The sequence below is a fragment of the Culex quinquefasciatus genome, chromosome 2, assembly GCF_015732765.1.
Source record: "Culex quinquefasciatus strain JHB chromosome 2, VPISU_Cqui_1.0_pri_paternal, whole genome shotgun sequence".
Taxonomy (NCBI): Eukaryota; Metazoa; Arthropoda; class Insecta; order Diptera; family Culicidae; genus Culex; species Culex quinquefasciatus.
The window spans coordinates 159,535,594-159,607,682 of record NC_051862.1 but is presented as its reverse complement, the minus strand read 5'-3'; the positions used below and the strand labels follow the sequence as shown (position 1 = coordinate 159,607,682).

Genomic DNA, 72,089 nt, shown 5'->3' with positions numbered 1-72,089 from the left:
ACCACCACCCGTGTCCCGTGTAATCTAGCCTGGGGGAGGGAAGATAAGTTGCTCGAAAGCCGGTACACTACATGGATGGTACACACTTTACAAGAGCAACAACTACGCTGCAAGCCACCTTCCTCAAACCATCGAGAGCCGTTTTAAGGTTTGTCATTACGTTGATGGGACACATTGATGGTGATAAACGGTATTGTGAGTTTTATTTATTATGTACATACAAACAGATAGATATACTTGTTTTAATTAGATAATGGAAATAGCTTCCCGTATTGTATATTGAGTGTTTTTCAAGTAGTACTTTAATTTAGTATAGGAAATTAATTTTGGAATTTAAAACATGCCAAATCTGGCAAACAAAATTGCCCGCTGAGTATCTGCTAGAATCAACTTAAAGCACGTGTTTGTAAATCCCTCAAGCAGTACAACTGCCTGCAGTGGCTGTTATGTTGTAAATTTGTAATGATAGTGATAAAACATTGTTTGCCCGGTCCTATCCGGTAGTCAAAGTGAGATGGAAATTTCCACCTTCCCAAAATGGCACTCTTTTAAAATACCAAGCATGCAATCCAACACTGAGCAAAAATCCCACAGCTTATCGAAGTGTTCTACACATGATCTGACCCTGCTGTACAGAGCACTCAAATATCAATCGCAAAACACTTGCATTTTGGGCACCAAAAGATACTGTCATTTCAATAGCAAAACACTTGAATTTGACGTGTTGCGTCACATGAAATACTATATAATTTTTATTGGCTTTAAATGGCTTTTCTTTCTATAATCAATGCATGTTTGCATGTAATATAAATGGATTTCGATTTTTTTGTAAATAAAGGAGATGTTGCACAATTAAATTTCTTGGCTGCTTTTATTTTCTAACAACTTGCTAAAAATCTCGTCTCCCTGGTCAGGTTCGGTTTGTTCGCCACCACTGCTTCCTGGGAGCACCGGTACCGGCGGAGATGGAGGCCCCTGGAGAATCTTCTTCTTGATGCGGAACCGCGGTGGCTCCATCGACTCAAACTTTGCCTTGACCATCCGAATGACGCATAGCTTGGCCCCTGAGTTAAATGCATCCGAATCTTCTCACTGCGCCGCTTCCTGGTACGGCACCTGCAGCTCTTTCGCATCCTTTCTGTGAATCATACAAAATAAATCCAAACATCAAAACAAAACCCCACAAAAAAAAATAATCTCCCACTCACCAAATGAGTCCGGGAAGGAACTTCATCACAAAAGTTGGCTTCTGTTCAGGAGACCAAGCCCTTCCGCTGGCCATACGGAGCCCGAGCTCGAGCCCGAGGACGCAGCCTTCTGGCGATGCTCATCTTCGCGGTCACAAACCGGGCAGGCAATTTACTGGACTGGAACATGGCGGCAGCGAACTCACGCGGTCTGCGAAATACGAACACACCGGACCGCCGAAACTTTCAAATGAGGAAATAAAGCAAAGTCTCACGAAGCTGTCGCGAAACTGCATTTCAAATCAAAACAAGATCATTTTCAAGTGTTTTCCTCATCACTTTGAATAGTTCAACACAGTGGGGCAAATTCATGAGCAAAACACTTGAAAAATTTGGGCCACCCGAATGAAAATAAGGAGTCAAAAAATACCAAGAAGTCAATCGCCAAAACACTTGAATGTAATCATGGATTGGATTGAAATTGAAACAAAAACAAATTAGATCTAAGATGCGGCTTAATTGAATCATTCAAGTGTTTGGGCACTTGGAAAAAAAGGGTGGCGTATTTTCAGTGAAAAGTGGAATTTTCCCTCACGAAAGGGGGAATAAATCAACTGGGAAGCAATATGGCTTTCAACCAGTGCTGTTAAACGTTAATTAACGTTAACGCGTCCGTTAATCGTTAAAATTAACGTGAACGCGAACGGAGCCTACGTTGATCTTAACTTTAACGCGAACGGAGCACGTTAATTAACGTCGTTAATTAACGCGTTGATTAACGCGTTAATCTATGTGAGGCTCTGACTTTGAGGGCCTGTATCTCCCAAACGGTAACATCTAGCGGGTTACTTCCAGTTGCATTTTACGGGCATTAACTGTGACTATGAGTTCCCGATGAGGTAATTTTTTCAAAGTGGCCACCGGTTCCGGCAACCCGGAACATCCGTCAAGCATGTTTTTTTTAAAGATTTTGGCGTTCAATCGTCATTTGAGCCAATGTTATAAGAAGTTGTTTGTAGTACAAAGGTATACTGACTATATTGGGTAAGTTCAGGCACAGACAACAGACGTTTGGGCTCGATTCTTCCCTTGTGTAAATCATCGCTACAGATTTTTTAGTTGTGGCAATCCGTTTGTGGCGCTGCAGTCGCTTTGCCCTGACACATTGCCCGCTGTCAAAATATCACTTTCCGCCTACTGTCATTTTACATTTTGTTGGTTTTCAACGTTTGTAATCGTTTGTTCTGGTTCTGGTGTTTGAGGATCGCTTGCACTAGAATCCGGTGGGGGGAATCTGACATGCCGGGGAGAACATTCAAGATTCAGGCCTTTGGTATGGCGACGAGGGTTCGCCGGAAGTGGCGGCACTTGAAGGTGGGGTGGGTTTCGAGGGCGTTGAAGATGTCTCGAAGGTGAGCGTTGAAATGATCGTGGTAGTTGGTTTGTCGGTTCCGGAGATAATCTTCGGAATGCGGTCGTTTGGGGCCAAAACGTTTACGGGGTTGGCCGTGATCATAGCTCTTGCTGACGGCGCCGATGACATCCAGACTTTACCGTGTCATACCTTGCTGTTTTTCCTTCTTCGACAGTTCCGGATTGTTTCGTTTCTGGTTACGGATCTTTTATCCTCCAAGAAACGCTTGCCCATCCTCCCGATTTCCACCGGGTCTTCCTCCTTTTCGCTCACCTCTGTTGGTTTTGTTTATAAACACAACCAGCAAGAATTTGACAGCCTCAAGCGCGGCCTTGGTTGCTGTGTTTAAAAAAGCATCAGACTAGACTATTTTTTTAATATCGATAATTAAATGAAAAAAAAACTTCCATGTGCTCGTGAATCGTGTTAATTAATAATTAAAGTAGATTTACTATAGCATAAAAACATAATCTTTACCTTTTTAATTTTTATTTCGAAAAATTGAAATAATATATTTTTTAAACATTTCTGGGTGATGCATTTTCAAACACACCTTCTCAGAAAACCATCATGGCTGCTTTAGAGAGTGGCAATAGGCTAACAGATGGCGCTAGTAGATTAGCAGGATGCGGCAGCCATGTTTTTACACACGATTTTCAAATTATTTTGTTCTAGCCGCTACGTCTGTTGTCTGTGGTTGAAGTCCCATTGCACTGTATCCAAGTAGGCCAATTAACCAGCTGAATTGTACAGGTTTGACACTCTCGCCGGTTACCATGGAAACCCGATCAGAGAGCCAGTAGTTGCTGTTTATCACGTCAATTGTCAAATTTGCCTAATTTTTAGTTCAAGGCCTCCCAGATTGTGTTATGGAACCACTTCTGAATGTTCTGTCGATGATTTTAAAACAAGCCAACCAAACCAGTGTATAGCTAATATATATTTTTATTAACATAAAATTCTTCATAAGACGTCGGCACTTTCTCTATGATGCAGGAGAAGCGAGAGGGGGAAGGGGTAAGCACTGTAGCCTCCAGTGACCGATTCCGGAAGGATCAACCCTGAAGACGTCAGTTTGGCCTTCGTTGGTTATAATTTTCAGTTTCATGAAGTTTGATATGTCACATGAAAGGACTTTTTCTATACTCAGTACACTTCCTCCGAGGGCACCGGTAACCGGTTCCGGAGTGGTCCGATTGGGTCAAAGGGCACAGCATGATAATGGATGATTAATGATTTTAATCATACGAAGTTTGATAAGCAACAGGTCGACTTTTGAATATCACAATCGTCGGAACCATTTGCGTGGTACCATGGAATCGGTTCCGGAGTGGCCACGGATACCCTGAACTGACCCAATATAGTCAGTATACCTATGTACTACAAACAACGTCTTATAACATTGGCTCAAATGACGATTGAACGACAAAAACTTTAAAAAACATGCTTGACGGATGTTCCGGGTTGCCGGAACCGGTGGCCACTTTGAACAAATTACCTCATCGGGAACTCATAGTCACAGTTAATGCCCGTAAAATGCAACTGGAAGTAACCCGCTAGATGTTACCGTTTGGGAGATACAGGCCCTCAAAGTCAGAGCCTCACAAAGATTAACGCGTTAATCAACGCGTTAATTAACGACGTTAATTAACGTGCTCCGTTCGCGTTAAAGTTAAGATCAACGTAGGCTCCGTTCGCGTTCACGTTTATGTTAACTTTTAACGATTCCGTTAAGTTAAACGTCGTTAATCTAAACGTTTAACAGCACTGCTTTCAACTAATTGAGCTGGTAAAGGTGCAAATAATACCTAACGATTTTGCTAATTTATTGGGAAAGCAGACGGTCTGGGGTAGTGTTTCTACTGGTTGTATGTATAATAGATATATTTTCAAAATCATTTATATTTGGTGGTCGTTCAAAGCTTCATTGTGCTAAAGAAATGAGCTTCATTGATTGTAATTGTAATTGTAATTTTATTGAAACGATATCCTGTTAGTTTACACTGTTTATCAGGGCAAGGAGGATGGATTGATGTGTGAAATAAAGTTCGCAATCTGAACTCGATTTTAGGACGCTTCTTTAAATCAAACAGTGTTGACAATCTGTAATCAGAATTTGTTCTCTGAAGGAGGTATTAGACTATGGCAAACAAACTCGCACTTTTTGTGTTTGACGGACGGTCAAATTCGCAAACTTGTTTGCGGCAGAAAAAAATAAGCCGAGAAAAACGCGAGGCAAGTTTGTCCCACACACAGGCTACGTGTTAAATGTTGGGTAAAAAAATGATTTCCTCCAGATTTTTAGAACAAAGAGCTAATTTAGTTTGGTTTTTCCGCAAGAGCACACGATTTTTAAACCAAACTGCATCAATAACTCGAAAGTGATTAAAATTCAAATGGGACATTTACGCGAACAAGGGCAGTTTAGGACCCAATTGAACAAAATTTCGACGCTGTCGTGATATCTTGTCGTACGTCGCTTTTTGACGTTTCGAGAAACGCGACCTTGAATAAACAAAAACGAGAGCACGCAATGTAAACAATAACAAACACGTTTTGTTTGATTGATTATTCTGTGCATTGCCCCGAAGTTTGGTTGAATTTGGTTGCCGGAGTCCCGAGTTATAATTGAAAATGCTGCACGAAATGGCGTTCTTAACTCGATTTGGCCCAAAATGCACGTACGACAAGTTAGCACGACGGCGACGATTTGGAACACGTGGAACAGTACTTTGATGGAGTCACCACGTGCACGCGTGTTTGATTTGAAACGACTTTTTGAAATTAGTTTCCACTAGTCGCCACAAGGTGCGTGATCGTCCTCTTTGATACTAGCTGGCGGGCATTAATAAAATGAGACATTGCCGCCGATTGCCGTTCAAGAGCCAAACGACATGCGACACCTAGTGTTGAGTAGCAGAACAGAGCGAAGAATGTCGATTGAAATTTCCGCCCTTTGAGGTTATGTATGCGAATTCTGTTTTGTTAAATTGAGAGATTCGACAGAAACGTGCACGCATCCTGGTGGCGAGTAGAAGCACTACGCAACGATGTTCGGAATGACAGCGTGCTTGGAAATATTATTTTTTTTGCAGTTTTTGATTTTTATTTCCTTCAAATATTTTTTAACGTCGATGAAAGTTATTGTAAAGTGTGGCAATCGCATAAACGAATCGAATGATGTATAAATCATAGGGGCTGAGTTAATTTTTCATGTTTTTTCCTCAAATTTACCAAAAAGATCTTTTGAAAAATTGATTTAAATATGATTTATTTGATTGATAATGCTCTTATGTGTGTATTATTGATAGAACAAACTGTTAGTGTCATATTACAGCATAATTACAATAATTTTCTCAAAAATTGCCAGTTATTCGAATTTTTCCAAAAAATTCCAAAAAATCACCAAAATGCATTTTTAAGGTCAATATTTTGGTCAAAAGGGAAGAAAAGTAAAGTTTAAACACTTTTACATAACATTTCATCATTACTTTTAACTTTTGCAACATTTAACTCAAGTTATTCAAAATATCGATCATCTTTTTAGAAAAATCGTTTAAATAAAATACCAGTCACAATTAATCACTACAAATCACCACGCATTATGATCGTTAGCGAAATTGCCACACTTTGCAATACCCCACTTTTCTGAAAATGCTCGATTTTTCATCATAAACGCGATTTTTTCCTAAAAACTGCTCAAACTGTATGGGGGCTGTCATTCCGAACACCGCTGGAACAACAGCGAACCTAGCGGAAAAAACGTCGTCGAATTCTTCAATTCCAGCGTTGAAAACAACTTTTGAGCAAAAATTCGAGCTGATACTTTGTTAACTTTTGATGCTCTATCATTTTAAACAATATTATTTTCTCAAAATTATTTTTTTTTCAATTTTTTTTTATTGCGTTAATTTATAGAGGGCAAAGAGTTAACAATCGTACTACTTGAATTTTTTCTCAAAAGTTGTTCTATGAGCTGTAAATTCAATTTTAAGTTTGCATTCCTATGTAACCGAACAGCGAAAATTTGAATCGTCATTCTTCGATGCTTTGCGCCATCTGTCGGAATTTTTGAGCTTTTGATCGCGAATAATGAGGGGGGAAAACACAGGATTTGCCAAACCGGAACTCATGACTGTTTTGAAAAATGTAGTTTTTCAGGTGTCAATTGGGTACTAGAGCAAGCCCTATGTCAATTTTTATGTACAACGGTAAAAAACACGGTTAAAACCATTTCAGATCACTTTTTTTTTCATTTTAATGCAAACAAAAAAATTGACAAGACAACATTTTTTCCATGGACCAACTATGGTCTCCTAGGAACGAGCTGTCAAGTAGGGCCTTTTCTGTCAAGAAGGGCACTGAAGTTAATTTTTTAAAATTCAATTTGTAACCGTTGGTTACAATTCTTGAACGAACCTTCACTTTTTAATTTAATTCCCCAACATACAACATCACACCCTACAAAGCAGCGAAGGGATTTTCGTACCGCTGCGAACAAGACCGTTCTTGACGGCGTCGCGTCGAGACGGCACACAATGGGTGGGATGGAAAATGGTGGTTTTCCCTCCAGGGAAAATAGGAGGGAGAAGTCTACCTGGCTCGCCGATCCGAAGGATCGGCCTCTTTTGCTTAACAGGCGTCCGTGTGTCCGGTTGAGTGTCCGTAAGTGTCAGTGCCGTCTATTTGCGCTGATCACGTCCCGCATTCCGGAAGTGGAAGTGCACCGGCGGAAGTCAACATTCCGTAGGACCTCAACGGCGCACGGGTAAAGGTCAATCTAGGCTTGTAAGCGCGGCGGTGCCGTTGCCTACATTTCAACGTCAAGGACCATCTTCACCTCTGGCGCGGAACGCGCCATAATCGCCAAGGAGGTTCCTCTCGGCGAGCCCAAATCGGTGGACCGGGGCTTGCCGATTCGTCTACGAGGGAAGACGCCTGCCCGCGCGGAAGTCCAGCAACGCTCGCTCGACATCCGACCGCGGTTCCCAGCCCAGCAGCAGCAACAGCCTACAACCGTTACCGGGCTGCAACGACCCCCTGGGAGTTCCGGCGGCACAGTCGAGGGCGCTCCTGTGACCGGCCATCGTAGAGGTAACGCCGAAGGCGTTCAGCCCGAAGACCAGCTGCGGCAGTACGGTACGTTGTCCCGGAGTTTGTTTTACACGCCCACACCCACACACAAATACACAGTTCAATAAAATTATACCTTTTAAGTTGAAAAGTGTGGTTCTGTGATTTTTATTACCCTATCCGTATTTACCTGAATCCGCCTAGTAGTTCGTGCCGACCCTGAGTGATGAGTAGTCAGTAGCTAGGTCTACGACTACTTTTGAGTTGATGGTCTTTTGTCCTGGAAAGGACTGAGCTAGCCGTCCTTGATAACTGACCAAAGTCATTAGTTTCAATTGGCTTCCTAGCGGAAAGTTCAGCGAAAAGCGATTCAGGTTTACCGGCGGGTTAAAAATCTAAGGATTTTTCCTTCGGGAGGTGGCAGGGATCCGTACTTTCAGTACGGCTTTCTCCATCTGCACACTACCCCTCCCCTGTGGAAAATTTGTGTTAGTGCCCCCCAAAAGGGCTTAAAACGATTGAGAGTTATTGCACCTACGCAATACTTTCCATAACCGTTGAAAGCAACGAAAAATTCGTGGTTTTGGGCAATTTGTGTTCGTCGCGAGCCGATTGAAATACTTTAAACATAAAACATAAAGATCGTGAACCCTCACATACACCTGAACACAATAACAAGACAGCACAATGCACAATTACCCATCCCCGGATTGACGATGAAAGATAATTAAAAATTTACGACTCATACGCTGCGCGCTGGTCGAACAAAATCACACACAATGACGACAAAAAAACAATACACGATTATGACGAATTTGACGAACAAAGTGGAATGGCAAGAAGTGGAGTACGACGCGGATTGCTCGGACGTCGAAGGACTATCCGCGATGCCTTGTCCCGTCGCTCCTGGCCACCAGAACTATCCGATCAATTCGGTAATTAACGACTTGACTTTTAGTTTGGAGTTCTTCGAGCAGCTTCGGGGGAATGGTGAATTGGTACCGGCAGATATCGTGAAGATTAGCCGGGCCATGCAAACGTTCTGCCGGGAGCTGAGCTCGGTGCTGGAGGTAGTGTCCTCTCGGCGCACCCAGACTAAGTCAGTCGAAGACCCGGTCACAGAACGGCAAAACACCGAGAAGTTGGTGGTTCCGAGTGCTGTGACCGTGGAAAGTAAACGGCCGAACGGAAGTTCGGATTCCGGGTACAAGACCCGAGGGAGGAAGACCCGTACAAAGACGGTGACCTTTTGTGTCGGCCCGCCCTCTAGGAGGACCGGCAACACTAGAACAGAACGGAAGAGAATTCTGGTAAGGTCGTCTGACTCGGCCTACGGAAGTTCGCCGGGGAATCGACCGAAGTCCGCCGAAGCTTCCGTTGTGAAGCATAAGGCGCGACATAAAAAGCATAAATCTGAACCCACGGAACTTATGGAATTTGAACCGGCGAAACGAAACAAGGAAATGGAATCGGAAATCAAGAAAGTACGAAGAATATTCCAAGGAATGTTGGACGGAACTCTTGAGGAAATGAACCCACAGCTCCTCATGATGAAGAAGAAGGTTTCGGACTTGCGTAAGATTAATCCGGACTTCTCTCTGATGGAGTTAGTGGACGAATCAATAGAACAACTTTATTAGGAATAATTTACAGGTCCATAAATCTTCCTTTTCCGGAACCGGTGTAGCTGACTGAGGGCCGATTGACCGCAGAAGTTGGCGAGGGATAATTTCCATCCTCGGAACTCTCTACCGGTTCGTCCCGAAGGCCCAGTGAACTGTTCCGGGAATGTGTTGATGATGGTCACCTGTAAATAAAAAGAAAATGAAATTTATGAATTTAAACCGTACTATGAATGTATTGTGTTGTGAAAATTTATTTATTTTTATGTTGTGAATTTGTCAAACATTTGCTCAAAGACTGATGGATTAAGTTCCCAGTCGTAAAAGGAGCATAATTGGTAGGTGTCGCTGTTGCTCACAAAGCACACCTAGGTTGGCAGTCCATAGCTGCGCTGGCGGCCCGGTGGACGACGAAGGGGTTATCCGAAGTGCCCTCCGTCCGAGCACCGTCCGCAGAGCGGCAGTGAGGGGACTGACCAACGGCCGCAGTGCCAGACCCAGAGTGGTCAAAATTGAATAGTGGTTACGATACCTAAATCACCACTAATTTACGATCATGAATGATCGCTTTTAAATCGATTTTTTAAAGTGTACACTAGCTTACCTGTTGTCTCTTGCGTCGTCAAGATGGCATCATGGTAAATCCCGGGATTTTTGGGAGTTTCTGCAGTCCACTCTTCCACGGGAAGAGTGCGCACTGGCAGCAAAACGTCCCACCATTCACAGGCTTAAATGCGCTGAAAAATGAATGGAAAAATATACGAAGATGTTCTTCGTTGTATTGTTTACAAATACCATGGTACTTACCTCAATATATTGTCCGTAAACGACTAAAAACGCCGAGAACACCACTCGCGCGATTGAAAAATTGTCGCCCGAACTGATGAATCACGCAGATGTAAACATGCGTTGACAGATCGGCGATGTGACAGTAGTGACGTTTTGGCATCTGTCATCTGCAGAGACAGTTTGCTGCAGGGGTCAACCTTTAATTGATTCACTCCTCACCGATCGAATGTGATCTAATTTGTACAGACTTTTGCACGTGTTTATTATGCTGGCCAGCAACAAAATAGAGTTGTCTACCCAAACTTTCGGGATGATTTTAAACTTTTATTTTGATTTATTTTAAATGTTTTTCGTTAATTTATTATTTTAATTTGTTGTAAATAGTGCATGTTTTGATTGTTTATTATGTATTTTGGGGATGTTTTGTGGAGGTTCATGATCTCGCGCGTCTTAAAGATAGTGTACCTGAGAATTGTAGGTTTATTTGTCCACACCCACGAATCTAGTAGAAGTCGACGGCGGTTATGGAAAGCATTCATGTAAAAAAATGCGAAACCTCGTCGTGCTTTCACATTTTTTTCACCGGGGTGGTGGATAGTGTAACCGTTGGTTACAATTCTTGAACGAACCTTCACTTTTTAATTTAATTCCCCAACATACAACATCACACCCTACAAAGCAGCGAAGGGATTTTCGTACCGCTGCGAACAAGACCGTTCTTGACGGCGTCGCGTCGAGACGGCACACAATGGGTGGGATGGAAAATGGTGGTTTTCCCCTCCAGGGAAAATAGGAGGGAGAAGTCTACCTGGCTCGCCGATCCGAAGGATCGGCCTCTTTTTGCTTAACAGGCGTCCGTGTGTCCGGTTGAGTGTCCGTAAGTGTCAGTGCCGTCTATTTGCGCTGATCACGTCCCGCATTCCGGAAGTGGAAGTGCACCGGCGGAAGTCAACATTCCGTAGGACCTCAACGGCGCACGGGTAAAGGTCAATCTAGGCTTGTAAGCGCGGCGGTGCCGTTGCCTACATTTCAACGTCAAGGACCATCTTCACCTCTGGCGCGGAACGCGCCATAATCGCCAAGGAGGTTCCCCTCTCGGCGAGCCCAAATCGGTGGACTCCGGGGCTTGCCGATTCGTCTACGAGGGAAGACGCCTGCCCGCGCGGAAGTCCAGCAACGCTCGCTCGACATCCGACCGCGGTTCCCAGCCCAGCAGCAGCAACAGCCTACAACCGTTACCGGGCTGCAACGACCCCCCCCCCCCCTGGGAGTTCCGGCGGCACAGTCGAGGGCGCTCCTGTGACCGGCCATCGTAGAGGTAACGCCGAAGGCGTTCAGCCCGAAGACCAGCTGCGGCAGTACGGTACGTTGTCCCGGAGTTTGTTTTACACGCCCACACCCACACACAAATACACAGTTCAATAAAATTATACCTTTTAAGTTGAAAAGTGTGGTTCTGTGATTTTTATTACCCTATCCGTATTTACCTGAATCCGCCTAGTAGTTCGTGCCGACCCTGAGTGATGAGTAGTCAGTAGCTAGGTCTACGACTACTTTTGAGTTGATGGTCTTTTGTCCTGGAAAGGACTGAGCTAGCCGTCCTTGATAACTGACCAAAGTCATTAGTTTCAAATTTTAAATCTTTTGCGGCCGTTCAAAGGGCCATTGTACTCAGCAAAATAAGCTTTATCGTTATTAGCAATAATATCACAAATTTAAACTTTATTTTGTGCCTCAATTTTTGCCTAGCTTTTTTACGAATATCCCTTATATTTTAAAGTAGATGTTAGGTATATGATGTAATTCTTACTTTGAGCAATAATTGTCAAGGGCGGTTCTGGATATAGAACTCAAAAATAATAAATTGAAATGAAAAATAATTAAAAAAAAGTAAAATGCTTCGAAAAACAACATGAAGAAAAAACATTTTTTGACTGATGCAGTCTGATGATTTGACAAAGCTTGGGAATAGAGGGGTTTTTTTATGTGACAAACAAGAAAAAAAGTATCAAGATTTTTAAGCGAAGATAGCATTACGAATGGTGAACGTCCGAAATGTCAAAATCGCACAGTGGTACCAACATTACAAAAAAAAGTGTGCCATGGCATGACAGCCAAACTTTTTTTTCTTATGTTGGAACCACTGCGCGATTTTGACATTTCGGGCGTTCACCATTCGTAACGCCATCTTCGCTTGAAAATCTGAATAATATTTTTCCGATAATCGGGAATCTCGATTCGAGAAAATCATTTCAAATTTCCAAAATAAAAACACAACCATTATTTTATAAGTTATCGTAGTTTTTATTGATTTCCACTTTTGTTTTCCGTAATTATCATACTTAGCAATTTTTCTCGTGAATTCTTGTTTTCTTCTGTGTTAGACATAATTTGTTTGCTTTCATTTTGTTTTTATCATACATTAACGAAATCGAAGAAGAGTCAATCTGCGTGCTGTTGCTGTTGTGCTCAACGGCTCCAATTCTAACCAAAATTGAATTTGTTTTTAGTCTGCTTTATGAATGCTTCGCTCCTCCTCTGCTCAACAGTTGAGCACCGAGAATACACCGAATTTTAGAGATCTAATTTTTGTTTGTGGGTGGAATAAAAGTGTGTGCTTTGTAATTGTTTTCCAAAAAAGGTAGTTTTCGTTATTGTGTTGCTTTTCATTCCATTCTCTACACGAACTATTTTGTTTTGTTTTACTTCTTCTCATAGCACTGCAGCGATTGCGTTCGTGCCTGTTTGGGCTGTGGTTGCCAATTATTCCAAATTACAAATATAATACATACCCTAACAAACAAATACTAGTTACAGCAATATTTTTTTTATTAGTTTTTTTTTCTTTATTTGTTTATGTCTCGTTTGATGCATCCTGAACGCACAACTACTTCACCGGTGTTTGTTGAATAAATAAACACAAAGAAGGCATTCACTCCTTGCTTACTTTCGTTTTGGACGCTAAAACTAATCACACGCCGAATTGTTTTTCATTCCTGTTCCGGTCAATCTTCTCCTTTTGCGGGATTCTTACTTTGCGCAATTACAATTTCAATCAATCACATGTCCTGTGTGTTTATTATTACTTTTCTTCTGCTCTGTTGGATGTGCCATTGTGTGTGTGTGTTTGTGACCTAAATTTACACAAGTATTTGGGGGGTGCAGCAGCTGGCTTGCTAAATAGTTAGTTAGTTTGCTGCAACGCGCGCGCTTCCTAAAAATCAGTGTGAATTATACTTGTAAGTGTTACTAACTTTTTGCGGATCGTTCGTCTCTTTCTTTCTCTCACTTTTGCACGTAATTAAATAATAAGCTTAAGTGTAGACAAGATTATCTCAAAAATAGAGAATAATTGGGGGAAAAAGAAGGGAGGGTCGTCACTTTCCTTAGTCCACCTTGACCACGCTGTAGATCTTGCGGATGAACCAGAAGCAAGCGAAAAAGCCTATCGACCCCGTCAGCAAGAAGAACAAAAACACCATAATGAGCGTGTAGCCAAAGTAGAGGAAGGTCGAGGCGGCGTCCTCGATCTGCAGCTTCGTGGCAAAGTAGTGACAGCAGTAGATGAACAGATAGACCGCCGTAAAGCCCGACGTGAGGAAGGATCGCCACCACCAGTGGTAGTCCTCGGCGCACAGGTGAAAGTAGCACAGCAGAATCGTCGTCTCCGAGCAGGTGATGACCAGGATCAAAAACACCAGAAACAGAAAGCCAAACATGTAGTACATCTGGCTGGACCAGAGCGAGTTCAGGATGAAGAACAGCTGGATGAAGATGCAGCCGAAGGGCAGGACGCCGCCCATGATGATGCCGGGCACGGGCTGGGTGTAGATCGACTGGTCCGGGATCTGGCGCGGGATTTGGTTGGTGCGGACCGGGTGCTCCAGGGACTGGGGAAAAAACACGAGAAGGAGAATTAAATTATTGTTCTTTTAACGTGGAAAAGCTTATTCGATTTATTTTATTAATTTGAGTTTATTAATCATAACCTAAAAAGATTGAAATGTTTTCGTATTTTTATTTTTCTAAATTTCTAAAAATTCAATGTTTTTAATTTTTTTTTATAATTCTAATCTTAATTCGATTAAACGAAACATTTTTTTGAAATGAATTCGGACTGTATTGTATTTCCTTAAAAAAAAATTCAGACCTTCCAAAGCATATTTAAAAATTTAAGAATATTGTTCCTCACTCAAATAAGATTTCAGGAGCGAAAAAAGAATCGTTTTACTTAGACAATCCACAGCAAAGCGAAATATTCTGTTAAAAAAAATCATCGAAAAAAATGTTGGAATTTTTAAATTTTTGAATAGACGTATCCAGTTTGAAATGGCCGCTAGGTGGCCAATGGTGTTAGAAATGACAGCTTCCATGTATTTGAATATGGGAGCACAGGAAAACTTAATTTTTAAGCAATAAAATGATTATTTATGATAAAAGTATTGATTGATTAGGTGCACAAAATGTGTCTAGAATATTATTAAAATAAAAACTGTTCGAAAAATTTGCAATTGAGATAAGTACACCATTCGATTCAGCAGGAATTTTGGGCACCAAAAATATATAGTTTTCATATGTTAAGTGTTTTATTTTAGAAGAAAATTAACAAAAAGTATGAAAATCGAGACATTTAGTATGGGAGCTGTCAAATCTCTCACCATCAAAAAGCAGCGTTGAGCTTTCGCTGGATTTGTCTATTGAGGATATTTGTGTCGCGAGGCTTTTAAAATTTCGAATCGTCGATTTTCGAATGTTGATTTAACAACTTTAGTCTTCCTTGACCTGATCAAAAGTGTTAACTAACAAGTTATCGTACCCAATAAATCAACAAATTACAAAATTAAGAGTAAAAGAATTAAAAAAATTACCATCTAAGGTTTTAAGAACTTCTAAAGTTTAAAATTTGAACTATTTAGCAAATACAAATTTCAGGAATTTGAAAATCGCTCAATTTTAAAATATTTAGAATTTGGTTATATTGAAAAAAATATAATTAAGCTGTTTTGAGATTTGTGGACTGTATTTCGAATTTTTCACGTTGGAGACGGAGCGAAGAAAACGCGCGTCGTTCCTCTTCCGACTACACTCTTAAACTTAGCTCTTTATTTCTGACGTTTCAAGATGACAACAAATAGGTGCAAACAAAACCAAATCAAAATATTTACACGAGAGGTGGCAACGTTGTTTTCAGTGCCGAACATAGGCAAATTATAGGATTATAGAATAAAGTATTTTCAGAATTTTTAAATCTTAAAATTATGAATTTCAAAATTTGAGAATGCTTGAATCTTAAAATTTTAGAACACACGTTTTTTTGAATTTTTGATTTGGATTTTGCAGAATTTTTTAATTTGGAAAATTAAGAAAGAAGAATGAAGAATGTTTAAGAATTTGAATGGTTACTAACAAATTAGTGATCAGAATTTTAGTATCAATAAATTTTGCTACGTTGTAAATTTATATTTTTTTAAATTTTGGAATTTTCATTCATATTTGAATATGCAATAAAACATTTAATTTAAAAAAAAAGAATTATGAGCATAAAGAATCTTAGTATTTAAAAAAAATGAATTTGGTAAGGATTGAAGAAGTATATTTTCAGATATTCAAATTTTGGAAACTCAGAATTTACAATATTTTTTTTTGCCTCTTGCATTTTGAAGTTTAAGATTTATCAGAAATTTTAAATTTTAGAAAATAATTTAGATTATAAAATTTATTAATGATTTTCTAGGAATTTTAAATTTTGTAATGTTATCATGTAGATTTTTAGAAATAATTATATTTTAACATTTTTTAATTATTAATATTAGAATCAAGAAAATTGTAGAGTTTTGAAATTTCTTCAATTGAGCCGTTGCCAATTTTTCAAAGTTTATGTCGCCTTCCCTTTATAATTGGCTCGAAAAATCAGGAAGCAAATATAATATTTTCATCAAAAACTTCAGCTGAAAACATTTGAAAATGCATTTTCATACGTTGACAAATAATTTTTAGCATGTTAGGGCTCGTGTGAAAATATTTTTTTTTAATAAAATCTTTTTTAGATTGGGTTTTTTAAAAGAAATAAAACATTGATTTAGACTTTATTTTAGAATTTAAAAATATAACATTTATTTAGAATTAATTATTTTAGAATTTAAAAATATAACATATTCTAGAATTTAAAAATCTCACATATTCTAGATTTTTAGATTCATTTTTTACATTTTAGATTCTTTTTTAATTTTTAAAATAATAAGTTAAAAAAATAAACATTGATTTTTTCAATACAATCGATTTACGAATCCATAAATTAAGAAAACTAAATGATTTGAGAGTTTCAGAATTTTAAATTTGAATATGCAAATATTCTTGTATTCTAATTGTGTACAAAATATTTGTTTTTGATTTGATCATTTAGAATTAAAGTTAGAATTACGGGGTTGCTTCAACGTCACGAAGTTTTTGACAGTTTTGAATATTTAGGGGTTAAATGCATGTTTACCCTCTACCGCCCATTTTTTTTTAAATTTTTTAATTTTTTTCGTCTTTAGGAGGTTATTTTGAGCAACTTTTGTTCTACGAAAAACTTCTCTTGTTTTATGTTTTTCTTGCTTTCAAAAATCAAATTATTCGCTCTACAGCATTGCCTTGGCGTTCTCGATTACGAGATTCCTACTCGAAACTAGGTGTCCGAAGGCTTGATTGTTGAGGCAATTGCAAACCTCTTTTTACACCTTAGCTTCCATCCATCCCGGGATTCGAACTGACGACCTTTGGATTGTTAGTCCAACTGCCTACCAGCGACTCCACCGAGACATGACTCAGGGAGACGACGACTCCTACACCTGGATTGAGCTATCGACCTAACCTTTAAGTTAGACCGGGACCAACATTTACTTCCCTGTCCGACGGAAGGCGTGATCAGAAAAATCTCGTCTCAAAATTTGCCACCGGGACCTTCTGGGATCGAACCCAGGCCGACTGGGTGAGAGGCAATCACGCTTGCCCCTACACCACGGTGCTTGATTTTTAGTATTTTAATTTGCCTATATAATCTTTTCATGTTTTTAGTCACTTTTTCAGTTTTTACTTGTTTTTCACATTTTCTGCTATAGAAAAAATACGTAAAATATACGTATAGACATAGTCTGGGATACTACAAAATTTACTGCCTACTTCTTTTTACTTAAAATATAGGAAATGTTAGTAAAAAACACAGCCAAAGTTGACTCCTAAAAAATGTCATTTTTTAAAACATTGGCAGTCACATAAAACGAGTTAAACTTCCAACCCTTAAATTTTCTAAAATTTCAAGAGTTCTTCTTTCCAATGCTTTTTAAAGATCAAAAATTTGTTGAAAAATAGAGTTTTGGCGATTTTGCAGATCGAAACCCGTCTAGAGGCGAGGTTGGGTTGTAGAGGGTTAAGCAGCAGGGTTGTTAAATATAAAAGTTTCAGGTCTCACGAACTACAATTATAATGCCCGAAATCTCATCACCCAACTTTCACTGCCCATCTTTCCGTCGCGACATTCTCATACACAGACAAACTTATGGGAAATTGGACGAGCTTTCCGGTAAAAATATTTACGAGACTGAAAAAACAAGTCTGTCATATAGAAATTGCCAAAAACCACAAAAAAACCCGTTTTTTCAACATTTTTATTTTTTAAACCACTGTATCTTTCCAAGGATTGGACATAGGACAATAGTCAATATGGAGATTTTATGTAAAATTGTCTGGAGAATCGATTGCCATTACCGGTTTTTAAAAATTTTGACGTTAAGACCACTTTTCAAAAAAACTGTTTTAGTAAATGATTTTTGTATTTTTTTAGGAGAGACATACCATCCTGCATTTTTCGTCAGTCTTTTGGTAACATTTTAGGCTATTTCCTCAAAAATTTTGAACGAAAAAAAATCGTGACATCACCTTTAAATTTAAGTTTTAGACTTAAAAATAAAAAAAAATATCATAGATGTGGCGTGTATTTTTGTTTCAGTGTATTTTTATCAGAAAGTCCGTCCAATTTCCTACAAGTTTGTCTTTGACCACTTTTTGATACAACGCAACGGCTTCGAGATACAGTAATTTTTAAATTACAAAATACAAAAATATTTAAATACCTTACGCCCTTCTCAAATGTTATTTTCGAGTACTATTGGCTCCATATACACAAAAATTGCTTATATAGGCCTAGGATAACATGTCTACAAAGTTTCATTGAAATCGGAGAGGGTCGGGTACAAAAGTACCAGAAAAATTCCTGATTTGAGCTGGAATTGCTCTATTATCTTTTGGAATGTAGGTAAATAATGTGTATTGATATTTTTAAATAGACTTACCCGCTTCCTAAATCCAAAGTACGCCCCAACGAAGGTCAGCGGCACCGATACACCAAACCAAAGCGCCAGCAGCGCAATCAGCGTCGAGAACGGTACCGCTCCCGAGCTGCCCTTGCTCCACAGGATCAGGTTCATCACGAAGAACAGTCCAAACACAATTCTGTCGAATAAAAAACATCAAGTTATACTGAGAAATGCCATTGAACGGACTCCAAACTCTTACCCGGGACTCAGAATCGACGTCAGCAGCACGTTGCTCTTCCACTTGATGCCACCGAAGCTCTTGTAGATGCGGGCCGAGATGTACCCGGCGGGTGTTCCGAGCAGCACAAACAGTACCATGGCGCAGGTCATGAGGGCACCTCGGTTTGCGGGCGACAGGAATCCGAGACAGGCAAAGGCCAGCGTGACCAGCGTCATGCAGAACACCTGAATGCCCGAGCCGAGCAGAACCGACAGGAGCATTCCCTTGCGCGGAGGTCGGAACACGTCACCGTGCACCAACTTCCAGCCAAACTCTTCCTGGGCGTCCTCGCCAGAGTCCATCTGGTTGTAGCGGGCAATGTCCTTGTGGAGCGTGCGAAGCATAATCATGGCCACCATGCCGGACAGGAAGAGCACAATCACCAACGAGTTGAGGATGCTGAACCACTGGATGTTGGTGTGTGGCATCGATTCCAGGATGTAATCCCACCGCGAGGACCACTTGATCGTGTTGTTCGGGTTGAACTTGACCGAGTACGTGTACGTGATGTTCATCTTTTGTCCGTTGGGAAGGGCGCTCGACGGAATTTCGATCGGGTCCTTGCTGGTGCAGTCCGGTTGGTCCGGGTTCTTGTGGTTGATCGACGATGGCACGACCTTCACCGAGATGATCCGTCCTCCGTTCTGCTTGAACGCCACACCCCACTCTTCGGTGGCTCCGCTATGGTAGGTAATCGTCAAGTCAACGTGGTTAAACGGATAGTAATAACCGGCCTTGTTGTAGCTCGGATTGACCATGCAACCCTCGTCTCCGTCCGGATGTCTCCGCACCAGACATCCCATCGGGAACCCGGTGCTGCAGTACTGCCGATCGTTGTCCAGCGGGTAGCACCACGTCACCGGCATATTGTCCACGATCCAGTGATGCTGATAGTTCAAGCTCATGCCCTTCTTCAGGATCATCAGCCGCCGGTCGCTGTCCGGATCGCCCCCGGTGTAGTACTTTGTGCACGCCTTCTCGCACGTCTTGGGCTTCAGGAACTCGATCTTGTACGGACCGGGCCGAATGCGCTCGCCAAACACGACCTGGCCGAGGTTCTCGACCGGGGAGTTCGCTTCGTCGATCGGGCAAAAGTCAAAGTGGTGGAACTCGTACGGGATGACCGATTCCTCCGTGTTGAGCCGGTTCACGTACAGGACCACCTCGGACTGGGGGAATGGAATAGAAAATGGGGGTCTTAGATTAGTTCAACTGTATTTGACACATCCATAAAGATTTCAAACGCTTATATCTTCCTTCCGACAAATCGAATTGGCATGATTTTCGCTGCCGTATTTAGCAAAAATTTCTACATTGTCAAAATATTTTTGCTATCGGAACAAATTAAACTTTTAAAAAGACTAAGCCTTCCGACCAACGTCCCCAACGCCATCACAACCCTAAGAACACCAATCGGTCCTACCGACGCGACGGTAGAAATGGAAGAAAAAACTAAGACGGATTTCCACACATTAAAACATAACGTAGTCCCACGCAATTCTGGTTATGTCTGTGACATAACTACTTGATTTTTTTTATTGACTAAAGCTTTCTGGGGCTTTCTTATGACCAAAGAAGCAATTTTGCATCATTGGTTTGCCCTTATAGGTCTCCATAAAATGTTGGCAACTATGGTACCGAAAAATTCAAAGATTTGTATTTAAATTGGGAAGGAATTTCCTGATAGATTTGATTTCTTCGGCAAAGTTGTATGTATTGGTTAGGGCTATACAGAAAAAAAAACAAGACTCTTAGAATTTAATCCAGTTTTACATTAATTTTGAATCACTCAAGGTTGAATTCCCAAAATCCGTATCTCTAGATTTTTTTTAATAGGGTACCAATAAAAATATTAATTTTCAAATCTCAAGGAAAACGTAGTATTCGAAAATCAAATTCGCTATGGAAAAGTATACTTTAAAGAAACAAAAAAATAAGCTTTTCAAGTGTCACTCAAACAGCATAAACAGCACCCAATTTCAAATGCCGATACCGTAAAATGGGGTGACCTTGATAGGATTTCAATTTATTTTTGAAGTATTGTTCAACCGATAAGATTTTTTTCATGATTTATGATTTTCATGCTTAATTAATTGGTCTTTTCATGTGACCAAAGAAGCCATTTTGTGTCATTGGTTTACCCATACAAGGCTTCATACAATTTTTGCAGCTGTCCTGTATCTTTTGAAGGAATCTTCTGAACGGTTTGGTGTCTTCGGCAAAGTAATAGATATTAAAAAGGATTTATCAGAAAAAAATTGGTACGCGAAAAAATTGCCGTTTTTTTGTCTCAAAAATTCAATTTGCTAAAATCTGTATTTTAAAATTTTTGATTTGTTTTAGGGGACAAAAACCCACAATTTTTGAGCCAAAGAAAATTATGGCAACAATTTATCCTTGATTTATCCGTCGAATTTTGATTTTTTGAAAAAAAATTATAAAAAAAAACTCATCTAAAAAGATAAAATTTCACTCGATTTTATTTTTGATTTCAGTTTGTAAATGTAAAATGAAATTTTAAAAAAATATTCACAGATTTTTTGATAAAGTGCACCGTTTTCAAGATATATTAAATTTTAATATTAACTGAAAATTTAAATTTTTCAATAAAATTGCATAAGAGGTATTCAAGATTGGACCTCTGGTTGCTGAAATACAGTGAATAAAAGAAAAATAAGCAAGGCAATTGAAGCTTTTTAAGGGGTTACATACATGTGAATAAGCAAAAATCAAGGCTGTTAAACGATAAAATTATCGTCGATAATATTATCGTCTGACGATAACGATAATATACAGTATGTAAAAAAGTATTTACACCCCTTGGGCACTATGCACATTTTGTGATGAAACATGTAAAAAATTTAAAGTTTGACAGGAACCTAGTACTACGTTTTGTTCAGAAACTCATGCCAAACATTTTGCTACAAAAGCTCATGAAAAGATGATTTCTATAAAAAGTTATATAACAAATACTATTACGAAAATAAAAAAGGTGCAAAAAAAGTTTGTACACCTTTCGAAAAATTAACATAAATAATGTTATTTGTTGACAAATCACCATAAATCCAGTCTCCCAACTCCAAATAGGCATCCTTGACTGATTAAAAAAAGAATTTGGATTGAAGATAAAGTTTACTAACTACTTAGTATAAAAGTTTATATAACTCTGGAAATTCTATATAAAACTTATCTAAACTTAATTTTGCAAACTTTTAATTCAACTAAATGTCAATATATTACCATATAATTGCTAAACAAACCTTCTGGAGTGGGTATAACACCGTTTTGGGGGTATTTGTATCGATAGAATAGATTTTGCGTTGGAATTTCGTACCAACCCGGAATTACGTCGTCGGAAAATCCACCGGCATCTGAACCGGTCCACGATTCACAAGTCAACCTATGTGGCATCAGAAAGGGCATAAAATTTCCGATCTTTTGATACCAAAACATCTAGGTTTTCTTTAAAACCTACGTTTTTAAATACCTAAGCAAAAACGTTGTTATGGTTTCGTTTGAGCAACCTGCCAAAAATGTATGGAATTTCGTAATTTTTGTTCTCGTGGATCAAACTTACTTTTTGCCCAGGTATTTAAAAACGTAGGTTTTAAAGAAAACCTAGATGTTTGGGTATCAAAAGATCGGAAATTTTATGCCCTTTCCGATTCCACATAGGTTGACTTGTGAATCGTGGACCGTTTCGGATGCCGGCAGATTTTCCTACGACGTAATTCCGGGTTGGTACGAAATTTCAACGAAAAATCTATTCTATCGATACAAATACCCCCGAAACGGTGTTATCCCACTCCAAAATGTTTATTTAGCAATTATATGGTAATATATTGACATTTAGTTGAATTAAAAGTTTGCAAAATTAGGTTTAGATAAGTTTTATATAGAATTTCCAGAGTTATATAAACTTTTATACTAAGTAGTTAGTAAACTTTATATTCAATCCAAATTATTTTTTAATCAGTCAAGGATGCCTATTTGGAGTTGGGAGACTGGATTTTGGTGATTTGTCAACAAATAACATTATTTATGTTAATTTTTCGAAAGGTGTACAAACTTTTTTTGCACCTTTTTTATTTTCGTAATAGTATTTGTTATATAACTTTTTATAGAAATCATCTTTTCATGAGCTTTTTGTAGCAAAATGTTTGGCATGAGTTTCTGAACAAAACGTAGTACTAATTTTTTACATGTTTCATCACAAAATGTGCATAGTGCCCAAGGGGTGTAAATACTTTTTTTACATACTGTATCGTTATCGTTATTTCGATAATTCTATCGCCCCCCCTCTAGAGCATCCAATTTCCCGGGGTTACAAAATTCCCGGGAAACGGGAAATTTTCTACAAATTTCCCGGGAAATCCCGGGAATTCCCGGGAAATTTTAAATTTATCGAAAATTGTTCTGATCCTGGTTTTGATTAATATTTTGCAACAAAATTGTTTAGAATAGCAACTATAATGGTCAAAATAAATGTTAGGTACAATTAATGCCATGGCTGCTTGCAAAAAAACATACAACTTCAAGAAAATTTACCAATTTTCTAAATAAGCTGTCTTTCAATTCGTTCAAAATATCAAAAATAATGATTATTATTTTGTTTTGATAAGAAGTAGCTAGGTATTATGTTTTTAATAACAGTGTTTGGAAAGTGAGTAAATGAATCCATGCTTCAAAACGATAAAATTGCTTTTGAATACGTCTCTGTGACCAGTTTGAGAGAATATCATAAAGAATAATATTGATATTTTAGTTGAAATGAAAACAAAAAAAGGGGAGCAAATATGTTTTTCATGGTAAATATTTTATCCAGAACAAATCTTACTGGTTTGAGCTGATGAATAAATAGAAAAGCATTGAGTTTATCTTAAAAATGTGCTATTCACTTGAAATACCATTTTTATGTAATCACAACTCAACTTTTCAATGATTTTTTAATGATTCGGCCTAATAAATTACTTCGGTTAAAAGAATTTTCATAGCAAAAAAAGTAGTTTAGTAGTTTCATATTTAAACCTCTTACGTCCTTGGTAGCTCTAGTGCTCTATTTATTTTCAACTTTTAACTGTAATTTCTCGATCACTTTTAAGCAAATTAACATTTAATGATACCAATTCAATTTTCTTCCAATTTGGTCATGGTAAACATAACGTAAAAACATCTCAATTTTGATCTTGGCGGGAAGAGGTACCTTATTTTCAAATAATATAACAACAATTTTCGTTTAAAAAGCTAAAAAGTTTAAAAAAAACTATTCTAAGTTTATTTTCATTCCATAATATGGTAATTTTTGTTGCCCAACAAATAAACAAGATCTATTCCCAGTTGTAAATGCTTCCGAAATGAATACCATCTGAAATAAATCTTGACATAGAATTTTCAGACGAACTGATAAGTTCAATAAGAACAGTAAATTGAATCTAATGAAATAAAATTGAGTTCTTTCTTAATTCTTTCATTATTTTTTGTAAGTTTAAAAAAATGTACCAAAAAGTTAACAAAATGTATACTTCCGCTTGAATTTCGGGAATTCCCGGGAAATTTAGAAATTTCCCGGGAAACGGGAAATATTTTATTTCGGGAAATCCCGGGAATTCCCGGGAATTTTTTTCCCGGGACGGGAAATTGGACGCTCTACCCCCCTCTCACTAACATTTACACACACAATATCCTCTGTAATTACTCTTAGCTTTAAGAAAAATGTAATTACACTCCGACTCGGTCCAAACCAGGTCCCAGTACCGAAAACAACCCAATAAAAATAATTTTATGAAAAAAGGACGATAACTCATTTTTTAAATCATTCTAAAATCGATTAATTCAACCATATCATGTCATGCTTTCACTAAGTATATATTTTTTGAAAATGTAGTAAGTTTCAAAGTATAAACATGTTCTAAAATTGTTCACAAAATACCAGGGGGTGGCTCATAAAAGATGCATCCGATGTGTTCGGATGCATTATAATGCATTTAAACTTGCCATTTTATTGCCTGCCTTTGCTAACCAAACGTCTTTCTCCTTTCCTTGCAGACTAAAATAGTGCCGTTGTACTGACTATCACAATAGCAGCAAGGATGAATGCCGAAGAAAGGGGCAGATAAAGGAGCGGTTCTGGAAACGTGTCCAGAAGGTGATCGGTCTCGTGCCGCATCGAGTCATGGCCTTGCTGGATATGTTCGACCTGTCAGCATCGCAAGTCATCGCTGAGGCAAGTGTGGAATGGCCGAAACTCATCGAAGATGAAGTCAGAAAGAGTGGTGTCGAAATTTTCGATGATGCCGTAAGCCGAGGGCTCACAAGGTCAAAGTACGATGTGTTTGGCCGGCAACAGAACGATCTGGCAACATTCACTGTGCATGCCGCTGAAAAGCTTTCGATCGACAATGTAGGCAAATTGATCCGAAAGTACGGGATACGCCAATTCATCGAGGGCTCACCGGTACTAGCGAGACGGTGCCAAGAAATTGGTACAGACCAAGTAAATCCTATTGCTGACGATTCGAAGAAAATGCTTCTAGAGAAGTTGGCCAACTACTACCGTCAGCACGAGGAATGTGGAGTCGACCCCGACTACTTCGTAGACTTGCCAGTGCTTACCATTTCAAACACCGGGGACCAAGCGACAGTACGTGTTACGTGCGCAGTATGCAAGAAAACACGTCCCATGTGCAAGCGTTCTGGTGGCAATTGGGTTACGAATAATTATTACCAGCATGTTCGTACACATTTACGGGGAGTGGTCCGTAGAAGAGAAGAAGAACTGGCAAGTTCAGAAGAGGACACGGATAGCGATGGAGATGGCGCTCACGGGGATCGCGCTGTTGGTGGTGGCAGTGGAAGCGTTGAGGAAGCTGATGTTGGCGGTGGCAGTAGTGTAGCTTCGAGAAACGATAGCGTTGACGAAGCAGTTGTTGGCGATGGCAGTGGTGGAGCTTCGAGAAGCGGTAGCAATGAGGAAGCTGCAAATGATGGTGACAGTAGTGAAGCTGCTATTGTCGATGGTGAAACTGTTGTTAGCAGTGGCGATGGTGGACCTGCGGAAAGCGGTAACGATGGTACAGTAGGGTGTAATATCGTTGTATGGAAAAAATGAAAGATGGCCCAATTTGATGGGCACAGCACTTTTTCAGTTCCTTTTGGGGTCCTAATCACCCTCCCAAAATTTGGGAACGATTGGTTTTGTCTTCGCTTTGCGCAAAGCGATTGAAATTTGTATGGAAATTACTATGGGAAAACGTACTTTTTGTATTTCGATTTTTAAATTTTCACGTTTCACGGTATAATAAAACCCAGCACATAAAAGTTGCGCTGAAATGTGCTCTACAACTTTCCCGAAGAAAGTATGGTGCTAAAATGCTTCTGAAAAATGATATAGAGTTTTTCAGAAAAAAGATAAAACGATGTCTTGAAAATCACTTTGTTGCCAACACTGCCATAGCACACGCTGTGGGTGGTGTTCAGTCGGGGCTTTTCTTTCTCCTTGTTTGTCTGTGGTTTAGAAAGAAAATGTTTTCTGATAGTTTCTTTATAAAATTGGAAGTAATATTCTAAACACATTTTTTACGTAACCACCGTTATTCTACAATGTGACGTAAGCGCCAAATTGTGAGATTTTATAGCTTTCAGTGGCAATAAAAATATAATTGATGTTTGTTCAATGTGGACAAATTATTTTTATGATGGTTCATTTTTTTCATAAATTATGTTACTTATTTGAGAATCTGCGTTTTGCTTAACATGACGTAACCGACATTTTTATTTTGTGGTTTTCAGGAAATTTCAGCCTAATTTTATAAGATCTTACTTATCACGGTATTTTAGTTCAAGCAATACGGTTTTGGCAAAAGCCTTGCCGATTTTATTTTTCAATGAGATCTAAACGCCAAATGTTTGAACATCGACTGTAAAATAATCATATAAAATGGTTTAATCTATATTATCTATATATATAAAAAATTTCGATGGTTTTGTTCGAACGCGAATCAATTCAACACGGAATGTCTGATCGAGCTGCTCTTTGTTGCATTGGGTTCGTACAAGTCCAAGGAAGGTTTTTAATCTAATCTAATCTAATCGAACACAAGCGCAGCCAGTCCGAAGAAAGCATCCGGGAAGAACTTATGGTTAGATTACGCCTTGAGTTCTTTCTTGTCATTATTAATGATTGCAGTACTTTCGAGAACCTCCGAAATGTATTACACTCACTAAAGCGGCCCGGCCTACTGCGTTGCATTAACCGCAAGAGACAGATTCTATGAACGGAACCCACATTTCATGGAATCATCAGGGGAAGAAGAAGAAGTGGGGACATACCGTACCAACCACTTCGAGTTATTTATAGAATATGGTGTGTGGTGTGTGTGTAGGGGAATCGTTGGGAGAGGGATTGTTGTATTATTTAGTAAATGACCTTGTGACATTATTTCACCACTACGGATTAATTCACTCAAGGGGTGTTAACCCCTCGGTGGCCGAGTGGCTAGAGCATCTGATTACCAATCCAAAGGTGTGAGTTCGAATCCCACCTGATTCCATGCGTTTTTTGTTCATATTCAAAGTTCATTATAGTCAAATAATTTCAACGAGACCGGTCGGGAATCGAACCCGGAACCTTCCGCTTATGAGGCGGGAGCCGTAGCCATTAAGCCACGGGCCGGTCCTCATATAAGTCCAAGGAAGGTTTTTACGCCAAAAAGTGACAACTTTGGCCACTCTGGAACCGATTCCGGAAAATCTGCAGATTGTATGGGAAAAGCTGCGTAAAATCATATTTTGATCACAGGAGGATGAATTAGAGCAGTTCTCTAGGATTTCGGTCATTCGATTTTTTTTGTATTTTTTAATCCGGCTGAAACTTTTTTGGTGCCTTCGGTATGCCCAAAGAAGTCATTTTGCATCATTAGTTTGTTCATATAATTTTCCATACAAATTTGGCAGCTGTCCATACAAAAATGATGTATGAAAATTTAAAAATCTGTATCTTTTGAAGGAAATTTTTGATCGATTTGGTGTCTTGGGCAAAGTTGTAGGTATGGATACGTACTACACTGGAAAAAAATGATACACGGTAAAAAAAAATTTGGTGATTTTTTTATTTAACTTTTTATTACTAAAACTTGATTTGCAAAAAAACACTATTTTTATTTTTTTTTATTTTTTGATATGTTTTAGAGGACATAAAATGCCAACTTTTCAGAAATTTCCAGGTTGTGCAAAAAATCATTGAGCGAGTTATGAATTTTTGAATCAATACTGATTTTTTCAAAAAATCGAAAAATTGGTCGAAAAAATTTTTCAACTTCATTTTTCGATGTAAAATTGAATTTGCAATCAAAAAGTACTTTAGTGAAATTTTGATAAAGTGCACCGTTTTCATGTTAAATCCATTTTTAGGTGACTTTTTTGAAAATAGTCGCAGTTTTTAATTTTTTAAAAATAGTGCACATGTTTGCCCACTTTTGAAAAAAATATTTTTGAAATGCTGAGAAAATTCTCTATATTTTGCTTCTTCGGACTTTGTTGATACGACCTTTATTTGCTGAGATATTGCAATGCAAAGGTTTAAAAACAGGAAAATTGATGTTTTCTAAGTCTCACCCAAACAGCCCACCATTTTTCAATGTCGATATCTCAGCAACTATAGGTCCGATTTTCAATGTTAATATATGAAACATTTGTAAAATTTTCCGATCTTTTCGAAAACAATATTTTCAAAATTTTCAAATCAAGACTAACATTTTAAAAGGGCTAAACATTCAATATTACGCCCTTTTAAAATGTTAGTCTTGATTTGAAAATTTTGAAAATATTGTTTTCGAAAAGATCGGAAAATTTTACAAATGTTTCATATATTAACATTGAAAATCGGACCATTAGCTGCTGAGATATCGACATTGAAAAATGGTGGGCTGTTTGGGTGAGACTTAGAAAACATCAATTTTCCTGTTTTTAAACCTTTGTATTGCAATATCTAAGCAACTAAAAGTCGTATCAACAAAGTCTGAAGAAGCAAAATATAGAGAATTTTCTCAGCTTTTCAAAAATATTTTTTTCAAAAGTGGGCAAACATGTGCACTATTTTTAAAAAATGAAAAACTGCGACTATTTTCAAAAAAGTCACCTAAAATGGATTTAACATGAAAACGGTGCACTTTATCAAAATTTCACTAAAGTACTTTTTGATTGCCAATTCAATTTTACATCGAAAAATGAAGTTGAAAAATTTTTTCGACCAATTTTTCGATTTTTTGAAAAAATCAGTATTGATTCAAAAATTCATAGGGTACGTTAACCATTAGTGGACCCCTTTCCTATAGTGGACCCTCTAAAGCGTTTTTGATGAAAAATTCAATAAAATCACAATTTCAAGCGTGTTGTTGTCTACAAATCTTTTATTTGGCATGTTCAGCATAATTTAAAACAATGTTGGCTGACATTGACGTGTCCTTTTCACCAAAATAAGTGTTTTGAGTTCGACATCTGAAATCAGCCATGGCCACTAGCATTTTCACAACAAAACAGCATTTATATTTTATTATTGAATTAACTATCCAATCATTTTTGACTGATCATTTAACTTCAGCAAGTCGAAATAATGTAAGTTTAAGGAACTTTACTAAAATAAAGCGAAGAACTGCTCATTTCGAGCAAAATTAGGGGGGTCCAATAAAGGACAACGAAAATCCAAACTTTTCCAAAAGTGGACCCCTGTAAATTTAACCTTCAAAAATGAAGAAAACGTTGTATTTAAGCAAAAGTTTGTCTTAAACATACAATAAATGCTTGTTGTAATCAACCTAAACGCATATTTTTTTCAATTATGAGTATAAATATAGCTGTTTTCATGTTAAAAGTACCAAAAATTCTGAAGCCGTAAGAATTTAAAATTTATCGAAACTATAGTTAATTGTACTTAACTGAAGCATCATAATTGTAGTTTGAAATGATATTTTATAATAATAAATCAATAACAAAACATTTTTTTTAAATAAACGTGCGTGGTTTTATCAGCAACTGTAAAGCAACTGTATTGTTTAGTTTCGGTCCACCATTTATGTAATAAATATGGAAAAATTTGAATCAAAAAACATTTTTAAATTTATTTTGATTTTTACAGTAGTTTTTGAAAAGTTTTCTCTGATCTTTTACGGAAATAAATGTGTTTAAATGTCTGTTAGATTTTTCCGTTGTTTAAAGCCAAATTTGTTAACAAAACATATTTTTTTATGATGAAAAGTGAGCAAAATCCATCTTTTATTCGTTATATCTATCATTAGACCTACACCATGCATCAAAACATCCAAAATCGTTTAAATTTGGCATAAAAATAACAGTTTGCGTATAGTGGACCCGGGTCCACAATCGGATTATGGACCCGGGTCCACTATAGGAAAAGGGGGTCCATAACAGGCAAAAAAAACTTTTTTTTCAAATGGCTTTTTTTTCTGCTCAAAAACGAATAACTGATGAAACAAATAGTCAAAATTGTTCAAAAGACTTCAGATTTCATTGTTTTGTACAGAGGGTTATGAAAAAGCGCTTAAAATATTAAAAATTTGTAAAAAATGTGTTTCGGCTCTACTAGGGGGTCCACTAATGGTTAAAATACCCTAACTCGCTCAATGATTTTTTGCACAACCTGGAAATTTCTGAAAAGTTGGCATTTTATGTCCTCTAAAACATATCAAAAAATAAAAAAAAAATAAAAATAGTGTTTTTTTGCAAATCAAGTTTTAGTGATAAAAAGTTAAATAAAAAAATCACCAAATTTTTTTACCGTGTATCATTTTTTTCCAGTGTAGTCCGTATCCATACCTACAACTTTGCCGAAGACACCAAATCGATCAAAAATTTCCTTCAAAAGATACAGATTTTTGAATTTTCATGCATCATTTTTGTATGGACAGCTGCCAAATTTGTATGGAAAATTATATGGACAAACTAATGATGCAAAATGGCTTCTTTGGGCATACCGAAGGCACCAAAAAAGTTTCAGCCGGATTAAAAAATACAAAAAATAAAATTGAAGAAAAAAGACCGATTTCGTAGAGAATTGCTCTAGCGAACAAGCAAGAAACGTTAGGAAACCAAAAAAAGGGCAGGACGAAGTTTGCCGGGTAAGGCTTGTTCATGATAAAAAAAGAAATAAATTAACGTACCATTTTAATTGTTTTAAATTTTATGTTGCATATGGGTAATTCTCCGCCAACTCACACAGCAGTTGCCCCGACCCCTCTTCGATTTGCGTGAAACTTTGTCCTAAGGGGTAACTTTTGTCCCTAATCACGAATCTGAGGTCCGTTTTTTGATATCTCGTGACGGAGGGGCGGTACGACCCCTTCCATTTTTGAACATGCGAAACAAGAGGTGTTTTTCAATAATTTGCAGACTGAAACGGTGATGAGATTGAAATTTGGTGTCAAAGGGACTTTTATGTAAATTTAGACGCCCGATTTGATGGCGTACCTGAGTAAAATCGCGATAACTCGTGATGTTTATAAGCAAACCCATTATGTCTATAAATTAAAATTTTTGTAATTGTCTGCTCTACAACTTTGTAGAACATTGTTACACTCTAAAAAATAACCCTGCAAAGTTAGAAAAAACACGAAATTTTAAAATGAAAAATTTTGCTCTAAATGAAAAATTGACCCTTCAGGCCAATAAAGATTCGAAAAGTACATTAAATTTCCCATAAAATGACATGTTCCAAAATTTTTTACAGTCAAGTAACGGAAAATGGGAGAATTTTTAAAACTTTTTTTGTGTTTTTTTTTCGATGAAAAATTCGTTTTTTTTCGGAATTCTGAGTACGCCATTAAATTGGGCATCTAATTTTACATAAAAGTCCCTTTGACACCAAATTTCAATCTCATCACCGTTTCAGTCTGCAAATTATTGAAAAACACCTCTTGTTTCGCATGTTCAAAAATGAAAGGGGTCGTACCGCCCCTCCGTCACGAGATATCAAAAAACGGACCTCGGATTCGTGATCAGGGACAAAAATTACCCCTTAGGACAAAGTTTCACGCAAATCGAAGAGGGGTCGGGGCAACTTTTCCCGATTTCGTGTGAGTTGGTAGAGAATTACCCATATGAAACTTTGCCTTGAATTCAAATCCCGGCATACACCTGCTCAATAAACTTCCCAAAACATTTTGGAAGCAAACCTTCATTTGAAGTTTTACACAAGATGAAGATGAAATGCGCATTAAAGAACTTCCTGGAATAACATTTTCGGAAGTTTCGGTCGCACGTGGTTAATAAACGGAATTTGAAAATCTGAACGTAATATTTTTTTTTTCTCAACCGTTTCTTTTTTATCAGGGCCTCGTGGCGCGGTGGTAAGTGGCTTCGGCTGCCGATCCCTAAGTTGCTGTAGTGCGCGGGTTCGATTCCTGCCTTATCCTCCTGGCCTTCTATCGGATGAGGAAGTAAAACGTCGGTCCATTTGCGTAAAAGAGGTTTTGGGTGACTCACCACACATAACCTTCGGACGCCTATAAATGAGCAGAAACTTGCAACAGAGCTCACAAAAGACCCGGGGGTCGTTAAAGTGGATTGCTTTGCTTTTTTGTTCTTTTTTTATGCTGGCACAGATATCACTTCTCAAACCACCTTACAGAAAAAAACTCAACGTTTCTCAACTTAAAAAAAGGGAATCGAACAGCTGATCTAACCCTTCAAAGCTTTTAAGCCCAATCTTACGCACACAAGATCACACAAAAACTCACGTATACAAACACAGTATTATAAAAATTGAATCTTGGTTTTCGCACTGTAATATTACTGTTCTGATCATGACATAAAATAAATGTTTTAAATGTAATTCAAGTAAAACAATGTCAATGACCCCAATGTTAGTTTGTAAACAAAGTTACGTCATGTTAAGCAAAACGCAGATTCTCAAATAAGTAACATAATTTATAAAAAAAATGAACCATCATAAAAATAATTTGTCCACATTGAACAAACATCAATTATATTTTTATTGCCACTGAAAGCTATAAAATCTCACAATTTGGCGCTTACGTCACATTGTAGAATAACGGTGGTTACGTAAAAAATGTGTTTAGAATATTACTTCCAATTTTATAAAGAAACTATCAGAAAACATTTTCTTTCTAAACCACAGACAAACAAGGAGAAAGAAAAGCCCCGACTGAACACCACCCACAGCGTGTGCTATGGCAGTGTTGGCAAATAAAGTGATTTTCAAGACATCGTTTTATCTTTTTTTCTGAAAAACTCTATATCATTTTTCAGAAGCATTTTAGCACCATACTTTCTTCGGGAAAGTTGTAGAGCACATTTCAGCGCAACTTTTTATGTGCTGGGTTTTATTATACCGTGAAACGTGAAAATTTAAAAAATCGAAATACAAAAAAGTACGTTTTCCCATAGTAATTTCCATACAAATTTCAATCGCTTTGCGCAAAGCGAAGACAAAACCAATCGTTCCCAAATTTTGGGAGGGTGATTAGGACCCCAAAAGGAACTGAAAAAGTGCTGTGCTGGAAAATTAATTATGTTATTACACCCTAATGGTACAGCTCCTGTTAGCGCTGGCGGTGATGGAGCTGCTGGTAGCGGTGTATGTCAACCGAGCAGAAAGTCGGTGGCAGACTTGATCAATCAGTATCAATACGCCGGCGAAGGTAGCAGCCGTCACCATCATCACTTGCGGGGTGGGCGTTTTCTGAGGAGTGACAACAAAACGTCGGGAAACTAGAACCACGGGACAGTGCAGCCGAATGTCCTGTGGCAACTTCCAAGGCTTATAACCTGATTAAGCTCTATGAGACCATCGCATTTAAGAGTGCATGCAAGTTACACTACACCGATGAAGAAAAGGACATGTCGTTGTATCGATACATAATGGCTGGGAAGAAGTATCATGAGTTCATGGTTGGGAATGTTCCCGGCATAAGCCGAGCTACCCTTCTAAGGCACATGGACAAACATACAACGGACATTAAAGATGGTAAGAATGTTTGGTTTAATCTTAAACCTTCATTAACTTCCTATTTTTTCAGGGGTGATCGACGCGGCGGGTCTGAAGCGTTACCTGACCGAGAACGGCTATCCGCTGACGGTGATGCTTGCGGAGGATGGGACGAGGGTTACCCCGCGTGCCCAGTACGACGAGCGAACAAACACTTTGACTGGACTAGTAGCTCCGCTTGACCACACGGGACTTCCCAAACGAAACTACTTTGACGCCAGCAATGCGCAGGATATGGCTGACAAGTTGAAAAATTGCCGACTGGCAAGCACTGCATACGTTCAACTAGCAGTACCTCTAGATCCAAATGCGGCCCCGTACGTGCTGTTCTACATGGGTACGGACAACAGCTTTACGTATGCAGATGTACTCAAGCGTTGGCTTCACACCATCGACTTGCTGAAGAAGCATGGCATCACCGTTTTTGGTATAGCTTCAGATGGGGACCCAACTCTCCTGAAGGCAATGCTCAGCATCATGCAATTGGCAGATGTACCGTGTGATGAGCTAGGTGTTAGATTTCTTTGGAAACTTGTTCAGCGCACCTATCTGTACCAAGATATAACGCACACAGTGAACAAACTAGCGCGCAAGTTGTTCAATCGCAAACGAGCGTTAATGATTGGTACATCGGTGGCTAGCGTTACCCACCTCGATGCCCTGTTGGATAAGGTTTCGAAGGACAAACACGGTCTCACGTACGGTGATCTTCACCCGACCGACCTCATGAGCTTTCGACCTACGGAAAAAGTAATGGAGGAAGCCGTTATCAACCTGTTGGAGGAACATGTGCCTGGTAGCGAGGGCACGGTAGTGCTGCTCCGCTACATGAGCGCTATATACCGAGCATATACTGATGTATCGTTGGCGCCGATTGAAGCCATCTCAATGCTCTGGTACAGTTAATCTATGGCACAATTGTTGGGTTTAAATTAAACACCGTTTATTTCCACAGGAGGCGTTGTTTTTCATGCGGGCGTGGAGGAACTGGACATTGAAGAATAGAACAAGCAGCTTCCAATGTGTGACAGCAAACACGTACGCTTGTCTTGAGATAAATGCTCACAGCCTTGTGCTGGCAGCAAGAGACTGCCGCGATCGTGGCCGACCCGAGGAATTCTTAGTGAGGTGTTTCGGCAGTCAGGACGTCGAGGCGACATTCCGGAATCTTCGATCGATGACGACAATGAACCATACCCAGACGAACCTCACTTTCAAGGAAATCGGCGAAAAGCTGCGGCGAGCTCACATGCTGCATCAAATTCAGCACCGTAACCGTATTAAGTTTCGATTCCCTGGTCACACGGGTCCGACCAACGTGTCCGTGCTACCGACACTGCCGACGGATGCTGAAATAAAAGCCGCACTAACCAGTGCTGAGGGGAGGGCATCTGAGGTCTTGGGCAAGCTTGGCCTCTTGCAGGCTGAACAATCTTTCGAGTTTAGTGTACATGCCCTCGGGGACCGGAACTGGGAAGACTTGATCGTTTCCGATAGTGAGTCTGACACGGAGGACCATGAAGACCATGAACCCGGTCAGGAGGTGTATGAAGCTAAGCATCTGTTTTCAAACTTTTCGGGCCAGATCGCGCTGCCTAACAGCACGTCCGATAAGCACATCTACCTGATACGAGATGACCACGGGAAGGTGTTTCACGTTAAGAAGAGTAGTGTAGTGTGGATGCTTACTGCGTCTAAGGTTCAGGAAAAAGCTCGTATGATACGTTACAAACAGCCCATGCCTAACTAGGGCAAGCTAGGTTGATTAGGTTCATAAGTAATACATATTATATCATGTCCGTACTCTTGGAGTGTTCTTTACTATCCATGATGACACTCTGACTATGCAACCACTAAGGTGGTTGAATAGCCAGGGGGAGTGTTATAACCGGGTGTTTGTAGTTGCCTATTTACTGGTCTCTACAAACATCCGGTTTATACTCTTTATACAATGTTGCCCCTAAATGTATGCAACCCATGAAATGCACAAAAGTTTCAAAATTCGTCTAAGTCCCGGAAATGGGAAAGTTTTCATTCCTGTGATGGCACCACTGAGCTGAAGTGAGATGAGTACCCACAGTTGTCTGGGTTGGGTTAGTTTGAGGCGAAGTTCGCCTACTTGGAGGTGAAACTTGCCTATAAGGAGGTATAGTTTGCCTATACGGAGGCAAGGTCTGCCTATATGGTAAAGTGGAGGCCAAATAGGATTACTTGGAGGCGAGTTTCGCCTACATGGGAAAAAAGTTCACCTAAATTGGCAAAATTTGCCTAAGTCTGGCATATGAAAAAGGTTGACATGGTAGGCAACCTCGGGTGCGCATCCGTACACTTCGAAGGAATGTACCGTCCTAGGACTGGGAACATCGTGTGCGCAAACCCGCGTACACCCCATATACGCGGACTGGTGTACGTTGACTGGTGTACGTTGACTGGTGTACGTTGACTGGTGTACACGGACTGGTGTACGCCGATGAGCTTAGGTACCGGTATCCACGCTGAGACAAGGTTTACTTAAGTGGAGGCCAAATTGGATTACTTGGAGGCGAGTTTCGCCTACATGGGAAAAAGTTCACCTAAATTGGCAAAATTTGCCTAAGTCTGGCATATGAAAAAGGTTGACATGGTAGGCAACCTCGGGTGCGCATCCGTACACTTCGAAGGAATGTACCGTCCTAGGACTGGGAACATCGTGTGCGCAAACCCGCGTACACCCCATATACGCGGACTGGTGTACGTGGACTGGTGTACGCGGACTGGTGTACGCCGATGAGCTTAGGTACCGGTATCCACGCTGAGACAAGGTTTACTTAAGTGGAGGCCAAATTGGATTACTTGGAGGCGAGTTTCGCCTACATGGGAAAAAAGTTCACCTAAATTGGCAAAATTTGCCTAAGTCTGGCATATGAAAAAGGTTGACATGGTAGGCAACCTCGGGTGCGCATCCGTACACTTCGAAGGAATGTACCGTCCTAGGACTGGGAACATCGTGTGCGCAAACCCGCGTACACCCCATATACGCGGACTGGTGTACGTGGACTGGTGTACGCGGACTGGTGTACGCCGATGAGCTTAGGTACCGGTATCCACGCTGAGACAAGGTTTACTTAAGTGGAGGCCAAATTGGATTACTTGGAGGCGAGTTTCGCCTACATGGGAAAAAAGTTCACCTAAATTGGCAAAATTTGCCTAAGTCTGGCATATGAAAAAGGTTGACATGGTAGGCAACCTCGGGTGCGCATCCGTACACTTCGAAGGAATGTACCGTCCTAGGACTGGGAACATCGTGTGCGCAAACCCGCGTACACCCCATATACGCGGACTGGTGTACGTGGACTGGTGTACGCGGACTGGTGTACGCCGATGAGCTTAGGTACCGGTATCCACGCTGAGACAAGGTTTACTTAAGTGGAGGCCAAATTGGATTACTTGGAGGCGAGTTTCGCCTACATGGGAAAAAAGTTCACCTAAATTGGCAAAATTTGCCTAAGTCTGGCATATGAAAAAGGTTGACATGGTAGGCAACCTCGGGTGCGCATCCGTACACTTCGAAGGAATGTACCGTCCTAGGACTGGGAACATCGTGTGCGCAAACCCGCGTACACCCCATATACGCGGACTGGTGTACGTGGACTGGTGTACGCGGACTGGTGTACGCCGATGAGCTTAGGTACCGGTATCCACGCTGAGACAAGGTTTACTTAAGTGGAGGCCAAATTGGATTACTTGGAGGCGAGTTTCGCCTACATGGGAAAAAAGTTCACCTAAATTGGCAAAATTTGCCTAAGTCTGGCATATGAAAAAGGTTGACATGGTAGGCAACCTCGGGTGCGCATCCGTACACTTCGAAGGAATGTACCGTCCTAGGACTGGGAACATCGTGTGCGCAAACCCGCGTACACCCCATATACGCGGACTGGTGTACGTGGACTGGTGTACGCGGACTGGTGTACGCCGATGAGCTTAGGTACCGGTATCCACGCTGAGACAAGGTTTACTTAAGTGGAGGCCAAATTGGATTACTTGGAGGCGAGTTTCGCCTACATGGGAAAAAGTTCACCTAAATTGGCAAAATTTGCCTAAGTCTGGCATATGAAAAAGGTTGACATGGTAGGCAACCTCGGGTGCGCATCCGTACACTTCGAAGGAATGTACCGTCCTAGGACTGGGAACATCGTGTGCGCAAACCCGCGTACACTCCATATACATGGACTGGTGTACGCCGACAGTGTTGGTGGCAGCATGTAGCGTCGCTTGCGCTCGACCTTGCCAGCGTACGCCCCATATACTTTATCCGATGTACGCTCATGAGCTTTGGTCAAAAAATGAAGAAGAAGAAAAAAAAAAGAAAAAGAAGAAGAGAAAAAAAAAGAAAAAGAAGAAGAAGAAAAAAAAGAAAAAGAAGAAGAAATAAAAAAACGGGTTAAAAAAAATATTTGCATGACGAGTCGGGGTCACCATACACGCTTACTATTCCAGATGCAATTCCACACGGACAGGGACCCTGGGGTCGGGAAGTGCGAGATCGTCGACCCATGTAGTAGCGCACGCGTGTATGGTGGCCCCGTCTACGGGCACGGAAGAGGTCCCGCAGAGCATGCCTACCTTCGGGGGAAGCAATCTTTACCGGTTCCGGGAGTGGCCAGGACGTGACCAAACTCCAGGCTGGGGGGTACGGGGACTTTCGTTCAACACCGATGCATACGTCCGCGGACATGATGTCCCGATTTGCCCCGACTTGTGATGCAGGCGGTTGGAGATCATTTTTATTGCATACAAATTTTAAGTCGTCTTTTGGGGAACGCTCTGCTTTCTCGTACCTATGGGGAGTCAAGTTTGGTAATGGAGGCCCTTCATGAGCGTATATGAAAACTCCATCATTGAACCGGGATCGTCATACGCGGTTTTACGGGAGGTGCGCACTCGAAGATACATACACGTATCTACCACCGAGAGCGCGAGCCAACCGTAGACCGGTGCCCCCGTATGAGCGCAGGCCCGCAGAGAGGACCCGACGAAGGTGGGCGAGAGAAGATAGGGACGGAGACGGAGAGAGGAATCGGATACGGGTTCGGCTGTTCGGCGGGAGCTCACGAAAGTGTACGAACGCCCGAACAGAGAGGTGAGGTGTGGTGTGAGCGTGACCGTGTTGTTAACATGGACGTCATACGTGGTTCTACGGAGCGGTGCGCACTCGGAGATGTGTCGGAGATGTATCTACCACCAAGAGCGCGCGCCCATCCCAGACCGGTGCTCTCGTATGAGCGTACGTCCACTGAGACTACCTGACTGTAGAGGGTACGGACACGACGGGAAAAGGAATCGGAGAGAGGTACGGCTGTTCGGCGGGAGCGCACGAGAGAGTGTACGCGAACGCCCGAACAGAGAGGTGAGGTGAGGTGTGAGCGAGACCGTGTTGTTAACATGGACGTAATAGGTCAGTCAGCGATCGTATCGTGTATTACGTGTGACTAGTGTTCTAGTACGAACGAATGGGAACCTATTTGGGAACCTCCAGTACGAGGGTATCGAACCGTGGCTTTGAATGAGGTGCAATGCATTGGGATGACATTTGACTACATTTGGTTGACATTCGGGTGGCATCCGATGTGGTGAGACACCCTTGCAAAATACCGTATTTTTTGAAAATACTCAAATTTTCTTAATTTGCAATATCGGTATCAAAATTTATTAGAGTTTTTTTTGATAAATACTAAAATTATCAAAAAATACCGTTTTTTAAAATACTCCAATTTTTCAAATTTGCGTTATGGATTCATACATACATTCAAATTGTTTATGTTTCATATCATATTTTTTTTCGTTTTTTCGTCGTTTGATATCCATATTGAAAATTTGAGTATTTTCGAAAAAATGCGGTATTTTGTGGAAATTTTAGTATACAGTCCAGACTCGAATCGAAACTTCGGGCAATCGAACCACGAATCCTTTTTTCCGATGTCTAATTTTTGATTGTCGAGCTTAAAGTTAGGGGTCAACTTCAACTACGCTAAAATGATTTAGAATTTTTTAATCCAAGGTCCAGCCAAAATGGCGGCTATGCAATGTTGAAAAAAATACATTTTATTTTTTAATAGGCAATCAACAACTCAAATTTGACTAAAATGGGGTCGTACAACTCAAATTTTATGTTAAAAATAAGAAAATGTAAAGAAATTAAAAAAAAAATGTTCGTGATTCGATTATCCGAAGTCCCATACAAACCTTCGGATAATCGAGGCTTCGGATAATAGAGCCTGGACTGTATTGAAAAAAAAAAAAAAACTCTGATAAAGTGAAACAGCAAACAAAATTTCGCTTCGTTTGGTATCCATATTGCAAATTTGGAAAATTTGAGTATTTTCAAAAAAAATACGGTAATTTGGAAAATCTTTGTATTTTTCAAAAAAAAAAAAAAATAAAATAAAGTGTTTTTCACTTCACTTTCACTACAAAATTGCATCGTTTTTTTTTTTTTTTTTTTTTTTTTTTTTAATTTATATTTATTCAGTTTTTCTTTCCATGTACATTCATTCAGTTAAAATATTATTGAGTGTCCAATCACAATCGATGACTTTTCACCTCAATTTTAAATACTAGCAACTTTCATTTATTCATGAAATATTGTAGCTTTCGCTATTCAGTGATTTCAAATGTAGGAGGTCCTACATGTACAAAAGGGAAAAGGGATACCTTAAAACTAACTTATAAACTATATAAAGAGCGGATCAATGCAGCTGAAGACTGCAATGATTTTTGTCGAAATGCATCAATTATCTTATTGGACATAACATCCAAAGTGTCAACTTCGGCTAATTGATGAAGTTCACTGGTGCTGAACCAGGGAGGAAGTTTCAGAATCATTTTCAGAATTTTGTTCTGAATCCTCTGAAGTTTTTTCTTCCTGGTTAAGCAACAGCTTGTCCAGATCGGCACAGCATAAAGCATGGCAGGTCTGAAAATTTGTTTATAAATTAACAGTTTATTCTTGAGACAAAGTCTAGAATTCCTGTTTATAAGTGGATACAAACATTTAATATATTTGTTACATTTAACCTGGATACTTTCAATGTGATCCTTGTAAGTAAGGTTTTTGTCAAAAGCAAGTCCAAGATATTTCACTTGATCCTCCCACTTTAAATTTACCTCATTCATCTTTATAATGTGATGACTTTTGGTTTAAGAAAATCAGCCCTTGGTTTGTGAGGGAAAATAATAAGTTGAGTTTTTGCAGCATTTGGAGTAATTTTCCATTCTTTCAAATAAGAATTGAAAATATCCAAGCTTTTTGTAATCTTCTTGTGATGACACGAAGGCTTCTACCTTTGGCGGAGATGCTTGTATCATCAGCAAAGTGATTTCTGACATCCTGGGGCAAATCAGGCAAGTCAGAAGTAAAAATATTGTATAAAATTGGACCCAAAATGCTTCCTTGAGGGACGCCAGCACGTACAGGTAGTTGATCAGATTTGCTATTCTGATAACATACCTGCAGAGTACGATCCGTCAAATAATTTTGAATAATTTTCACGATATAAATCGGAAAATTAAACCTTTTCAATTTCGCAATCAAACCTTTATGCCAAACACTGTCAAATGCTTTTTCTATGTCTAGAAGAGCAGCGCCAGTAGAATAGCCCTCAGATTTGTTGCTTCGAATTAAATTTGAAACTCTCAACAACTGATGAGTAGTTGAATGCCCAAGGCGAAATCCAAACTGCTCATCAGCGAAAATTGAATTTTCATTAATGTGCGTCATCATTCTATTAAGAATTATTCTTTCGAATAATTTACTAATAGATGAAAGCAAACTAATGGGCCGATAGCTTGAGGCTTCAGCAGGATTTTTATCCGGTTTCAAAATCGGAACTACTTTGGCATTTTTCCAACTACTGGGAAAATATGCCAAATCAAAACATTTGTTGAAAATTTTGACCAAGCTACTTAAAGTTGCTTCTGGTAATTTTTAATTAAAATGTAAAAATGCCATCCTCACCAGGGGCTTTCATATTTTTAAATTTTTTGATAATAGATTTTATTTCATTCAGATCCGTATTAAAAACTTCATCTGATGAAAATTCTTGTTCAACAATATTCTGAAATTCTATTGAAATTTGATTTTCAATAGGACTCAAAACATTCAAGTTGAAATTATGAGCACTCTCAAACTGCTGAGCAAGTTTTTGAGCTTTCTCCCCATTAGTTAATAGAATATTATCACCATCTTTTAAAGAAGGGATTGGTTTTTGAGGTTTCTTAAGAACCTTTGAAAGTTTCCAAAAAGGTTTGGAATAAGGTTTAATTTGTTCGACATCTCTTGCGAACTTTTCATTTCGCAGGAGAGTGAATCTGTGGTCAATAACCTTTTGCAAATCTTTTTGAATTCGCTTCAGTGCAGGATCACGAGAACGTTGATACTGTCTTCGGCGAACATTTTTCAGACGAATCAGAAGCTGAAGATCGTCATCAATAATGGGAGAATCAAATTTGACTTGGACTTTAGGAATAGCAATATTCCTAGCATCCAAAATTGCATTAGTTAAAGATTCCAAGGCTGAATCAATATCAGCTTTGGTTTCTAAAACAAAATCATGATTTAAATTATTCTCAATATGATGCTGATACCTGTCCCAATTAGCTTTGTGGTAATTAAACACAGAACTATTGGGTCTGGTAACTGCTTCATGAGAAAGTGAAAAAGTTACTGGAAGATGATCAGAATCAAAATCAGCATGAGTCACTAAAGGACCACAATACTGACTTTGATTTGTCAAAACCAAATCAATTGTTGATGGATTTCTAACAGAAGAAAAGCAAGTTGGCCCATTCGGGTATAAAACCGAATAAAGACCAGAAGTGCAATCTCTGAATAGAATTTTACCATTGGAATTTACTTTTGAATTATTCCAAGATTGGTGTTTGGCATTAAAATCACCGATGATCAAAAATCGAGATCTATGCCGAGTAAGTTTATTCAAATCCCCTTTGAAATAATTTTTATTTTCCCCAGTGCATTGGAAAGGCAAATATGCAGCTGCAATCATAATTTTCCCAAAAGAAGTTTCAAGTTCAATGCCCAAACTTTCAATAACTTTTAACTTAAAGTCACGTAACGTGCTATAAGTCATACTACGGTGGATAACTATTGCAACTCCACCGCCATTTCGATTCATTCTGTTATTGGTTATAACTTTATAATCTGGATCACTTTTCAAATAAGTGCCAGTTTTTAAAATGTTTCGGTTATAACAGCAACATGCACGTTATGAACTCGTAAAAGTTGAAAAATTCATTTTCTTTCGCTTTTAAAGAGCGAGCATTAAAATTCATAATATTGATGGAATTACTTAGATCCATGATTAAACTTCAGGGTAAGAACAACATCATTCGCAAATTTTAATCCAATCTGGATAGCTTCCATCATGGATGTAGCATTACTCATTGTTTGAATCAAACCAAACAGTGAGTTTTGCAAAAAGTCATTTTTCAAACGTAACATCGCCGAGATCAGAAGATCCCAAAGCGTTGCCAGCAGAAAAATTTTCAAATGAAATTTGAGGTACCTGCCCAATTTGAAAATTGGTAGAGGATTTAAAATTCGTGGATGAACCCGAACCCGAAACGACGTTGGCATAAGAAATGCCATTGTTGTTACCTAACTTTTCCACGGTAGGGGTATTGTTCGAGTGAGACAGCACGAACGTTTGATTTAAAGATGCAGGTACAACCTGACTTTGAGAAAATTTCGGTTTGGATTTCGGCTGATGCTTAGCACGAGAATCCAAAACCTTTTTCTGATGGGGCAATCCCAGAAATTTGATTTGTGATTTCCACCACAATTTGCACATTTAAATTGGGTGACTTCTTTCACGGGACAATTGTCCTTGTCGTGAGAAGAATCCCCGCAAACCATGCATTTTGGAACCATGGCGCAATGATCAGTACCGTGACCGAATGCCTGGCAACGCCGGCACTGGGTCAGATTCTGGCCATTACCGCCATGTTTCTTAAAATGCTCCCACTTTACCCGTACATGGAACAAAAACTGAACTTTGTCCAAAAGTTTCAAATTGTTGATTTCATTTCTGTTGAAATGAATCAGATAAAATTGTGAAGTCAAACCAAAGCGAGAAATATTCCCGTTTGATTTTTCTTCATTGGTATTACTTGGGATGGGGCAAAGCCAAGCAACACCTTAAGTTCGTTTTTGATCTCATCCACCGACAAGTCGTTGGAGAGACCTTTCAGGACCGCCTTGAATGGACGAGCATTCTTGGTCTCATACGTGTAGAAATTGTGTTTGTGGTTTTTCAAATAACCAACAAAAGTTTGGTGATCTTGTAAAGATTCCGTCAACAAGCGACATTCTCCTCTTCGACCAAGCTGGAACGAAACCTTCAAATTGCAAGTTTCCTTGCAATTCTTCAGTTGCGTTCGAAAGCTGGCCAAATCGGAGACGGAAGTCACTACAATTGGCGGAGCCTTTACTCGTTTCTCGACGGCAGAAGGCTCAGTACGAGGAGAAGGATCCTTGTCAACAGTTTCGGATAAAACACCGAAACTGTTTGCCAATGGAATTTGAGGATTGACCTCACTTTCAGAATCAGAATCAGACCTCAGAAGAGGCTGTTTTCTTTTCTGTTTCCGTTAGCCGATTTAGCGTTCAAACGCTTCACCGACGTAACGACCAAATCTTCAGAAGATTTGCGTTTACCTTTGTTTTGACGCATTTTGCAAGCAAAGTTCTCTTAAAAAGATGGCTTCGTTTGTAAAATACAACAAAATTTCAGGTGGGGTTAGTCTTGAAAAGACTGTTTAGAATTTTAGAAAGTAACTCAGGTAGTCTTTAAAAAGACTGTGAATTTTGTTTGAAATAACTCTGAGCTTAGGTAGTAAAAAATACCGCAGCTCTAGTGTCCGTTCACCACGAAGGTTCGCAAGACACTGAAATTGCATCGTTTGATACCCATATTTTATGGGGGTTTGTATGGGACTTCAGATAATCGAATCACGAACAATTTTTTTTCGTATTTTTTCATTTTCATGTTTTTAACATTAAATTTGAGTTCTACGACCCCATTTTAGTAAAATTTGAGTTTTTGTTTGCCTATTAAAAAATAAAATGCATTTTTTTAAATATTGCATCACTGCCATTTTGACCGCCATCTTGGATTTAAAAATTATTAATTATTTTAGCGTAGTTTAGGGGTCATACCTAAGCTCGACAATCAAAAATTAGACAACGAAAAAAAATATTTTTTCGTAATTTGATTAGGCTGGTACAAATATTTTTGAAAGTTTTTGTCATCCCCACCCCCCCCCCCCCCCTTCAAAATTGGCTCGAAAAATCAGGGGGCAAAAAAAATATTTTTACAATAAACTTCAGAATTTCAATGAAAATTCAAGTGCAACCAGCTGAAATCAAATTTAAATACATTCTTCTGCGTTTAAAATCATTTTTAGCATGTTTGGGTTTATTAAAAAATCTTAAGATTTTTTGAAAATTTTCGATGCTAAATCTTTTTTTTCGATACAATTTTTGTTTTTGTCAGATCTTAGATTTTTTGAAAACTAATGATTGCAAAACAACTGAACTACACAGAAAAAAAAAGTTGAATTTTTGAATGTTGAAAATTTGGTAGGTTGAATATTACCTCTTTATTTGTGTAATATTACATAAAAAATGTGTAAAAATGTGAACCTGATGAATATTCATCAAAAACTGATGAAAATTCATCATTTTCTGGGGTAAAATTTATCATTTATTTTGCCACAAAATCTGTCACCATTTCCTGATGAATATTACCATCATTTTTTTTTTCTGTGTAGTGTAAAATGCATTTTAAAACACTTTTTTCATTTGAATGTGAAGACAATGGCTTGTTATTAAAATTTTTATATTTTTTTTTATTTTTTTGCCCCCCCCCCTTGACCTCGGCCAGAGCCGAGGGACAAAAACTTTTTTAAATATTTGCATCGGCCTTATCCGAAGTGAAATTTTTCCGAGGCCTTCGGATAATCGAGTCTCTACTTTCGTAAAAATACAGAATTTTGTAAAAAATAGTACTTTAAAAAAAAAACTCTATTAAGGTGAAAAAGCAAACCAAATTTTGCTTCGTTTGATACCCATATTGCAAATTTTGAAAATTTGAGAATTTTCGAAAATAAATCGGTATTTTGTGAAATAGTGAAACATTAGGTCCTTATCATTTAAGTCAATATATACAAAAAAGGGGTGTATCCCATTTGGCATAATGCCATTTGGCATAATGCCGTTTGGCATAACGCCGTTTGGCATAATGCCGTTTGGCATAATGGACGTTTGGCATAACGGTCATTTGGCATAATGACCATTTGGCATAATGGTCATTTGGCATAATGATGTTAAAATTTCAAAATAAAGTCTAATATTGTAATTGCTTTAAGAAGACCACATTAGGTTGTGATAACTGCCGGCGAAAGCTGATTTTTCATTCCTTAAGATTTTTTTTTCTTGATTTAAAAACTGCTGCACAGAAAAAAAACAATTCCCGTAATCGTGAATTAAGTTCACGAATATGAGATCCACGAAGGAATTTATTCATGAGTATGGTGCATTTGCACCATAAACGTGAATATATTCCTTCGTGGTTCTCATAATCGTGAACTGACTTCACGGTTTCGAGAATTGATTTTTTTCTGTGTGGCTATGGGTGCCTAGAACATGAAACGTTTGTTCAAAATATTGCTCCACATGCTGAATATTGTTCCCAGTGCTCTAGATTGAGCCAAATATGTTCGACATTTATGGAGCCAAGAATTGAAATGACTTTCTTCGGACTGGTCACTCTGGGTTACTTTGTGGTTAATATTTCCTTTAAAGAAAGGGACACTTTCTAGGCTTGCCATAACTGCACAGAAAAAAGAGGAAAATGCGCTTCAGCTGTGGTCACAACTCAATCGAGTTTTCCCTTCTTTTTAAAAAAATATTCACACATATCAGCAGTCAAGGGAGTTCAACTGCTGACACAAGTTGAATTTATCTTTCTTAAAAGAAGTGAAAACTTTCTTTGACTTGAGATAACTACTAACATGAGTTTAATTTTCCCTTCTTTAAAGAAGGTAAAACTCTCTTGACTGCTGATACAAGTTGAATTTTCCCTTCTTTAAAGAAGGGAAAACTCTTTGACTGCTGATATAGGTGAATATTTTTAAAGGAAGGGAAAACTCACTTGAGTTGTGACCACCGCTGAAGCGCATTATCCCCTTTTTAATGAATAAAATTCAACTTTAGAAGGAAAATTCAACTTTTATCAGCAGTTGTCACAAGTCAAGAAAGTGTTCATTTCTTTAAAGGAAATATAAACCTTGAGTCAGCAGTTGAGAGTTTAGAAAAAATGACCCACAGCTCTTTTGGGTTAGATCCAAAGCTGAAGACGGTGAATTAATATGTTTCTACGTATATAACAAAGTGGAATGCCTTAAATTTCAAATAGAAATCTCACTTTTGTGTATATTTGAATGGAAGTAGCGCCACTTGCTGATAAAATATTCAATTAATATTCACCCTGTACACAGAAAAACAAATTATGGTAATATTCATCGGGAAATGGTGACAGATTTTGTGGCGAAAAAAATGTGTGATATTACATCAGGAATTGGTGAATTTTCATCGGTTTCTGATGAATATTCATCAGGTTCACATTTTTAAACAACTTTTGATTAATATCACTCAAAAAATGAGTAATATTCAACCAACCAAATGTTCAACATTCCAAAATTCAACTTTTTTTTCTGTGTAATATGAACGAGTATATGTTGGCATGATGTAACAAAATGAGTGAATTTCGCGTACATTTCAGGGCATGATCCCCTGGATGCACTGAGCCCGAATCCCAAATATGATTGTGACAGGACCTGGCGCTTTGACTTTGAAATTTAATTGGGATTTAAACCCGCATAATCGGTGCGTTTTGGTTTTGAGTTTTGAGTCCCTTAATGATTTTTGAATTTTTAATCAACCTCACGAGCTCATAGTTCGTGTTCCAGGGCACAACCCAGGAACAACCAGGGAACCGAAGAGTGCGGAAAGATTCGTCAAATATTAAGAATGCTACAGAATTTATATCACCACCGCTGAAAACTTCAACTTTTTCTGTAAGCTCTTCTGGCAGCACTTGCTGCTACTGCAGAGAATTTTGCTTGAGCCTCGACTCGATCAGGCTCGATCTCGAACCAGATCGACTCGAGGTTCGAGCCAAAATTCTCAGCTTGAAGAAAAAGTTTAAATTTCCAGCGGTGGTGTTATAAATTCTGTAACATTCAAAAAGTGCATCGTTTTCTAAATGTCAAGCTTTAAAATGTACTGAAAACTGCTGTCCTCATTCAAACTGTAGTGCCGATTGATCCCAGTCTATGGAATTGAAATAATTTTGAAAATTTAATATCATTATGCCAAATGACCATTATGCCAAATGGCCATTATGCCAAATGACCGTTATGCCAAACGTCCATTATGCCAAACGGCATTATGCCAAACGGCGTTATGCCAAACGGCATTATGCCAAATGGCATTATGCCAAATGGGATACACCCACAAAAAAGGTTGTACCTTCGGTATATTTTTGAAAAATAAAATACAAATACAAATATTATTTTACAAAAAAAACTCTAATACAGTAAAAAGCATACAAAATTTCGCATCGTTTGATAACCATATTGTAAATTAAGAAAATTTGAGTATTTTCGAAAAATTACGGTATTTTGCAATGTATTTTGTGAACAATTTTGAGTACATATTTATGCGATCGACATATAGAGAGTCTGCCGTATTACTGGAAATCGAAGCAATCCGTGCGCGAGACTGGACGTATATTTTCAAGATGTCATTTTTCAACCCTAAAATAATTGATTAAAAAATACAAAGTTAGAGAAAGTAAGGATATTTAGCCGGTAATACTGCTGGTAGCCAGTGATAGCGATAGCAGTGGAAGATCCTCGTGACGCCCAGGAGATGGCGATTGCGGACAATATCGGCGGATAAGCAGCAGCTGGTGCACACCACTAAGTTACCATCGGTTAAAACGTCGTGTGGTTCCAGTCCTGATGTTCAAGATTATCAGCCAGGCCAGGATAGGTTACTTTCACCAACACCTGACTTGTCCCTCAAGATTTCACCGGAATCCAGGAAGTTGCTTGCTGTTTTGGTTCCGTACCAATTTGGTTGCCGGTAGTTCAGCAAATAACAGAATTCCAAGAAGATTCAAGTGACATTTCAAGACCGATGATGCCGGAGTTGAAGATTCCCGATTTGGTGAGATCGCTCCTTTTCTTATATCAAAATACACTGTCACTCATTCTAACATTCATACATTCCATTTAAGACTAACCACGCCAATTTACTATATACGCGGTAGGGTGTTCCCTTGGTCGTTCGCTGTGAGTTGTGGATTGCCTGCTTCTCTAATGAAGGTTCGACTGGGGGGGCATGCTTATTAATTTCTCGTCGCTCCATACCCTCAGTGACATGATGGGAGCAAGGGCGTCTATGCGAAGTGTCCCTACACCCGCTACAGATTTCCGGCGCTTGGGGAGGGAAGAGGGAAACCATTTTGTTCTATGCGCCGGTATTTGTAGCACTAAAATTCGTGCAAAAAAACTTATGCACGTGGGTGTACAGATTACGGAGTAAAAGATGATCGAATTGTTCACCTAGCGCTCACATGTGTTTCAGGACCAAGTTGCCTGCGGGTATGGGGATCATACATACATACATACATACATACATACAATTTTGAGTACATATTTATGCTTTGAAACTTACTACATTTTCAAAAAATAACGATAACTATCGTTATCGTTATCGAGCCTCGATAATTTTATTGTTAACAACCTTGTTTGCAATAAATTGTTGGTATTATAAATAAAAGTTACTTTTACGTCATTTGAGTGAAATAAAAACAATTTTTGGAAAGACCATAAAAGCGATTTAAAAATAGTAGTTTATGCAACAAGTTGCAAAAAGAGGATTTTTTCAGCACGAGGGCACGAGTCGTACATTTGTCCAACGAGGTTCACCGAGTTGGATAAATACGACGAGTGCTGAAAAAATCAAGTTTTGCAACGAATTCCATACAACATTTTTTGCAATTTCGAAAAACACCCATTGAGTGAAATGTTAAGTCGAATTTTCATGTATTTTGTCAATAAATCGTATAAATCAAAAAAAAAATTTGAAAAGTGTTACTTTTCGAAACAAGTGCTGAAAAGTTCAACTTTTCAGCACCCATTTCAGTGCTGAAAAGTAGAACTTTTCAGCATTTATTTTGAAAAGTGTTGCTATTCGATTCTGTTATTTTTGGTACAGAAAAGTATGCTAATTCGTCGTTCAAGAATCACAGGAAAAGTAAGTAGTTTCACGACGGAATTGCAAAAAAAAACTTTTCAAGACGTTTCCCCTCAAAAAATTAAACATTTAAGCCGGTAAAAATTTCTTAATGGGGAGGAATATTTCCAAACACAGCAAATATTTTATTTAACGCCTAGCTACACTCCAAAGCTCGAAAAAAATTGCTTTTTTTGCATGGAATTTCCAACTTCTTTACCGAGTTTGGTAGTTAAGGCGTTCAAATGCCTTTTTAAGTGCATTTTACATTTCAACAAGTTTATACTGATTATAATTGAAAATCATGCATTTTGAAATGGATAATAATAATTATTATGCATGAACATTATGCATCGGTAAAATTTGAGGTTTTAAATTTAGTTGTGTTTACAAGTTTGCTTCATTCCGATGGAAATTCCACTCAATTTACAACAACGCGATAAAGATTAGTTGCATTTGCTTTTAATTTGGCAAATATTACATCGATCGGAAAGAGTTGTTTGGCTTAAAAATCCCCACAAATATAAAATAGGGAAAAAGAATCTCTCCAAAAACCGCAGCACAACCCTCTCGCGCGTGGTGATAACCTTATCTGAAACAACCCCGCTGATGACTTGGTCGGTGCTGTTGAGTTGGAGTAATTCGATAGAGATATCAAGACAACTTGATTCCCCCATTTAATGCCTTCTTCCCCTCTTCAATCAAAAACCATGCCCGCGAATGAGTAATTCACGATTTGATGAGTTGTCACTCTCCGGAAACTGAAGAGAAGGTGCAAGAAGTCATTAAACACTCACCTTGCAGGACTTTTGCATCTCCGACTGCCGGCAATAGTTGACCGGGGCCAATCCGGGCAGATAGAAGGCACTCGCCGGTCCGGAAAGCAGTGCCGTCACCAGCAAAATGCCGGCAAGCGGTCCCATGTTTGTTCTGGAACTTGTCTTCGCCATTACGTCTTGGGGCCAACCAACCCTTCCACTTCTCCACGTCTTCCTCCTCCGGTGGCCACCGAATCGGATTGTTTTCGCTTCGTTAAACCGTGCCCAGATTAAAAACTTGAGAGGCAACGCAAATGGATTCCCCTTGTCGTGAAGTAACGGCAGCCCTCTGCCCTCCTGTCTATTTTCTCCGGCCTCCGTGGACCTCGCGACGGTTCTTATTGCTTCTTCGTGGAACTTGGTGTTTTTTTCTTTAACTTTTCCACTTTTGACGTAGCACTTTTGTCCCCGTTGAAAACTCCCACAAATCACACCTTGCTTTGCAAACTCCGGTCAATCCGGAACGCGGACACGTTGGGGCACTCGCGGACACTAGCTTCGGGTGGAATTTTAAGCGATTGGAACCATTTTGGCCACTATTTCGGCACCGAAACACCGATTTCCGCAGGCTGGAGAAAAAAAAGTTTCGATTTGACACATCGACCGATCGACGACGTCGAACGTGAAAACGTCACTGGCATGTGGCTGCGTCCTGTGACCGTTTGTGCACCCTTACCAAAAATCATGATTTTTTGAATTCCAAATCCCACTTTTCATACGATTTTTTGAGTTCAGGTACTACAACCATAAAAATGGTTATATGGGTTGAACTGAAAAAATCGTATGAAAAGTGGGATTTGGAACTCAAAAAATCATGATTTTTGGTAAGGGTGTGGCGGATGGCTGTTTCCAGGGGGTTGATGAGGATTGTCAATATCATTGTTTTTTACCGGATAACCCTCTACCTAGCCCTCTACTGCCCAAATTTTTTTTCACTTTTTAAATTTTTTGCTTGTTTTTCACAATTTTTACTATAAGGCATTCTAGTCAGAAATTTACTAACACATTCAAAGTATGTTTACATTACAGCTGGACGTTTGTTTGCATCAGGTTTCCTATCTCTTTCTAGCAAAAGTTTTTTGTCCGGCGACTTCTAGCTGGATTTTTTGACTGATAGCTCGATATGTCAGACAACATACTTCGCAGGGCTGTGACAGCTCGAGCTCGATGATTGTTTGCATCAGGACACCGTGACGAGAAGTTCTTAATTTTTGGGTTAAATTATATTTTTTTCACTGGGCCTAGAAAGCCTTATAGAACGATACCATTACACTGACCTACAAAAATGGACAAAAATGACTGCGCAGGCTCAACTCGAGGGGAAGCATGAAGTTTGAGGTCCCCAAAAAACACGTACACTTTGAGTTTTTCAAAAATATTTAGACAGGACCGAGTGGTTTTTCTCCGAAATTTGTATGGAGAATTAGGGCGGATCGCCGCTGATGCATACAATCAAAAAATTGCATGCAGTATGTGGGAGTAGCGAACAGCACTACACTCAACCCCCGGTGGTTGGTCACTGTTTCGTTTGACACTTTTTTAGTTTGTACCCCGTTGGTTGGTCAAAGTCAAACTAAAAAGTGACGAACTGTCACTTTGAACACGGCGCCTAAAGCACATTATCAAAATAAACGTTTGATAGTGTGTGTGAACTCCGTGTAGAAGGGGTGTCAAACCAAACAGTGACTCCGTTCGTTTGACAACAGTTGGTGTCAAACCATCGGGATTTGAGTGTAACTCTCCATACAAACTTCGAAGAAAAACCATTCGTCCCTGTCTAAATATTTTTGAAAACTTCAAAGTGCACGTGTTTTTTCAGGGCCCTCAAACTTCATGCTTCCCCTCGAGTTGAAACTGTGCAGAAATTTTGTTGGTTGGTTTTATCATTTAAATTGTTAAAAAATGCTAAGACGCATAGTCTGTTTCACATAATATAGAGGAAATGTTAGTAATGGCCTATCTACAATCATTTAGCTTAGAATAGTTAAGTAAAGTAAAATAGATAAATAATTGTCCGTTTCTTTCAAAGGTACACGCCGCGCGACGTTTTAGAATATGCCATATACATTTTTGCCAGCGATTTTCTGCACTTTTGGTGCAATATAAAACATACCTGACAACAAAGCCAGGCGATTCGAAGAAGAAGATCAACAAAAACAAAACGCGCAATATGGGATTTGACAGCATGCATTTGCCGAAAGTGCGGCGCGTCGTTTCGAGGCTGGTTTGCCGCGTGTCTTTCTCGGGAATACGCGCAATACTTACGCAACTAATGGCCGTCATCTACAATCAACTTAGAAAACTTTATGTGTTGATATACGTTGCTATGCAGTTGTTTGTATATACCTTTGATATAGAAACGTCAACTTACCGTAGATTTTGAAATTTCCAACACCATACGTCAAGTTTCTAATTTGAATACTTTTCAATTTTAGAAGTTCAAATTAATTTCCATTAATTCAAATTCCTAAGCCAAGTGCAATTTTCTAAGTAAAGTGATTGTAGATAGACCATAAGAAACACAGCCAAAGTTGATCCCAGAAAAAATGACATTTCTATAAAAAAATTGAATAGGTCCTATAAACATATGAAAGACAATAGTTTATTGGACCTTTTCAAAAAAAACTCTAGATTTAAAAAAAAACATTGGCAAAGTCACATCAAAAAGTCACAATTCCAACCATAGAATTTTCGGAAAAATTAAGAGTTCTTCTTTCCAATGGTTTGTAAAGATCAAAAATTGATTGATAAATGGATTTTTGGCAACGCGATTTGATGCGATTATTATCAAATCACGAATTGTCATCCCCTTTGGGAAAATCTCAAATAAGAAAAAAATAAAAAAATCTATTTTAAACTTTAATTTCAAACACTAAAATTAAAAATTTTAAATTGTCGAAATTTTAATATTGAGAAATGCTTTTTTTTAAATGTTAATATTTTTAACATAAACATATTTTTTTTTTCCAAAATTCGAAATTAAAAATTCAATACAGTTCATACTCGATTACAGAGCTGATTCGTTAACTGCATTTGTACGGCTGACAGCTGTCAAAAGCTTGAAATCACGTGTTAGGAAATTGTCGAAGAATTGTGTTGAAACGTCAACATCAGTTTGACTTCTGGTTTTGACGGTTGAGTGCTGTTTAATTCGAAAACGTTAGAATTAGCGAGTATTCGAATTAGCGGACATTCGATGTAGCGAAATTCGAATTAACAATTCCACGCTGTATTTGAAAACCTTGAAAAAATTTCTTTGATTTTTCTTAAAATTTTGATATTAACCTTAAAAAAGAACCCAAAAATGTTTTTCAGTTGTTTGATTTTTCGAAATTTGAATTGTCGGCAAAAAAGCGGCATTTAAGGATGCAGTATTAAAAAATATATATTTTTAAAATTCTTTATGTTCTTTGAAATTTTGCGAATTTAACAAAAACTATAATTTTAAATTCTCGAATAAAAAAGAATAAAAGAATAAAAGAATAAAAGAATAAAAGAATAAAAGAATAAAATAATAAAAGAATAAAAGAATAAAAGAATAAAAGAATAAAAGAATAAAAGAATAAAAGAATAAAAGAATAAAAGAATAAAAGAATAAAAGAATAAAAGAATAAAAGAATAAAAGAATAAAAGAATAAAAGAATAAAAGAATAAAAGAATAAAAGAATAAAAGAATAAAAGAATAAAAGAATAAAAGAATAAAAGAATAAAAGAATAAAAGAATAAAAGAATAAAAGAATAAAAGAATAAAAGAATAAAAGAATAAAAGAATAAAAGAATAAAAGAATAAAAGAATAAAAGAATAAAAGAATAAAAGAATAAAAGAATAAAAGAATAAAAGAATAAAAGAATAAAAGAATAAAAGAATAAAAGAATAAAAGAATAAAAGAATAAAAGAATAAAAGAATAAAAGAATAAAAGAATAAAAGAATAAAAGAATAAAAGAATAAAAGAATAAAAGAATAAAAGAATAAAAGAATAAAAGAATAAAAGAATAAAAGAATAAAAGAATAAAAGAATAAAAGAATAAAAGAATAAAAGAATAAAAGAATAAAAGAATAAAAGAATAAAAGAATAAAAGAATAAAAGAATAAAAGAATAAAAGAATAAAAGAATAAAAGAATAAAAGAATAAAAGAATAAAAGAATAAAAGAATAAAAGAATAAAAGAATAAAAGAATAAAAGAATAAAAGAATAAAAGAATAAAAGAATAAAAGAATAAAAGAATAAAAGAATAAAAGAATAAAAGAATAAAAGAATAAAAGAATAAAAGAATAAAAGAATAAAAGAATAAAAGAATAAAAGAATAAAAGAATAAAAGAATAAAAGAATAAAAGAATAAAAGAATAAAAGAATAAAAGAATAAAAGAATAAAAGAATAAAAGAATAAAAGAATAAAAGAATAAAAGAATAAAAGAATAAAAGAATAAAAGAATAAAAGAATAAAAGAATAAAAGAATAAAAGAATAAAAGAATAAAAGAATAAAAGAATAAAAGAATAAAAGAATAAAAGAATAAAAGAATAAAAGAATAAAAGAATAAAAGAATAAAAGAATAAAAGAATAAAAGAATAAAAGAATAAAAGAATAAAAGAATAAAAGAATAAATGAATAAAAGAATAAAAGAATAAAAGAATAAAAGAATAAAAGAATAAAAGAATAAAAGAATAAAAGAATAAAAGAATAAAAGAATAAAAGAATAAAAGAATAAAAGAATAAAAGAATAAAAGAATAAAAGAATAAAAGAATAAAAGAATAAAAGAATAAAAGAATAAAAGAATAAAAGAATAAAAGAATAAAAGAATAAAAGAATAAAAGAATAAAAGAATAAAAGAATAAAAAATAAAAGAATAAAAGAATAAAAGAATAAAAGAATAAAAGAATAAAAGAATAAAAGAATAAAAGAATAAAAGAATAAAAGAATAAAAGAATAAAAGAATAAAAGAATAAAAGAATAAAAGAATAAAAGAATAAAAGAATAAAAGAATAAAAGAATAAAAGAATAAAAGAATAAAAGAATAAAAGAATAAAAGAATAAAAGAATAAAAGAATAAAAGAATAAAAGAATAAAAGAATAAAAGAATAAAAGAATAAAAGAATAAAAGAATAAAAGAATAAAAGAATAAAAGAATAAAAGAATAAAAGAATAAAAGAATAAAAGAATAAAAGAATAAAAGAATAAAAGAATAAAAGAATAAAAGAATAAAAGAATAAAAGAATAAAAGAATAAAAGAATAAAAGAATAAAAGAATAAAAGAATAAAAGAATAAAAGAATAAAAGAATAAAAGAATAAAAGAATAAAAGAATAAAAGAATAAAAGAATAAAAGAATAAAAGAATAAAAGAATAAAAGAATAAAAGAATAAAATATTCATATCTGGAGTTTTTTTTGGAAAAGGTCCAATAAACCAAATTTTCAGTTTTTGCTTTTTGGGTGTTTCTGAAACCGCCTTGAGTCAGGGGTATTAAAAAACACCCAAAAAGTAAAAACTGAAAATTTGGTTTATTTGACCTTTAAAAAAAACTACAGATATTTTTTATTCAAGTTTTAAATGATTTTGAATGAAAGAAAAGTTTTTTTTTTCAAAACTAGAGTTTTTTTGAAAAGGACCAATAAACTATTGTCTTTCATATGTTTATAGGACCTAATCAAAAAAAACTCTAGAAAAGCACCCTAATCACAGTACGCAGCCATTAACTCCAACCCAACTCTGGCAGCACTGCCACACTTCCAAACAACAACAGTAAACAGAAAACTGTCACTCAAACATCAACAAACTCGCCGTTCTGTTCCGCGGATTCCCTGATTTTTTCGTTCTTTCCATCCGGATGGACAACGTCGAATCAATCTGCCGGATCTGTCTGACCGGTTCCGCCGGCGACATCGACCGGCTGCTAATTGACATCTTCCCCCGGGAGAAGGTGAGTTGAAATCGGTTTAAAATTAATTTTGAAGATATTGAGGTGATAGTTTCGATCATGTTTTAGGAAGGTTCGGAGCCGGAATTTCCGGTGCTTGAAGCATTCCATACCATTTGCGGGGTCGAGGTGCAGCAGGATGACTTGATGCCCAAGCAGCTGTGCTCGATTTGTTTCTCCAAGCTGGAGCAGGCGTTCAGTTTGCGACAACAATCGCAAAAATCGCACGAAACGTTGAGTAACATTTTGACGAAGGCGGTTGGAAGTGGGCAGTATGAGGAGGATGGGGATGAGGACCGCCTGTACGAGGTCGAGTACCTTTTGGAGGAGCAGGAATCGGTTGAGCTGGAGTCGGAGGTGAAGATTGAGCAGGCAGAACTTCAAGCTGCGGAAGTTGTTTGCTGCGGATGTGACGACTCTTTCGCGAGTGAGAATGAGCTGAGGAGGCACGCTGGACGGCGTCACCGGCCGAAGGTTTTGGTCACGGGAATTCCTGCGGGGAGGAGGCAGTGCAACATTTGCTTTGAGGTGTTTGATGAGGCTGGTTTTGTAGCGCATCGCGAGGGAAGGAATAACGTTCAACCGTTGAATGCTTGCAAGTTTTGCGGGTGCAAGTTTGCCTCGCGCAACGGATTGGCGAACCACCAGCTGAAGTTTCACGGGGACAATCGGTACCGATGCTGCGGGTGTGACTTTAGTTCGTTGAGGCTGTCGGAATTGAAGGCGCACGCGAAGGACCACGAACGAGAATTTATCTTTAATGGACGATTGACTGAAGGCAAGAAGTACTCGTGCAAGCTGTGTTTCGCTCAGTTTGGAACCGTGGCGCTGAAACGCCATCACGAGCGATTCCCGTACCGCAAGCTTAAGTCCAAACAACCGAGACAAACCGACGAAGTCACCGTCTCCATCCTGCGCTGCTGTGGCTGTCCGAAGATCTACCCGACATATCCGGAGCTACGCGCTCACCAGCAGGAAATTCATCTGCCACAGCGTCCAAACAACCCCGATCTGGCGATGATGGTCGAGTGCGCGGGTTGCTACCGCCAGTTCCGAAACAAGGCTTACCTCAATAGACACCTCCGGCAAGCAGCGGAAAAGAAGCTATTCGCTTGCGGCAAGTGCAGCGTGACTCGGAGAACTCTGAAAGAGCTGATGGAACACGAAGCGACGCACACCGGGGGAGAAGCGTTCGTTTGTTGTGGTTGTCGGGAGGGTTTCGCTTCGAAGGAGGAACTGGAACGGCACTCGAAGGAGGTGCACGCGCGAAGACCGAAGGTTTACCTAAACGATGAGGAGAGTACGGAGCGGCCGTTTGAGTGTGGCGTGTGCTATCGAAGATACAAGTCGGCGCGGGATTTGCGAGGTCATCAACGGTTCGTGTACTACGAGAAGGTACACATTTGCGAGACGTGCGGGAAAGGCTTCGCCCAGGAAAACTCGCTCGCCGTGCACCTGGCCACGCACAAATCCCACCCGGAGTTCCCATGTCCAACGTGCGGAAAAAAGTACAAACACGAGTCGAACGTGCGCAACTGCGTCGCCCGACACGAGCGCCCCAAGCAGCACCGGTGCAAGATCTGCAACGTGACCTTCCCGGCCGCCTCCAATCTGTACTCGCACATGGTTTCGCACTCGGAGGAACGTCGCTTCAAGTGCGACGTGTGCGGCATGACGTTCAAGCGAAGTTTTCACCTGCGCAAGCACCAAAACACCCACACCAGCGTGCGCAACTTTGCCTGCCGGCACTGTCCGTCGCGGTTCAGCACGACAACGGAGCTGTACAAGCACGAAATCCGCCACACCGGTCAGTATCCGTACCAGTGCGGTGTCTGCCGGAAGCAGCTGACCACGCGACAGGTGTTCATCAAGCACGTCGAGAGTCACGTAGCCGACGGGGATAAGGTGCACCGGTGCGAGCTGTGTCCAGCCCGGTACAGCCAGGACCACTTTTTGTCCAACCACGTCAAGTACACGCACCGACTGGAGCCGCAGGACAAGAGTTGGAACGAGAAGTTTAACCGGCGGGGGCCGTCGAATCGGATGAAGGGCGGTGTTCGGATTGCCGGGGTGTTGCTGGGAGGAGGGGGAGGTCCGGGGATCGTCGAGCAAGGGGAGGAAGAACAGGGAGAGGGAGATACTTATGAGCTGCTGATCGATGAGCAGATGGAGGGCATGGAGGAGATTGCCGTGGAGCTGGAGATACGGGATGAATAAAGACGCTTTACTTTTTCTTACTTACTTACTTACTTACCTACTACTTTCTCAATAATATCACATCAATAGGATTGGAGGCACCAAAAACACCTTTCCTTGACTCATTCACTTCAGTGGAGAAGCACGGTGGCTTATGTAACAAATTGACTATTAAACCAATGGAGACGCACGATACATCAGGGTGTAATAAATTCTACATTCTTCCACCATAGGCATTTTTCTACAGTTACCTTCCTTTTTTTCGATGTAGTGCTCCGTTTTCGAGATGGTTTTTAGCTTTGAAGAAAATTCATATACCTTTCGATTTAAAAAAATAGTGCCTATGACCAAGAGTCCTGATTTTCGGATCATTGAACGGAAACCACTCACTCATCGCCTATCCATGCGTCGCCTATTCCAACCCGCTAGCATTCATGAGCGAATGATACTCGCAAGCAGCTAGCGAGGGGCTCGAACTGTTCACTCAGCGAACAAATACATCGTGAAAATATTTGTCTACTCCGTCGCTCGACGACACTCACACACTATCATGCTCAGCGAAGAGCCACTCTCACAAAATGCCAGCGCGGCAGTCTTTTTGTCTTCACGACCTCAGTTTGCCATCAATTTGATTTTTCTTGGTGGAAATTTCTTTTAATTGTGTCTATAATGTTATGAAATCAAAATAAATGCACAATTTAATTGATTACATTGATTTTAGGCAACCCAAATCAATGAGCATAACGCAGCGAATCAGAGAAAAAATGTGTTCAGTTCAGAGTGATCAGCAACGTTCGGCCTGCCTGAGCCGTTCGGAGACTGAGCCGATCAAAGAGAGAAGGAGAGTAGAAGAGAGAGTGTCCGGGAGCGAATGGTTTGAAAGTGACAAACGGTAGGAATTCATCAGGGCAGTATCGCGTCGCCTGCTATTTGTGCTCGCGAATGGAATGGTTGATTTTGAGCAATCAGGACCCTTGCCTATGACTGACCATTAGGGTGCTCCAAATCCGGGCTTTCAACATGTATGGAGAAAAGCAACTGTTTCAGTTTGTTACCTGTGACCTGTGAAGACTCTTAAACAAGCCCTAACAAGCTATAAATGATTATAAACGCGAAAAAAAAACTGCTGTTATCTAGAGGTGGGCAAAAAAAGAGCGAGCCGCTCAAAGAGCCGGTTCACTGAAAAGAGCGAAAGAACTGTGGCTCACAATAAAAAGAACCGCGGTTCTTTTTTAAACTTCGGTCTTTTGATAGAACCGGCTCAAGATGGCATGATTTTGGTTATAAATATAGTTTATTGAACTTTAAAAAAAAAGTTTAGGTCTAAATTTGTTTTTGAGAATTGAAAATGCAATTTCAAATATTTCAATGCCTATAAAAATTAATCCCAAAAGTAAAGGATTTTTTAAACAACATGAAAAAAACTTTTCACTTTACAACTGATTGTACATTATTGTATTACCAGAATACAAACTTGAATAAAATATTACCAAAAATCAACTGAATAGTTTAGAGATTTTGGAAAAAATAATGAATCCTTTTGTCCGATTAAACTTTAGAATTATAGACTTTATCATTAAAATCAGAATGTAGAACAGAGTTCACAGAATGTTTTCTCCAAATAAAATATCAGCATTAGTTCAATTCTTGCAGAAATAAACGCAATTTTAAAATTAATAGCAAGATTAAGTTTAAGTTTGGATGCCATTCAATTACTCGAATGTTTAGGTTCGATTAGTGACATAGTGACCGCAAAGACCTAAGGGTTTCAAGGGCATCTTCTCGTTTTCAGCTTTAATTTTTTTTTATCAAATAATTTGTAAAAGTCCAATGTGAAATAATTTATAAAATCACACGATTCTTAAAAAAACCTTTTCATAAAATTTTTGAAAAAGAACGAAAGAGCCGTTCAAAAGAGCGGCTCTTTTTAATGAGCAAACGAAAATGAGCGGCTCCTTAAAAAGAGCGGTTTGCCCACCTCTAGTGTTATCAGTTGATTGCTTTTTTACTTTCATTAAGGTGAAACTGGACATCGGCTATTAAAAAAAGCATTGGAATAACTTTTTTTTCACCTTTAAGGCCGTTGCAAATATTTTTTTAAGTTTATGTCCCTCTGATCAAAGTCGAGGGGGGAAGGGGGCAAAAAAATAAAAAAGTTAAAAATTGAAATAACAGGCCACGGTGTCAACCTTTTGTAGAGTCGAGGCATAATCATTATATCCCAAGCTCCCCTATATCGGCAAGCTGCTGCAAGTGTTTTGACAGCAAGTGAGAGTGAGTGCGGCATTCGCTGAGAGCGTGAGTTACATGCGCATAGTTTGACAAGTTGCGCTCAAGTGTTGCGCGCTCAGTTTGGATTCTACAATTGGCGCAGTCGGTAGCAAAAACTATGCTTCCGCTTTTTTTTTGTTTTAAAAGTTTTTGTTCCACAAAATTTGAGGTGGAGCTGCAAAGAAATTGTGTACGCTAGGGAAGAAGAGGTGTGGGTGAGTATTCATCGGTAAACGAAGTGGAATTCAAGTGAGAATTTGGGCAGCGGCTTGATGGAAGAAGTGGTAAACATTTTGATTACCCACGTTAGCATGGCGGCCCGCATAACGGGTCGCTCGCGATCCTTTTATCCGCCGGCAGATGCGGCGGCGGGCATGGGGCTTTTTGCTGGCATGACGATCAGTAACCCCCGCGTTTCATCAATCTAGCAAAGCGATGCTACTCCGGTTCTGATCCAAAACGGCTCTTTTTTTCCCCTCTGCCGGAGGAAAAGGAGATGTTCCGAAGTGTTGGCCTGGAGGCAGGAATGGTCATTGAGTGTATTTTCTTCAGTGGGGTGCCGTCATGGGAACTACAGGCAGTCCAGTGATAGACTGGCCAAGTTTAAATGATTTAATTTTGGGGAAGCGTGACTGCCTCTCACCCAGTCGGCCTGGGTTCGGTTCAAGACGGTCCCGGTGGCATTTTTCAAGACGAGATTTGTCTGATCGCGCTTTCCGTCGGACGGGGAAGTAAATGTTGGCCCCGGTCTAACCTAGAGGTTGGGTCGTTAGCTCAGTCCAGGTGTAGGAGTCGTCTCCCTGGGTTCTGTCTCAGCGGAGTCACTGGTAGGCCAAAGGTCGTCAGTTCGAATCCCGGAGTTGACTGAAGTTTAGGCGTAAAATAGGTTTGCAATTACCTAAACAATCAAGTCAAGCCTTCGGAAACTAGTTTCGAGTAGGAATCTCGCAATCGAGAATGCTAAGGCAATGATGTAGAGCGAACAATTTATTTTTATTAATTTTGGTGTTGCCATCATTGTCAGCAATAGCATTATTTTGCGTAACTTTGAAACAAAATGGTCATCGGGAATTTTTGCTTTCTGAACGTGCTTAACGGGTTTAGAATATCAACTGCCCCGTTGATCAAATCGTATCTATCAAATCGTATCCAATCAAATCCTATCAAAGGGATCCTGGAGAAAGCCTTAAATTATATTACGCCTAGCTCTCTTCTTGTCATTTAATAACATTTGCAGGGCGCCATTGCATTAGAATGTATTGCAAAATCACAAGCGTTTAAGTGGCCAGGCCTACTGCAAAAAGTTTACCTCAGAGATGATGTTCGGAATCTACAAGGGAGGAAGAAGCGTGGGACATACCACCATTTAAAATAGCAACTGCCCGAGACGAAATTTGGGAGAGGGATAAATGGGTACGAAAGTCAAAAGCGAGTCCGACGAAAGTCGTAGCGCTGGAAAAAGGCGAGTCCAATGAATATCGTAGCGCTAAGAGAAAAGCGAGTCCGATAAAGAAAGTCGTAGGGCTGGGAGAAAAGCGAGTCCGACGAAAGTCTTAGCGCTGGGAGAAAAGCGAGTCCGAGGAAGGTCGTAGCGCAGAGAGGAAGGCGAGTCCGACGAAGGTCGTAGCGCTGAGAAAAAGGCGAGTCCGACGAAAGTCGTAGCGCTGAGAGAAAGGCGAGTCCGACGAAAGTCGTAGCGCTGAGAGAAAGGCGAGTCCGACGAAAGTCGTAGCGCTGAGGAAAAAGCGAGTCCGATAAAGAAAATCGTAGCGCTTAGAAAAGGCGAGACCGACGAAAGTCGTAGCGCTGAGTGGAAGGCGATTCCGACGAAGGTCGTAGCGCTGAGAAAAAGGCGAGTCCGATGGAAATCGTAGCGCTGAGAAAAGGCGAGTCCGACAAAAGTCGAAGCGCTGGAAAAAATGGTGAGCCCTACGAAGTCGTAGCGCTGAAACAAGTGAGTCTAATGAAAGTCGTAGCACTGAGACTCCTGAGAGAAAGGTGAGTCTGAAGAAAGTCGTAGCGCAAAACAAAGTCATATCGGTGTGTTATACCTAGTCGATAGTTGGAAAAAAAGAAAACATAGATACTGTTCTTTTAGAGTCACTGAGGTGTAAAATTGAACAGTTATTGGGGTAATATTTTTCTTGTGAAAAAAAGGTGAATTTCGAGCAGGTAATTTGGGACTGCACATAAAATTAGGATGATATACTTTTACGTATAAGGAGATGATTAATTCTGATAAAGACAGACCGCAGCAGTGTATATTTGCACTTTCGACTATAAAATCTTGGTCGGATTAAAAAGCTTTTCATGTATGGGTTAAGGTGATTAGTATTGTTGAAATACACACAAAAACTATGTAACTAATTTTAAGAATAATTGAATGCAAACAAAATTGGCGTGAATGGAAGTGAGGAAGAAGATTAAACTCATAGAAGGAAATCCCTATAAATTCGCTCTTAAAAAGTGGGTCGACATAGAGTTGGCTAGTGATAAAATGAGGATATTGTTAACCACATTGTCAACCAAATAAATTTTACTATATCAGATAGAGGCACAAAACGAAAACATCTGCTTTCGGATGTAAAGATAATGTATCATTTTATCGCTGCCGAGAAGTATTTTTAACTAGAGCATTTCAGCAACTTATATTACCAAAATCTTACTGTGCAATGTGCAAGCTTTTTTTGAGTTCCATACAAAAAAAATAAAACAAAGTTCCGGATGCTGATTGAAGGAACACGACTGTCCAATGACTCTCATCAAAAATTTTGCCAGGAATTCCAGAAAGTTTGTTTGATTTTGAAGTCCTACTTGCTTGAAGCCAATAAATGTTGAAATGTAAAAAATAAGAAAAGTTTGTTGGTTTTGATGAAACATCAATGTTAATGGATGTATATTAGAATATTTAAACAGTTATTCAGATAAAAATCGTGTATTATTAATGAAGGCCTAGTCAATATTATGCTTTAAACGATTTAGTCATATTATAAAGTTTGTGAAAGTAGCTAAACAATTTGTATTGATTAAAATATGTTTCTGAAGGATGGTCAATTAAAATTATTTTAAAGACAAGAATTTTGATTATTTCTTTGAGGGTTTGTAGAATCTGAATGAAAACATGTTTAGTTGGTTGAGGAAAGACACATTTTCATAATCTTGTTGAGAATTTATTGTTTCATGAATGGCCTTCATTGTTCAATGCAGTTTGATAACCGTTATGTAAAAATAGGTCAACTGAATTGAATTGATGTTCTCTATTTATTATGATTCACTCCAAAACTCAAGACAGATTTTGAAATGTTGTCCAGACTAGCTTGTAATATAAATATATGACAGATGGCTCCTGGATCACCCAGGAGAAGAAACACTGACCAATATGCAACTTGATTCTGGTTTAAAATTTGGTTTTGTATAAGTAGGAATCAAATTATAACAAAGTTTTTTGGCAAGGTTTTTGGTGATTGTGTGGACTGTACTTTCTTTAATGTCTGATAATGCGTACATTTTTTTTCTTATCTATTTTTTTTTTTGTTTTGAGTAGAAAAGGGATTGTAGAGTCGAGGCATAATCATTATATCCCAAGCTCCCCTATATCGGCAAGCTGCTGCAAGTGTTTTGACAGCAAGTGAGAGTGAGTGCGGCATTCGCTGAGAGCGTGAGTTACATGCGCATAGTTTGACAAGTTGCGCTCAAGTGTTGCGCGCTCAGTTTGGATTCTACACCTTTGAATGAAAAATGTGTTTTAAAATGCATCATACACCTGTCCAGTAGGGTGCCCAGAAAAAATGACCCCCAGCTCCACAAGCCGAAAACTGTTCCCTAAGGTATTCTAAGCCTCTGTGCAAAATTTGAGCGAAATCGGTCAACATTAACCCATTGATACTCGGGCATGAAGTTTGTATGGGAAAAATCGTCAAAATGTATGGAGAAACGGCACAGTTTCGTAATACTCCCTGTAGGTGGCGTTGCGAGTGTCCAAAGTTTACCAAACGTGAGATTCTTATGTGAAATTTAATGCCCAACAACTTTGTAGAAGAGTGCAAGACGATCCGAGTTAACCCCAAAAAGTTATTAGCATTTTAGTGAAGTGGTCTCCAACCGACATGGCCAAAGGGCCTAATCCGGTATTGCCACTAAGGAAAGCAAGCATAAAATTGTAATTTTGGGATATTTTTTGTCAAACAAAGAAAACAAAATCAACAAAGTATGAATTAGACTAAATCGGTCCAGCTGAATCCGAATTTAAAGGTTGATAGGCGGAATTTTCAAAGAGACGCAAGACATTCAAGATGGCGGCCAAGATGGCGGCTGTATAGAAAACCCTAAACACAAAGGGTATTATGTGACCTGCAAACGACTACTCAAATTTAACTAATCTTGGGGCTCTGAATACGATTAAGACCACTACAGACTTCCAAACAGACCATGTTATTCAAACCAAGATGGCGGCCAAGATGGCGGCTGTATAGAAAACCCTAAACACAAAGGGTATTATGTGACCTGCAAACGACTACTCAAATTTAACTAATCTTGGGGCTCTGAATACGATTAAGACCACTACAGACTTCCAAACAGACCATGTTATTCAAACCAAGATGGCGGCCAAGATGGCGGCTGTATAGAAAACCCTAAACACAAAGGGTATTATGTGACCTGCAAACGACTACTCAAATTTAACTAATCTTGGGGCTCTGAATACGATTAAGACCACTACAGACTTCCAAACAGACCATGTTATTCAAACCAAGATGGCGGCCAAGATGGCGGCTGTATAGAAAACCCTAAACACAAAGGGTATTATGTGACCTGCAAACGACTACTCAAATTTAACTAATCTTGGGGCTCTGAATACGATTAAGACCACTACAGACTTCCAAACAGACCATGTTATTCAAACCAAGATGGCGGCCAAGATGGCGGCTGTATAGAAAACCCTAAACACAAAGGGTATTATGTGACCTGCAAACGACTACTCAAATTTAACTAATCTTGGGGCTCTGAATACGATTAAGACCACTACAGACTTCCAAACAGACCATGTTATTCAAACCAAGATGGCGGCCAAGATGGCGGCTGTATAGAAAACCCTAAACACAAAGGGTATTATGTGACCTGCAAACGACTACTCAAATTTAACTAATCTTGGGGCTCTGAATACGATTAAGACCACTACAGACTTCCAAACAGACAATGTTATTCAAACCAAGATGGCGGCCAAGATAGCGGCTGTATAGAAAATGCTAAACACAAAGGGTATTATGCGACCTGCAAACGACTACTCAAATTTAACTAATCTTGGGGCTCTGAACACGATTAAGACCACTACAGACTTCCAAACAGACCATGTTATTCAAACCAAGATGGCGGCCAAGATGGCGGCTGTATAGAAAACCCTAAACACAAAGGGTATTATGTGACCTGCAAACGACTACTCAAATTTAACTAATCTTGGGGCTCTGAATACGATTAAGACCACTACAGACTTCCAAACAGACAATGTTATTCAAACCAAGATAGCGGCCATGATGGCGGCTGTATAGAAAACCCTAAACACAAAGGGTATTATGTGACCTGCAAACGACTACTCAAATTTAACTAATCTTGAGGCTCTGAACACGATTAAGACCACCACAGACTTCCAAACAGACAATGTTATTCAAACCAAGATGGCGGCCAAGATGGCGGCTGTATAGAAAACCCTAAACACAAAGGGTATTATGTGACCTGCAAACGACTACTCAAATTTAACTAATCTTGGGGTTCTGAACACGATTAAGACCACACACTTCCAAACAGACAAGGTTATCCCTCTACAACCCAACCCCGCCTTTAGACGGGCTTCGATTTAAAAAATCGCCAAAAATCCATTGTTCAACAAATGTTTGATCTTTAAAAAGCATTTTAGTATTTAAGTATTTTAGTATTTTAGTATTGTAGTATTTTAGTATTTTAGTATTTTAGTATTTTAGTATTTTAGTATTTTAGTATTTTAGTATTTTAGTATTTTAGTATTTTAGTATTTTAGTATTTTAGTATTTTAGTATTTTAGTATTTTAGTATTTTAGTATTTTAGTATTTTAGTATTTTAGTATTTTAGTATTTTAGTATTTTAGTATTTAGTATTTAGTATTTTAGTATTTTAGTATTTTAGTATTTTAGTATTTTAGTATTTTAGTATTTTAGTATTTTAGTATTTTAGTATCTTTAGCATTTTAGCATCTTTAGTATTTTAGTATTTTAGTATTTTAGCATTTTAGTATTTTAGTATTTTAGCATTTTAGTATTTTAGTATTTTAGTATTTTAGCATTTTAGTATTTTAGCATCTTTAGCATTTTAGTATTTTAGTATTTTAGTATTTTAGCATTTTAGCATATTTTAGTATTTTAGTATTTTAGCATTTTAGCATTTTAGTATTTTAGCATTTTAGCATTTTAGCATTTTAGTATTTTAGTATTTTAGCATTTTAGCATTTTAGTATTTTAGTATTTTAGCATTTTAGTATTTTAGCATTTTAGCATTTTAGCATTTTAGTATTTTAGCATTTTAGCATTTTAGCATTTTAGCATTTTAGTATTTTAGCATTTTAGCATTTACATATTTTAGTATTTTAGCATTTTAGTATTTTAGCATTTTAGCATTTTAGCATTTTAGCATTTTAGTATTTTAGCATTTTAGTATTTTAGTATTTTAGCATTTTAGCATTTTAGTATTTTAGCATTTTAGCATTTTAGCATTTTAGCATTTTAGTATTTTAGCATTTTAGTATTTTAGCATTTTAGTATTTTAGTATTTTAGTATTTTAGTATTTTAGTATTTTAGTATTTTAGTATTTTAGTATTTTAGTATTTTAGTATTTTAGTATTTTAGTATTTTAGTATTTTAGTATTTCATTATCTATAGGATTTTCTATACAGCCGCCATCTTGGCCACCATCTTGGTTTGAATAACCTTGTCTGTTTGGAAGTCTGTAGTGGTCTTAATCGTGTTCAGAGCCCCAGGCTTAGTTAAATTTGAGTAGTCGATTGCAGGTCGCATAATACCCTTTGTGTTTAGGGTTTTCTATACAGCCGCCATCTTGGCCGCCATCTTGGTTTGAATAACATTGTCTGTTTTGAAGTCTGTTGTGGTCTTAATCGTGTTCAGAGCTCCAAGATTAGTTAAATTTGAGTAGTCGTTTGCAGGTCACATAATACCCTTTGTGTTTAGGGTTTTCTATACAGCCGCCATCTTGGCCGCCATCTTGGATTGAATAACATGGTCTGTTTGGAAGTCTGTAGTGGTCTTAATCGTATTCAGAGCCCCAAGATTAGTTAAATTTGAGTAGTCGTTTGCAGGTCACATAATACCCTTTGTGTTTAGGGTTTTCTATACAGCCGCCATCTTGGCCGCCATCTTGGTTTGAATAACATGGTCTGTTTGGAAGTCTGTAGTGGTCTTAATCGTATTCAGAGCCCCAAGATTAGTTAAATTTGAGTAGTCGTTTGCAGGTCACATAATACCCTTTGTGTTTAGGGTTTTCTATACAGCCGCCATCTTGGCCGCCATCTTGGTTTGAATAACATGGTCTGTTTGGAAGTCTGTAGTGGTCTTAATCGTATTCAGAGCCCCAAGATTAGTTAAATTTGAGTAGTCGTTTGCAGGTCACATAATACCCTTTGTGTTTAGGGTTTTCTATACAGCCGCCATCTTGGCCGCCATCTTGGTTTGAATAACATGGTCTGTTTGGAAGTCTGTAGTGGTCTTAATCGTATTCAGAGCCCCAAGATTAGTTAAATTTGAGTAGTCGTTTGCAGGTCACATAATACCCTTTGTGTTTAGGGTTTTCTATACAGCCGCCATCTTGGCCGCCATCTTGGTTTGAATAACATGGTCTGTTTGGAAGTCTGTAGTGGTCTTAATCGTATTCAGAGCCCCAAGATTAGTTAAATTTGAGTAGTCGTTTGCAGGTCACATAATACCCTTTGTGTTTAGGGTTTTCTATACAGCCGCCATCTTGGCCGCCATCTTGAATGTCTTGCGTCTCTTTGAAAATTCCGCTTTAAATTTGGATTCAGCTGGACCGATTTAGTCTAATTCATACTTTGTTGATTTTGTTTTCTTTGTTTGACAAAAAATATCCCAAAATTACAATTTTATGCTTGCTTTCCTTAGTGGCAATACCGGATTAGGCCCTTTGGCCATGTCGGTTGGAGACCACTTCACTAAAATGCTAATAACTTTTTGGGGTTAACTCGGATCGTCTTGCACTCTTCTGCAAAGTTGTTGGGCATTAAATTTCACATAAGAATCTCACGTTTGGCAAACTTTGGACACTCGCAACGCCACCTACAGGGAGTATTACGAAACTGTGCCGTTTCTCCATACATTTTGACGATTTTTCCCATACAAACTTCATGCCCGAGTATCAATGGGTTAATGTTGACCGATTTCGCTCAAATTTTGCACAGAGGCTTAGAATACCCTAGGGAACAGTTTTCGGCTTGTGGAGCGAGGTTTTGAAACATTTGCCCATATTCTGGGCACCCTAGTGTCCACGTGGTTTATGGATGGTCCCAAAGATATTCCTTTTGTTATAATCATGATTTTTGTCAAATATTTAAAATGCGCTCTTCATTTAAAAAAGTCATTTTTAACAGCAAAACAAAATTTGCTATTGAAAAGTACGTACTCTACATTGTTTTTCGATAAAACGTACCGAGAGTAGTTCTCTCCGTTTTCGGGAATGGAATTTTCTTTGGAGTATTCTTTGATTTCAGACCGCCTTTCAATACAAATTTGAAAAATAATGTATGGAGCAGTATTTTAAAAATGCAATGTTTTTCGAAAATATAATAAAAATTATTTGTTCTACTTCATGGATACACAGTAAAAAATTTCTGTGTAAAATCGCATGCAAAAGCATGCACATCACCTTTGTGAGGAAAAGCATGTAATATTGTATGAGAAAACGTGTACACAAAAAGCATGTAGAAAAGAAAAATAAATTAATTTTGACCACCCCAAAAATAACATCAATCTGGTGAGAGTCATATCCAGATTACCAAGTCCGCGCCCCAACCATCTCGGCTATCTCGCCGCTATGAATTTAGTTGGTTCAACACCGATGTAGATGTACGTTCCCTATACATCGTATTCAGTTAATTCAGTATACGACGTACGGGACACCAACTGGTACATCGGCGTTGAACACAGCATTTACAAGACGGTGAGATAGCCGAAACGGTTGGGGCGCAGACTTGGTAATCTGGATATGACTCTCACCAGATTGATGTTATTTTTGGGGTGGTCAAAATTAATTTATTTTTCTTTTGTACATGCTTTTTGTGTACACGTTTTCTCATACAATATTACATGCTTTTCCTCACAAAGGTGATGTGCATGCTTTTGCATGCGATTTTACCATCGGATTTTTTGCTGTGTATCAAATGATCGTGATTTTTTCATAAATTTCGAAAGTTATAACAATTTTTTTTTGAAAATCGTCTGCTGTGTGCTATCTTGTGACAACGTTCATTTTGGTCGAAAAAGAGTTAGGGGCAGGGGGGGGGGGTCAATTTGTTGTAATAAGACACTATTTTTTCAAATAAGCATCAAAACAAGTGAAAAATCAACTAATGTTGCATTAAACGTGATTTGTGAAGCTACCAGGAGTGAAATAAACCATTTAGCTCAAATTTCGCAACTTTTGATTGTTTTTACAAGGCAGGAAAAGGGTGGTCCATTCTGCCCCCAAGTGGATTTTAATTTAACACTTCCACCACCAAGCCTCTAAATGATCTGAAGGTTCCGTTGTTGTTTGATTACCTTCACAGCAAAAAATCCGATGGTAAAATCGCATGCAAAAGCATGCACATCACCTTTGTGAGGAAAAGCATGTAATATTGTATGAGAAAACGTGTACACAAAAAGCATGTACAAAAGAAAAATAAATTAATTTTGACCACCCCAAAAATAACATCAATCTGGTGAGAGTCATATCCAGATTACCAAGTCTGCGCCCCAACCGTTTCGGCTATCTCACCGTCTTGTAAATGCTGTGTTCAACGCCGATGTACCAGTTGGTGTCCCGTACGTCGTATACTGAATTAACTGAATACGATGTATAGGAACGTACATCTACATCGGTGTTGAACCAACTAAATTCATAGCGGCGAGATAGCCGAGATGGTTGGGGCGCGGACTTGGTAATCTGGATATGACTCTCACCAGATTGATGTTATTTTTGGGGTGGTCAAAATTAATTTATTTTTCTTTTGTACATGCTTTTTGTGTACACGTTTTCTCATACAATATTACATGCTTTTCCTCACAAAGGTGATGTGCATGCTTTTGCATGCGATTTTACACAGAAATTTTTTACTGTGTTTGTAATAGCTCCTGGTAACATTATAAACATTGAACAAACTTTTTCAAACAATCTAACTTTCGATAAAGCTTATTTAAGAACCTCAAAATAAACAACATTTGCGTGGTTTTTCAATAAATTTACATTTTTGCTCATAATTCGAAAAATACAATGAATTCAAACGTCGTTTTCGGTATGGTGATGCTATTTGACGTCCTTTATAAGACCCTTGCCTTACAGTTGGTCTAAATCCATTCTAAAGCCCAAAACCAAGGGTGGCCCATTCTGCCCCCATGGTCCATTCTGTCCCCACTGCCCCTAATGATGACGCTTTGCTACACTTAACAAACACTACAAGATGCTTAACCCGATTTTGGGAACGCGCTTCCGTTTCCCGGATATCGCAATAACGTCATGATTCGAAATCCGGACACTTAGTAGCATATCATTTTTGTTATAGCAGGCAAAAAATCATGCAATAAGTTGGAAATGAAGAAAT

The 72,089-nt window shown here is 38.4% G+C and overlaps 3 protein-coding genes across 3 annotated transcripts; 2 read left to right on the top strand and 1 right to left on the bottom strand.

The window, feature by feature from the left end:
• Positions 1–12,365: 12,365 nt before the first annotated feature.
• LOC6036048 (transmembrane 9 superfamily member 2) lies at positions 12,366–51,481 on the bottom strand. Its single transcript, XM_001846098.2, has 4 exons — positions 50,836–51,481; positions 18,639–19,828; positions 18,416–18,575; positions 12,366–13,975 (listed from the first exon to the last, which is right to left on the bottom strand). The coding sequence occupies exons 1-4, from the start codon at positions 50,986–50,988 to the stop codon at positions 13,472–13,474; spliced, it is 2,007 nt and encodes a 668-aa protein (XP_001846150.2). The 5' UTR covers positions 50,989–51,481; the 3' UTR covers positions 12,366–13,471.
• On the top strand, positions 33,503–34,606 carry LOC119766706. Its single transcript, XM_038252049.1, has 2 exons — positions 33,503–33,657; positions 33,710–34,606. The coding sequence occupies exons 1-2, from the start codon at positions 33,531–33,533 to the stop codon at positions 34,582–34,584; spliced, it is 1,002 nt and encodes a 333-aa protein (XP_038107977.1). The 5' UTR covers positions 33,503–33,530; the 3' UTR covers positions 34,585–34,606.
• A 5,136-nt stretch (positions 51,482–56,617) lies between the features above and the next one.
• LOC6036049 (zinc finger protein 11) lies at positions 56,618–59,005 on the top strand. Its single transcript, XM_001846099.2, has 2 exons — positions 56,618–56,777; positions 56,844–59,005. Exons 1-2 carry the CDS (start codon positions 56,685–56,687, stop codon positions 58,989–58,991), a joined length of 2,241 nt encoding a protein of 746 aa, XP_001846151.2. The 5' UTR covers positions 56,618–56,684; the 3' UTR covers positions 58,992–59,005.
• Positions 59,006–72,089: the final 13,084 nt, after the last annotated feature.

Excerpts from the sequence above, each read along its gene's own strand:
- LOC6036048 (XM_001846098.2), bottom strand. The coding sequence starts at position 50,988 with ATGGCGAAGACAAGTTCCAGAACAAACATGGGACCGCTTGCCGGCATT. Across the intron at positions 19,829-50,835 it reads AGATGCAAAAGTCCTGCAAG|TCCGAGGTGGTCCTGTACGT; the intron begins GTGAGTGTTTAA and ends CCATTCCCCCAG. Across the intron at positions 13,976-18,415 it reads ACTTTGGATTTAGGAAGCGG|TCCCTGGAGCACCCGGTCCG; the intron begins GTAAGTCTATTT and ends TTTTTTCCCCAG.
- LOC119766706 (XM_038252049.1), top strand. The coding sequence starts at position 33,531 with ATGTCGTTGTATCGATACATAATGGCTGGGAAGAAGTATCATGAGTTC. Across the intron at positions 33,658-33,709 it reads TACAACGGACATTAAAGATG|GGGTGATCGACGCGGCGGGT; the intron begins GTAAGAATGTTT and ends CTATTTTTTCAG.
- LOC6036049 (XM_001846099.2), top strand. The coding sequence starts at position 56,685 with ATGGACAACGTCGAATCAATCTGCCGGATCTGTCTGACCGGTTCCGCC. Across the intron at positions 56,778-56,843 it reads ACATCTTCCCCCGGGAGAAG|GAAGGTTCGGAGCCGGAATT; the intron begins GTGAGTTGAAAT and ends ATCATGTTTTAG.